This window comes from Labrus mixtus, chromosome 17, assembly GCF_963584025.1.
Source record: "Labrus mixtus chromosome 17, fLabMix1.1, whole genome shotgun sequence".
NCBI classification, from domain to species: Eukaryota; Metazoa; Chordata; class Actinopteri; order Labriformes; family Labridae; genus Labrus; species Labrus mixtus.
The window spans coordinates 8,050,522-8,108,605 of NC_083628.1; the positions used below are offsets into that span (position 1 = coordinate 8,050,522).

At 40.9% G+C, this 58,084-nt stretch overlaps 2 protein-coding genes across 5 annotated transcripts in view; one reads left to right on the top strand and one right to left on the bottom strand.

The window, feature by feature from the left end:
• Positions 1–4,584: 4,584 nt before the first annotated feature.
• On the bottom strand, positions 4,585–43,301 carry LOC132992195 (mucin-2). 4 transcript variants are annotated; one of them, XM_061061378.1, is made up of 5 exons: positions 42,765–43,301; positions 32,683–36,482; positions 32,093–32,197; positions 30,238–30,309; positions 4,585–5,580 (listed from the first exon to the last, which is right to left on the bottom strand). In XM_061061378.1, exons 2-5 carry the CDS (start codon positions 35,667–35,669, stop codon positions 5,391–5,393), a joined length of 3,354 nt encoding a protein of 1,117 aa, XP_060917361.1. In that variant the 5' UTR covers positions 35,670–36,482; positions 42,765–43,301; the 3' UTR covers positions 4,585–5,390. The 4 variants fall into 4 exon arrangements, with proteins under 4 accessions (XP_060917361.1, XP_060917360.1, XP_060917363.1 ...); XM_061061377.1 differs by having other exon boundaries at positions 30,238–30,312; XM_061061380.1 differs by lacking the exon at positions 32,093–32,197.
• An 8,122-nt stretch (positions 43,302–51,423) lies between these two features.
• The window catches only part of zgc:73226 (uncharacterized protein LOC402792 homolog), a 7,708-nt gene continuing 1,047 nt past the window's right edge, over positions 51,424–58,084 (top strand). The window contains exons 1-5 of the mRNA XM_061061728.1: positions 51,424–51,660; positions 55,192–55,342; positions 55,607–55,688; positions 56,385–56,458; positions 57,304–57,450. Of these exons, the coding sequence (XP_060917711.1) occupies positions 51,618–51,660; positions 55,192–55,342; positions 55,607–55,688; positions 56,385–56,458; positions 57,304–57,450 (497 nt within the window). The 5' untranslated portion in view covers positions 51,424–51,617. The remainder of the gene's footprint in view (positions 51,661–55,191; positions 55,343–55,606; positions 55,689–56,384; positions 56,459–57,303; positions 57,451–58,084) is intronic.

Here is a 58,084-nt window from a genome sequence, read left to right on the forward strand (position 1 = left end):
CCTTGCAAGCAGATAAGCATTGCATTCTTGTTAACCCCCCCCCCCCCCCCCCCCCGTGATTTTCCTGCTGCCCTCTTTGCTGTTGTCCTGGAGATTTAACCCCCCCCCCCTCCCCCCCAATATGATAAACATTCTCAATCAAACATAAAGCAGAAATATGTGGAGTCAGTCAGACAGACAGACAGACAAAGACAGAGATAATGAAACGTATCAGCTTTTCTTGTGATTAGAAAAAGCAGCGAGGCAGAATTGATTGATTTCGCCACATGACTCCATAATTCAACAAGCCACCAGTAACAAAAGAGTGAGTTACAGCATTTCCCCCTCAAACCAGCGTGGGTGGTTACGTCCTGCACTTATTTATTTTCACAGGCTTTTGCTTATGTTTTGTTCACAGAATTGTTCCCAAGTTTTACAGCCCACCACGGTGGGCTCTAAATTCTGAGTGTCATATCAACACAACACAGAACTTCAGCTAACAATTAGGATAGCATCCCATGCCTGCTAACCTTTAAATGTGTTGCCACTCTCCTCTCTGTTCTACTGGACTTTAAATATCGCTTTCTCCCCCTCATGTTTAACATTAACAACTTCTATTCCACTAATTTCATAGCAATAACCCCTTTGTTTGTGATAGTGTTTTTTCCAGATGAAGTACTTATTTCATGTTTGCTATCAGTGTAAAAAGAAAGTAGAGACCTGTTAGTCTCTATAAAGAAGGTTTTTGCCTCAATACTAGCAAAATGACTTTTTTTAACCTGTGATCTCATATTGAGACCAAACAGGATTCATAAAACATCACCAAATTAAAGATAACATCAGATGCACTTTGCAAGTGATTCACCGGATAAAACAGGATAAAACTGCAGCAGTCATGCTGGCTTCAGATGCAGAAAAAGCTTTCGACTTCGTCAATTGGTCATCTCTGTATAAAACTCTGCATAAATTTAAATTTCATTATAACTTTATACAGACATTTCAAGCACTTAATAACAAACGGACAGAAAGAACAAAAAACGAATAGCTCTCTTACAGAGTTCTTCTAGTTGGGGAATGTGTGTCGACAGGGATGTCCCATTAGTTTGCACTATAGAGCCGATGAGTCAGCTGATTAGGTAAAATGACAAGATACATGGAGTATCTATGGCAGGAGAGATTATGATAGCAATGTTCACAGACAAAGTCCTGATATATCTCATACAGCCAGACCAATCACTGCCTTCATTAATGCGAATACATGTAAACCAATTTTCTGGGTCGATATCAGGATACAAATTAAATACTCATAAATCCCAGCTCTTAACATTTAATTATAAAGCAAGCCAACACTTTAGAGAAAAATAAAACTTGCATACAGATCGGAGCCTGGCATGGCCTCAAAATGTTTTCATACTGTACAAATTTCTTTTTTAACCTGTATAAAAAAGAAATGGGAAAGTGAGGGTAACTTTGCAATGTCAATTGAGGACTGGGAGAACTTAAATGATAAGCAATGGAAGTCTACTTAATTATTGTCCTGGAGAGAGCAATTGTAAAAACACTGTTAGATTCTTTATTACACCGACAAGCACACAGCGGGATAGACAGCCTGGTGGAGAGGGTGTGGGACACTGAGAGCTATTCATAATCATGTCTTCTGGGATTGCGCTGTGATTAAAAGTTACTGGAAGACAGACAGAGGCAGCATGAAAAAAGTTTTAAAAATGAAGACAGATCTTTGGTTTAACAGTCTCACGTCAAGCTCTGGGCTTTTCCAATGCATACATGTAGGGTAATGTTGGTAAGCAGTAAAAAGGCCATACAAAAAAGGATTATGTCGAAGACCACCTGCAAAAGGAGATTGGTTCAATTTGATTCATGATATTTTTGTAGTGGAAAAATGAACATTTTAAGAGTGATGTAGGATATTTGATGAATGTTTGAAGCGATCGATTGAATAGAAATAGTGAGCAGACACAAGCTGAGCAAAGCAGCAAGGCAAAATAGCTTGTTCTGCAACATTTCTTCATAATCCAACAACCGAGCAGCAAAGTTAGCCTCGTAATAGGCAGCTATTCCGCTTTTCGTGCGTTTTGCCTGAAACCTTTTACACAAGAATGGCTTTTTGATTGCCAGAAAGCACGTTTGAAAACGGGTTCCAGAGTGCAAACCTTTGAAAACAGCACCATCACTGTTGTCGTAAAACCACGGCGATATGCAGTTCCTCTGAAAACTGAGACTTTCCCACATGCGCATTATGGTCCCAGTCAAAAGCCATGCACAGTTAGGTTAACCTTGTATGTACTGCTAACTCTTTTGAATTTACTGTAGCCTACCGCTTTCATTTTTCGCCTTTCTAGACTATTTACTTGCGCCTACGATGACTATGAATTCTTTCATTTACCAAATGGGGTGTAGGAAGCTAATGTGGGTTTCCTGAAGTCTCAATACCTCTGATTGTTTTCTACTTGAATCATGTAAATTTTAGCAGTTTTAGGAGCATCAGTTGAACAAGCTTCTGCTGATGTCTAGTTTTCTCATCTGGACATATCCATGAGCTTGTACTCATATGATGAGAGCCCAGCTAGAGAAAGAATAGTATGCTGGTTCCATAATTATACCGATACATTTCCCCTCAAAAAACCCTTCTCAGCTAAAACAAAACAGCGTCTGTTTAATAATTTCTTTGTTTGAAGCAATTGTGGAAGCTGGCAGGAGTTGTGCAAATCCAGACAAGCAGGCAAACAAACTGAGAGCTATCCGTTTCTGAAGTTTGGCATTAATTAGGCCATGATCCCGTACCACCTTGGAGCCTCATAGAAACAGCTTATGTGTGTCATGAATTACTAAGTAGCAATATTTGGGGCTTCTCTTGCAGCCATCAAACAGCTGAGGCTGAATTTCCTGAGACTTGCCCTCGAGTGTCCAGGAAAGTGGGCTGCCTCAGCCGCCATCTGAAGACTTAGAAAACGTCCCTTCTTTGCATGTGTATGTGACATCTTAGATATCTATGTCACATCTGTTTTTCTAGAACGCCACAATCATGTATACACGCACAAGGCTTGTGACTAGTTATTGGTATTGGGTAATTGATCACAACAGTTGTTGGTCTTCCAGTAAGAATTGGCAGAAGGGATGTATTATCTTGTACTTTTTCCTAGAGTTGACTTTAAGACAAGTTCAGTCAAAACATTCAGCAAGGACGCTTTGGATCTATGAAAGCCTTAGGTTCAAAGGGAACAAAGTCAACTTCATTGAGATTTCTATTGTTTAGAACAACAAGTCTCTTAATAACTGCACATTCTGTAGCAGAACTTTTTGTTCTCGTTTTTTTATCTCAGGGTTTCTGTCTGAACTATTTACTGACAGGACAAGGAAGAAAGCGAGGAGTATCCAAGCTCCATCATCTCTTCTGTCAGATGGAGCCACTGAGCTCTTGGAGGCGCTATAGAGTTCCTCTGGCAACTAAAAATGTATTTAAGCAGTCATTTATCCCGAGTGCAGTAAACATCCTTAATCTTACAACATGACATATGAGATCTGAACCTTGATATGAACCATGTTTTAATATGTAAAGGTAGCTGCTATGTTTACTGTGTTATTGACTGAATGTTTTTTATAGTTTCATGTATCTGGAGAGTCGAAGGCAAATTTCCACCTCTGATGGAAAGAAAAGATTTATTCTATTCTACTCACTATAAGAACTCAACCTTTAGGTTTGGATCACCTGGGTTAATACACTTATTGAAAATAAACTATTTTCTAACTTAACTGAAACCAGGTCCCCAGCTGCATCATTCCTAACAATCTAATAGTGTAATGCATACGACCATCAGTTACAGGGCATTGTTTTCTTTCTTTGTTTAAAGATTTATTGTTGGGCTTTTTTGTGCCTTTAATGGAGAGATAGGACAGTGGATAGACTCGGAAATCAGGGAGAGAGAGAGCAGGGAATGACATGTAGGAAAGGAGCCACAGGTGGGATTTGAGGGCTACCCGCTTGGAGGACCAAGGCCACTGCGCCACCAGCGCATCGTTTTCTACAGGATGAGGACCTGACATTCATCTTCTTGGTTTATTATGCTGATTAAAGTTCGTTATTCCATCCTTTGTAGGATTTCCAATGCAGGACTTCCACATGTATTTGAGCTGTTGGGATTGTGACCATCACAAGAATGTTATTACATCATTTATTCTCACTTTCAGCTCAGTTTAGATCTCCACCAACTCCAACCAACCAAGTAATTATGAAGCTTTTTAGTTTTAAATGCTACCGACAAAGTTAACTTGACACTGACTTTGACTGTCTGCTTGTTTGTGCTCAGCAGGTAGTGTTCAGTGGGGTTCTTACAGTTTATATAACAGCTATGGAGGGATAAGACAATGATTTCAGAGCAGTGAGAGTGAAAAAAAGCCAAATATTGAGCTCACAAAAGCAAAATGGAGCTCCAGATGTGGGGGGATAATTATCTGTAGGTTCATTACAACAAGCAACAACTACGTCATTTCTATTGTAAAATATTGCTCCTTTAAGTTAGGCATCTGAATAGTCTCAGGAATGACCTTAAATATGTTGAACCCAGATTGAAAACAAACACAAGCAGCTGTGGTAAAATACTTTTATAGAGCAGTAATCCATATCTGAAATATAGCATCCAAGCAGAATAGCCCTGATATGAACAGAACTCAACTCACTCATTTTCTCCATTTATATATGCTTCTTATGTAAATATGTTCATTTGTGTGTTTGTGTGGGTGCTGTGTGTGCATGTAGACATGTGTAGTACTTTTTCATCAATTACAGTTTCATAAAAGTTTTAAATACAGGTCATGATTATTCCTTTTTTTTAAATGTCTCTGGATATAAAAGCTGGTGTTCTGACCCTCATTAGTCCATTAATGAAGATGAATACTCCCTCTCTGTCTTTTCTCTCTTTGCCTATAAACTTTATTCGTTTCATATTTCATAAATATTCTCCATCTCTCTTCTGTATTGCCTCTTGTACTGTGCCCCTTGCCCCCTTCCACTGGCTATATATTCTCTTTATATCTCCTAATTGCTTCCTAGCTGTGACTCATATGTGGAGTGAACTTTTGCTTTTATTTGACTTCAGCACTTTTACTTCCCTGCACAAGTATCAAACTTATAAGTGCTGAAGAGGCTGATTTTAAGAGCAGCATCAACATGTGTTCCCCCGTCAACCATTCCCATCGACTCCAACAACAACAGCTACAATCTGAACCTTTGTTACTCTCCTCCTACCTCACTTTTATGTTTGCATTTTAATTCTCCACTTCACTCCACGCTTGTGTTTTTAATCACATCTCCACGGTTTTGTCTTTTTCTTTTGAAAGAAGGTTAAGCAGTGCATTAGAGTACCAAAAGTGTCTTTTGCTCCATCGTGTAGTTCTCAGAGGAACCAGAAACATTTCTTCCTGTTCTTCTTGGTGGTGGCAGGCGGTCGCACTGGCTGAGGAGAGTCTTGTTGGTGGGGCGTAGGGGGCTGGGGAGTCGGGGGCTGTGGCATGCCCTCAGGAGGGTCGCCCACCTTCCATGTGCGGACCACCTGCCCCTCCTGCAGACGGAAGTCGTGCTCTACACTAGAAGGAGAAAGAGAAAGAGAGACAATGCAGGAAAGTGTCAGTTATGTGTTTGAATCTGCAGTCAACTAAATACTTACACATCGCCTATTTTCCAAATGTTAAAGAGAGTATTGGTTATCCTATAGAGTTTCACCTAGCCTCGTCCTACTGTGCTGTGATTGGCTAGTCCTCTTTGCCGTACGGTTTGAATTAGGGGTCAAGCTATTTTATCCATAAGTGGGCTGTGTCTGTGCCTCCTGAGTGAAAATCCTGTTTTTGACTCATCCATCAACCCTGACCCCCTATGAGCCACGCCCCACCTCTATTCTTTACGGCTGCCTTTCTCAGGAAAAAAACTTTCAACAAAAAACGCTTTCCTTGCTAATCAGTTGCACTGGGATAGAAAGAAGTGACACAATTTTCACATGATATGTGTTTCTGGTCAACTGGTGGAATTCATTTCAATATTCATACTCGCTTAAGCCTCTTTAGTTTTTGATCACCACTGAGTCCTGTAGGAAATATCTGGCTCTTTAACTGCTAAACGCTTAAAAAGGTTTGACTGTGTTCCCTCTTATAATCCTTATTGTACTGTTTGTCCTAATTTAAGTCTCTTATTTGTATTGCATTGTAGGATCTGTATTTGCACAGCATCACTATTTCTGTATAGTTTAACTCTAATGCTTCTGATTTAATCCCAAAAGCAAAGCCAGGGACAAGGGATGCAAAATTAGCCATGGCTGTATTCCTGGATGCACGGCATCTACTTTGTATTTTACATATGAAGCAATGCTCATTCCATGTGTCCCTGCTAAATCAATAAATAACAGAAAAATAAACAAGTGAGAATAAAAAGGTTCATCAGCTAATTGTCTAATTTTTTTTGCGCACTAAGCAGCTAGGATTCAGTTGTTCTTTAGACAACTGTCTACTGAAAACAAGCTCAACATGCAGCCAAAAGCATCACTGTTGGAACTCTGAAAGTGAACTTTAAACAGCCCAAGGCCAGACAGCTAAATCAAAAAACTGGAACTTTCTATAACGCTCCAAAATGCATAAACGAGCTGCAGATTCAGGTGATAACTTTCTGTAAGTTTGCCACAAGGATCCCATTCCATTTCATTCCACCCAGCACTAAAAATATTCAGTCTTCAAACTTTAAACACGACAGAAATAAAGTTGAAGCACAGTTCAAGACACGAGGAAGAAGTCCACTAAAAAGCATCAAAAAAAAAAAAGATGCAGTGGAGACTCCTGCATCTGCCACTTGGTTGTAGGAAGCTGTCGACAAAGTGAATCATGAGCCGAAACGCTGAGTATCACAGAAACGTTGCAGCACCGGGAGGGATCCCAGGACTGCAGTTGACACACACATCAAATGAAAAAGTCAGCAAGGTGCATCATCAGTGACATGACAGCACTGCTCGAGGGCGCCACTGCCGAAATGAGACGTGGACCCTGATGCACCTCTGCAGCAGCTATAGGTAAAGGTAAGCAATAATAAATGTATGCATCTGCGATAAAGGAATAAAAACAATATTTGCTCGCTGATTTACTTTTGTCAGCAGTTACATGTTGGGTAAGCTTTCCCCCAGTGAACTGAATCTTTTTTTTTCCCCTTCTCTTTTCTTTTTTGTATTCTTCTTACTTTGCTGCTATTCTTGCTTATTATGCAGTGGCCTAGTTAGCTGGTGTTTCTCATCACAGCACAGAGGCTGGAAATAAAGAGGACTCCCTCGCTCGAGGAGACGAGGAGGGGAGAGCTGAAGAGGAAGCGAGGAGGTCTGAACTCAGCAGGAGCAGGAGCAGGGCCTGTTGTTTCACATTCATATCCATCTGGCTTCAAAACTCCCACTCCCACGGTCACTCAACCACTTCACTCAAAACAAATGAAACATCAAACTCCAGACGGGAGCACAGTGCAGGCAACAAGTGCGGACAGAGTAAACAGTTAAAAAGTGAGTGGGAACAAAGAGCAGTGGAGTGGATTTCTTCCCTCGGCAATATTTACAGCAGGTAGGGAAAAAAGACGCTGTATCTAAACCTCTTTGTGGTGGCTGAGTCTGCTTTACAGCTTGAAACAACCCTCCACAGCCCTGAAAAATGAAGGGCAAGTCGGTAGCAAAGTAAGATAATGAATCTGTCTTGGGGATGACAATGCAATAATATCCCTTTAGTTTAGTCATGCGGTACAATATCGCAGTTTTTAAAAATGCTTTTTGTCTTGTCCTTTTATATTGATAGCTTTATTGACAGCTAAATGGAGACAGAGAAGAGAGTGGGATAGTGATACATGAGAGGGCCAAGCCCTGGAGTCTAACCTGCGGCTGATTCATCGCGTCTGTAGCCTCTGTATATGTGGAGGCTGCTATAACAAAAGAGCAACAAATTATCAACAAATTAGGATGATATCAGAATCCGTTTAGGGCCTCTGTAATGGCGTGTTTTTCTCTTGCAGCTTCTAACAAGCGCTTATTTTTGCTAGGTTGAACGTTTAGTCTGTTTGAGAAAGCTCTGTGTGCTTAATATTTACTCACCAAGAAGATATAAAACAATAATGTAAAGGAGTAGTGTCCTGGCATTAGAAGCAGCTCTAGACGTGACCCTCCAAAAGACGAGTCAGATAAGTTCTTCTTCGTTGTTGACAAAGCCGATATTAGAAGTCCTCCCTTTCTGGATTCTGATTGGTCGGTGAGGGAGAAGTGACAACCCACACCCCACCACTACCCCCTCCCCACCGGATCGTGGGTTTGGCGGCCTGCCAGAACAACCCCCCCACACCCCCTCCCCTCCCCACCGGATTGCTGATGGACGGTCTACCTCCCCCCACCCCCTTGCTCTCTATCCCTCTTCCTGCATCTTATCCCATCTCTCCCCCTATCCCTTTCCAAGCCCGGCGCAGTCTAGGCCTGTGAAGACTGTTTCGTCATGAGCCGGGGATCCAGCCGAAGATTTCTGCCTTTTAATAAAGCAGTTTTTTTCTTACCACTTTAACTTTTGCTGCTTTGCTAAAGTGCTCATGATGGATAGGCCGGATCTTTGTAACATAGCAATAAGTAAGGTCTTTTACCTGCTTTTTGTAACATAACAATGAGTAAGGTCTTTTACCTGCTTTTTTGTAATGTTAACAGACAATGAGTAAGGTCTTTTACCTGCTTCTTGTAAAGTGTCTCGAGATAACACTTGTTATGAGTTGACGCTATACAAATAAAAGTTGATTGATTGATTGATTGATGAGAGGGGCAGTGTTCTAAAAGTTAACAGGATGGTCTTCCTTTCCACTTTTGCCAACTGCTTGCTTTTGGTGGATTCATTCTGAAGACTTGATTGATGTTTGGTTGCGCACAAAGAGAACGGTTTAGACCTGCGTCATTTGGACAGTTTCATGAGAAAGCTCTTGTGATGACGTGATGCTGTATGGATAAAACTATTTAACTGATTGATTGTCAAGCAAACATATGGCCTTACTTTCTTCCCCATTTCTAATTCTTCCTCTGCTCGTGTCTCCAGAAAAATCTCATTGCCATCTAGCTAGCTGGAATAGCAATTGTTTTAATCATTCTTCTGCCAAATTAATAAATCTGGATTGGCTATATTAACTTGATGACATCAAATTAAAGATTTGTAATGCTGGAATGGTATTAATGTAACAGAATAAAATTGCCACGCCAAAAAAATACCACACAATTTCTTTTCCAGCATTCTGAGTCTGTCTCTGCCGTTCTACCTCCTTGAAATAAACAGTGTAAATAAAGTGTTTCATCCCCAACCCATCCCACAGCCTTCCTGTTTGTGCCACCGCACAGCTCAGTTCCCCAGTGGCTCTAGCTTTGCGTCCGCCGTGTTCCCTCTTTGTGAAAATGAATAGCCCCGGTCCACAGCTCTGCGTGATGAAGGCAACATCGGCGCTGTAGGGAGCTGTCCACCCTCAACCTTAATTATCTGCACGCTGAGCCCACAAACTGTGGCAGGCAGGAAGCTGTGAACCTAACACAGCTCTTTCTGCTGCTACTCCTCTGTCCTCATGCTCACATCGATGCCTTTTTTTTTTTTTTTTTTTTGGGCTACCGGGAGCACCCATCCTCAGGTGTGTTTTATAGACAATGCAGGCGATAAGTCAGAGGGTCAGAGCTGTGATTTGTGCAGTATAGGTTTTCTGAGATGGATCGTCAGAGTGAAGGATTGACCTGAGCTTTCGGGCGGCCGTTTCAGGCTCGTTCTAGTGTAACTGAAGTTGAAAGAAATGTGTTTTCACAGTAGCTGCACAGTTGTGGCTGTGTGTGCACATCATATTCTGTAAGATAAATCATGTGGCCTTGGAAAACTTAAAATCCCCCTGCAGGTAAATAATGTGTTTTGCTGCATGCTTTTTCACTTGGATGTTTTGACCTTCACCGTGCAGACTGAGGTATACACAGTTTCAGACGTTCATTCATTCATTTTCTCCGCGCTCTTCTTAAACGAGTTTTAGGCATATATCTGACAAGCATCATTTCGCAGCATCGCAACTGGAACCGAGGTCAATCATCGTGCAATGTGCAACTTATCAGCATGAGTAGCTGGCGCTGTGACCAGTAACATAGACTGTGAATGCTGACATATAGCGAGGAGAAGATGACAGCACTTTAAGCTCCACTGACTTTATTGTCAACGCTCGACCACACTTGGTCTTTCTCAAGGCGAGTGCTATGCAAGTGTCAGATACATAAATACAACCCTGGTGGTAAAACACTGTGAGTGACATCATCAACAAGTTACAAGGGCACACATGAGCTCACAATCATGCGTGTCTGACTTCATTCATTACTCAGTACACTGTATATCCCAGTTTCACATTTTCAAGACCCGTCTGAACGTTTAGGGAGAAATATTGAACCCTAAAATGATCCTATGATGCTTTGTGAAAAGGGGAAAGTAGTGTCCAACAAATATTAATTCACCCAGCACTTCATACTATCATGCATTGCAATGAGGAAAACAAACAAAAGAAGAAAACAACAGCACTGACTGAATTAAAAGCACAACGGAAAAAAATGGACCCAAAAGTATTCTTTCATTTTACAAATAAATCCACTTAAAAGTCCTTTAAATACAAATTCCCAGATATTGAGTAGAGAGTAGTAGTGAACGATTTAGTTTAATACCTCTCTGAGGATTAACTTTTTAAGAGAGATTTTTTAGACTAAACCACACAAGCTCACGGTTTACCTTTAAGATCATAAAAAAAAGGTGGAGAAGTTTCGATTTAAACGTAAAGGCTTCAAGGCAATGGGCCGCATGCTGCATTCACTTTTGCCACTCCAAAAGAAGTTTAACTCGTTTTTTTCATAGAGGGTTAGCACTGGTAGCCTAGCGGTTAGTGTGCCCGCCCCTTGAATGGAGGCTATACAGTAGTAGTCCAAGCGGGCAGCCAGAACTCAAATCTGGCTTTTGGCTCCTTTAAGTTTTGAGAAATGAAGCCAATGCAGAAGTGCAAAATGCTGCAGTTGGTCGAGTTTCCACTTGAGGCTGGCTCCAGGAGCACCGGAAGTCACATACACACCCATTCAAAAAGCAGCTTTTTCTGAAGAAATTCACATGCTTACAGCCTGGTACAAAAAACAAAATAGCTCTGATTAGTTATTGCCATCATGGGCACACGATGTATGAGTATGTTTTTTTTTTTTTTTTTTAAACGGCTCCATTTTTATTTCATGAACGATATGTGTTATCCAAAGTTAGTTAAGTAGCTAACCATGATTGACAGGTGGGCTCGATGCAATGCCATGTGTCATAAGTCTTAAAACCCGTCTCAGCTCCAGCTCTCAGCTCGTCCTGAGGTCGACTGAAAATTAGGGACAGCATTTCCAGAATGGCGGCTGCTGCCGATGAGCCTCCAGAGCCCCCCTGCAGTAACAGATGGCTGACCTCACTCAGGCTTCGTCCATTAATATTTACAGTCTATTCTCATTCCTCACTGTCTCTCTCTCTCTCTCCCCGATTTCTGACTCCATCCACTGTCATATCTCAACAAAGTGCTTCACATAAAAACATTCAGATTGAAAATAAGAACAGAAATTGAAAGGAGTAGACACAGTTTTAAAAGTCTGAACAATATAACACAGTAAAAACATGTAAAAGGTAAATAATATAAAAAGAGTGAAACGCAGCTTGTGTCAACGATCGAGGAATCAGTGGGTCAGAAAGTTGACTTGGCAAACACAGAGAATGGATGTTTCAGTCATAAAGGAGACATCTTGTTTTGTAGTAGTTACTCTTTGAAATAAGAACAATTAGCATATTCATGTGATACTGATCTTACGGTGAGAGGTGTGAAGATGTGATCTGAAGAACATTTATGAAAGGAATTTCACTTTTCTTTGGATGAAACAATTCAGACACAAATGATTACACTCGGCAAAGTGTTTTGATACATCTGACAACAAGTCCAGATGGGCCTCGTTCTTGTCTTTTCTGTCTCTTAGTGTATTATACATCTGACTCTTTGTTTAAAAAAAGAGTTTCATCAGGGGATCAAAGTGACTCCAAAGTCAACCAAACATCAGCTTGAAAAGTTGATACATCTCGCTGTAAAGCGTGTATCAGTACACTATCTATTCCCACTGTGTGACCTTACTTTGTTCATGTTTTTCCATCCTTAGAGATTTACTCTTTAAATCTGCTCTTTTTTTTTTTAATCATTCAGTTTTGGAGACAGCGACCTTGCCCAAGCACACCAACCCAGCGCTTCTCCGGAGGGGATTGGATCAGCAGATTTGTAGTTACAAAGGTTATTCAAGGTTACTCACGACCGTCGTTGAAAACAATTAGAGAATATTGACAGCAGTATCTGAGATGTCTAGAAAATGAGCACTTTGTTTGACATGTACTGCATTCAGATGAGCACACAGGCAGTACAGTGTGCTCACTGTGCTGTAAAATAGGACATTAAGTGCAGTCAGATTGGATACAGGATCAAAAATTTGATAAGCTAAGAAGAGTGTTCTAAAACAATGTGTTAAAATAATAAGAGAATAGAGGTTGAGCGAGGCTCCGTCTCTCTTTCATCCCTCCATCTATAAAACATTCATACAACAGCAACAGCAGGAGATCATCATTTCTCCTCCATGTCCCCTCCCCTCCGCTTTCCACGAGCGGCGGAGGAGAGACTTTCAGCAGAAATATAGCTGTGCAAAGGCAATCAACTCAAAATATCTTTGCAATTTTCTCCCCTATAGGCTGAACATCCTTAAAAAAAAAAAAAAAAACCAGAACATTTCATTTCAGCGGGAATTACAGGAGCAGACAATCTCTGCAGAGAGCCGTTTTCATCTCTGATAAAGATACCACACCCACATATGCACATCTGTGACAAACATAAAATTCATACAAATAAATATGAATATGAGCTCCATGACCCTGAAATCCCTCACAACATCTACACATCCTTACACACGACGACCTTTAAATTACTACTCAAGAGAACAGGCTGTCCCCTGAGGCAATTCCCTCTCCTGGGACTATGATTCAGAGATGCTCCCACCAGCTGCTCGGCTGTCACAGAGTATCGAAAACTGTGGTTTGACTTAAAAGATCCTTCTTTAAAACCTGCACCAACACTTAGATTGGACTGATTTGGCATGTGACATTTGTGTTTCCGTTAAAAATGATTTAACACCTTATTCCTTATTCAAGATGTTCATTTATCCAGCTTGGTGTGATTTTGTTCAAATCATCAATTTCAATAAACTCTAAAAAGCTAAACGCTTTAGAATGACAGTGCACCCAAAATAATGATTCTTGCACTGTCATTGTTGTATGTTTTTTTCCACGTATAATATACTGTATATTTTTTTACTCTCACTTAGTTAACAAGCCGTTAGTTAAGTAACAGCCATTCTATTCCTCTGTTGCTCTTATAGCTCAAAAGAAAGTGATAAATAATGCCTGAGGAAAAGTAGAAGAGTGTGACACATGGGGGTGAAGAGCAGTAGTCTGCACTCTAGAAGTCATTCGTCAGGAGGAGTCTGTGAAAAACACAAAGTCTGTGGGAGTTGTGCAGACGTATTCGGGATGGGAAAGGGAATGGTTATTATTTTACGGGCCTTAAGTTCAGTTAAGAAATGTAACCTCATGGGAAAAAAAAAACTGGTTTTGAGACAATTCCACTTTTATCAGGCTGACGTGTTCACAGTGACCGTAATGATGTAATGCAGAAGATAACCTACTTCAGAGTGTTAGGATGCTAACATGCTAACAATGACAGAGTTAAATGTTCATCATGATAACACTCTTACTTTTGAACATTTTTACTTTATTTATTTCAATTAATTTCATTTTAATTATTTTTATTTGAACACATGTTCAGATTTAATAATGCAGTGATTTCTTTCTTTTTTTTTAATGTTCTATTTTAATGTTTCTTTTCTTTCCTCTGTCATGATGCTTTTGATGTCTTGTGTGAAGCACTTTGAATTGCCTTGTTGTTGAAATGTGCTATACAAATAAACTTGCCTTGCCTTACTTTTGAGCGTTAGCATGCTTACATTTTCTTATATAGGCTAAACACAGAATACAGCTGGTGCTGATGGGAATGTTGTTAGTCTACAGGCGTCTGTTTAAAGCTTTATTTATACCAACTTTTTTTTTACTAAACTTTATGGGAAATGAAGCGATAACCTAAGTGAGCACAATTTTATCTTGAGGAAGTCTCGGGGGAAAGAGTGTGGGGAGGCGTGCAGTAGTAGGCCGAGGTCGGATCTGAACCCCCGGTGGCTGTGAGGAGGACTGCAGCCTCTGTACACAGCGCGCGCAAACCTAACTCCTAGGCCATCTGGCGCCCCATCTTGAGGAAGTCTTTGAAATCATTGGCTATCATCTGATTGTGATAAAGGGTTAGTGGGGGGGTGGAAGCCAACTTTCTGGGGGTCTCTCGGTGTAGCCAGTGATTAGCTATAAGGACATCAGGCTGAGACTTGGTTTTACTCACCATTGCCACCCATGTAGCCGCGCTGCTGGCACGGCTATAAAACTTTCAACGAGACAATCACACCAAGTTTTTAAACAACATCTGATATCTAAAAATTAGTTAATTAAATCAGCATCCCAGGATGACAGGCTTAAAAAACAAACTTGAGCTGCAGATAATTAAGTTGTGATGATGAGAAATCGTCTTACATCTAAAGATAATGAGATAATTAAGGTGTGATCTCAAGCTCGACTCGCAGTCAGCTTGTACTATCAGATTTTGTTTTCGTCAGCTTCACTTTATTGACAGCTGGTGGAGGCATCTGTTGTCTGACTTTGACTGACAGAAGGTCGGGACTGTAGAGTAACCACAGAGCAATTAGAGGAGGTTTTTTTTTTTTTTTTTTAGAAACGGGAAGAAATGAGTAATATTCCATTTCCACACCTCCATTCAACAAGCTTACACAGGCCTGGAGAAAATCCCATCAAGGAAATAAAAGATTCAGAAAAAATAAAAAGCTTCACTAACAAGATGGTAGACTCAGGCAAGAAGTGATGGAAAACGATGTCTGCAAAAAAAAAAAGGCAGAGAGCGATGAGGCAAAGTATTATTTCAGTTTGTATGGCTGGGAGGAGACTGTGTGACAGAGCAAGAAAAGAAAGACACTGATGCTGTAAACATGACTAAGACCTCAGGGACACATCATCATATGATTTATGCTATCCACGGAGGGGCTGACTATGCGATATAATTTATGCTAATCATAGGACGCTAAAAGCTTAAATGCACATCACCCGCAGTCAGATCACATTACACAAATACAACTCTCAGTCCATGATGGAACAATATATGGTATTGAAACTATGCGCGCTAGCTTAGGGTACAAATATTTTCAAGGTCAACGCATTTGGCTTCAGAACTAAGTGCCGAAGTGCTTGGCAGCCTTTCAAAATAAACAAAGGGAAAACCTGTAGTGGATGAATTTAAATAAGCTAACCTTGTGCAGCTGTAATGTTACAGTCTCCTCCACCACCTCTATCCTACTGCTCGCGTCTTTCCATTGTTTCATAATGAATGCCAAATATTTATATTTCCATAGCAATTACCCATGTCATTTTACTAATGTGACCTTATTAGCCACCTCTGGCACTTTCAACAGCGCTTCGTTTTTCAGAAGAAAAAAACAACAACGGCGCAGCTATTCCCAAGCGCGAGAGAGTGCAGACTTTCACCTTGTTCGTACTTCTTTTCATGTGCATGAATAAATAAAATACAATGTTTGCTTAATAACGAGACCAGATGAAGAATCTGGCAGGTTTAAGATCAGAAAGAAAATCCCTCTGCATCAAACACCTTCTTAAATATAGAGCAAGTGAGGTTAAGTTTGATGACAGAGGAAGCACGAGTGAAGGACGAGGAGGTCAAAGCAGATGTAGGCCAGGAGCTTACGGTCCCATCAAAGTTAGTCCGTATCGGCTTTAGACCTGACCCTCTGATGTGGTGCGAGCTCTCAGTGCTTTGTTTACTCTGTGAAGTCCATTGTGCTATGGGAAGACGGCGAACAAAGTGTAGAAATGAGACAGGCTCGCTTACAAGAAACCAGCAGCCAAGAGCGAGACTAGTAATCCAAGTATACAAGATCTGCTCTGTGGAGGGAAGAAAGCTGTTTGCTGTGAATTCACAGTCACAACTCTAGAACTGGTTTACTCTGAGAATCACATTTATTTTCTGTGTTTCTTTTAAGAGCCTGACGCACGCACGCACGCACGCACACGCACACACACATACACACACACACACATATAAATCTGTGGTTCATGGTTATAATTATGGTTACAGGCCCAATACCATATTTCTGTGTTGTTCTGGTGCTACTGTGAAAAATGATATCATAGAAATGTTTTTTCACAAATTGTTGGGGTGATTTGTAATGGTGTCATTCAGCCACGTCATTTTGAGTGGGCCTTGTAAAATCCGGGGCCCACCAACTAGCCCATCCTAAATGGCAGGGAGAAAAGAGATTTTACTTATTCATACTTTTATTTATTCACATTGGATTGGACATTTTAAATGTAAGGATATAAGCCTTTAATTCTGCGGCTACCGTGTGAAATCTTGACCAATCGAAGGCCATTTTTAGCAGAGAGGGCTACATGTGAAAGACAGAGGTTTAACTTTAATCAGGTAAAAGTCAGTCAGCTTCTAAGGGATGAATGTCCATCATTCCTTCATTGATCTCATCCACAGTGACTGCCACTGCTACTGTTCAGAGAGCAACGTTTCATCCCGAATGTGACCTGAAAAAACTGACAAATCAACAAAGGAATGAACAAACAAAGTGCTGAATGTTCGTCCCTTGTCTGATTGTCTCTATATTGTCTTAAACAGACGGTTTCTGTTGAGAATAATCCTAGAAAGCGCAGTGCGCTGCTCTCTCTCTCATTAAAAGTCAATGCAGCTCACCCATCGACCAGCTCTTTCCCATCCTGCTATCAATATATGAAATTAAAATAATCAGTCCAGATCATCTAAAAAGACAACAAGAAGTGTTCTAAAAAAATTGAGGTATTGGTTGTCACAACACAGTACAAAAACCCCCCCCAAAAAAAGAGGGTATTATAATTGCATTGGGCAATAAGAGCAACATGCTTTCTAAACGTGTCATTTCATATATGAATAGAAAACAGTGTTTGGAGAGAGAACACCTCGCCTGGTGTAATCATATAGTTTAATGTGTAGTAATAGGTGGTAATAATAATGTAATGAGGAATAATAATGTAAAGTACATGTGTTATGTATTTAATTTGTTAAGATAGCAGCCATCTGATTAGACATTTTTAAGCTTAATCAAGTTTAAACAGAGAGTTTCTTAAAACTCCAATAATTGATTTATGGGCCCCTACTAGCAGCTAGGTTAATATTCGTTGAAATGCTCTGATTGTTTTTCAGCTGTAGTAACTAATCTAATGTTTGTTTAATACATATGAAGCCAGATCCAGCAGCTTGTTGGCTTAGCTTTGCATAGGCAAGTCAAAAAAGAAGTCCTCATTAATAAAAGAGCCAGACTTCTTCTTGGACAAATGTTTAGTATATACATTTATGGAATTATGGAATTTCTACACTTTAATTGTTGTATTGATTAAACTGAATTTATTTTTTAAAAACATTTTAAGTGATGTGGTAGGCAGGTTTTTATTACTTTTGTGCTAAACCAGGCCAGTTAATGAATCAATACAGGCAGACTTATAGTTTATGAAACAGACATGAGAGTGGTATTGATCACAGAATGAACCAAACCCGTAAATTTGCAGGATAAAAACAGCTGAAACTCACAAAAAAAAAACCCTTTGTGCAGCAGCGTGAAACTGCAGAGCTGGGTGAGGTTTCTAGCCCGCTGAGCAGGAAAGCCTGAGCTAGCATGGTTACCCTTCCTTATAATTGTAGGCCATGATCTGCTGAACATGTCACTGCAATTCAGTCCAACTGTAAGTCTGAGCATAAGCAGTTTTATGCCGTTAAACTCAAGTCAAAGTAGATTTTTGTTGATAATAGCTGAGGTCTGGCATTTTGGACATTGGACCAAAATTTCCTGTTTTGCCTCCTGTGTCTGTTTTGGGCTAAATTTACTGCAAAATATGTGATGACGTGTGATTACCAAGTCTGGGCTAACATTCAAGCCAGGACTTTCCTTTTAACAACCTCCCATAATGTCTTTTTATCCAAAACTCAAGAACAAAAGTACTGCGGATTTGACCTCAAAAGTTACTCAGATATAACCCTGATAACTGAACTGTAGTAAGTCAGCTAAGGTGAATTAAAAGGCAAAATGTCATGGCTGGTTACACACAGCACACTGAGGTATTGAGTGATAGCTGCTGATGGATGAGCGGCTACAGGAAAGGGAGGCATGTGACGGCAGGGTGGCAGGTTGCCGTCTAGAAAAACAAAAACAACAACTAGCAGTTAAGCTTCATCCATCTTTATCTGTGTAGCACCCATTCATAAACACACTGGGCTGATCTCTGCACCCTAAAGTCCAAGCACTGAACCCATCCATGAGGCCTTGAGATGATATAAAAATGAATAATGGGACAACTCTAATGACCTCACATGTGCCTGGAAACAAGATGTGCCATTAAATAAGAATAAAAGCCCATCTCCAGTGTGTATTTGGATTTCTTTCATTACAGTGTTTATGTATTCAAACTATCAAAAGTCAGAATTGTTGTGAATATTAATACTTGACTATATATAATATTTGACTAAAAAACACAAAATATTCAAACTTGATATAAATATGCACAAAAAGAATTAAAGTCCCCATGAAACCGTAACCTCGTGATTATCTAAATGCCATGTTGTGTTGTATTTCCAATTGAAACGGGATAGATCCAATCAGTGGATAGAGGGTGGGACATAATGTCGGGATTAATTTGATTGGATCATTAGCTTCGGCAAAGCTTTCTAATTGGTTGAAGAAATTAGTGAAAGCCCTGAGTGCAGGATGAGTCATCAGAAATTTGAAACGTTTTACAGTAAGAGAAAATACGATTATTTTGAAAAACACTCAGATAATATTCTATTGAAATGGATTTGGCTGATAATGTCAGATACATTTAACACACGAACGCTGGATTAAACAGGAACATTTATTTTTCATTTCATGAGGACTTGATGTTGCCTCTTTTGGATAGGCAGCTCAAGAGAGACAGGAGAATGTTGGGAATAGAGTGTGTGTGTGTGTGTGTGTGTGTTTGTGTTTGTGTGTGTGTGGGGGGGGGGGTGACATGCAGCAAAGGGCCTTGGTTGGATTCGAACCCACAGCTGCTGCGATGAGGACCACAGCCTCCGTACATGGGGCGCACAACATAGCTGCTAGGCTATCCGGCGCACTTCATGGGGACATTAATCGAGGCTATATATTTCCCCCTCTTTTCATGCTTGTTTGGATTACATTTATTTTCATGATTTATTGAATACTGTGTCAATATATGAAATATTGGGAGGGGGGCTGTGACTTACCCGATGAACTGTGGGTAAGTCACAGAGGAATGTTATTTTTCATTGAAATGTCCACATCAGAGCCCTCACACACTTGACGACTTCACAGTGGGACAGCACAGCGCACTCACAAACTTGGAACCAGGAATGTGCCTAAAAGATTGTGAGTCTCTGAGTGTGCAGGCCGAGGCTTTGCCACTATCACGTGAAGGATGTTTCACAGTTTACTCTGTGTGAAAGGGGTGTGTATTTTGTTAATAGTTATTTAATATCAGTGTGAGCAGGTTGTTGCACGATCCATTAAGTGCATAGATGAAGAAAATAAGGAGCAGATTAACATCGATTCTTATCTTGACCTACACCTAAAAGGGATTTGTTTGGGGTGATTTAAGAGGCCAGATTATAACAGACATATGAAAAGACAAGAGCCATTTCTTTTGAAAAGTTGAAAAGGGTTTTTTGTGACTGGCATGTCAGTTTTTTGTCATAGGTTCAAAGACTTCAGAAAAAGAAGAAGACGACCTGCTTGCAGGTTTACGTCCACATGCCTTTGTTTGAACGTGGTTATGCATTGCTTCAGTCGAGTAAGCCAGGTAACTTGACACAGCCTACTGTACATCGCTATAACTCCATTTTCTAGATCAAAATATTGCCAAACTGGCCCACACTATGTCAACCATCTATTGTGCTTGTATACATCCAGGTAGAGCATTATGGCAGTAGCCTTTAACCAGAGCTCCAACCCCAGCCAATGGCAGGCAGCTGTGTTACAGGTTGAAAACAACGTTTGACCCGGTGACCATTACAAGCCCCATCGAATAAAAATATTAATTATTAATTTAACCTTCTTATATTCCTAGTTCAAATTGCCCGAGGTATCAGTGTTCAATCATCATATAGTTGGCTAACCGCACACATCCAAAATACATTTTATTTTCTTGTATAGAAATACTGCTCTAACTTTAAGCAAGCCATTGTTTATGAAGAGATTTTAAAGAGGTAAGCAAGGGTGTTGTTGATAACATACATTTGTAATTTAGTGATATTTCGAAAGGCAAGAATAAGATATTTCATCAACATTGGTACTGCATTTAATTTCTATCTTCCCATTTGTTTTGTTTTTTAGTTTTTAGAGATACATTTGATTCCCAAAATTGATTGATGTCAAAATACAGTTGTGTCATTTCATATCCGGGACATAAACAGAGAAAGATTGTCAGAAACAGAAACTGTCACAGCTAACAAACGTCAAGGGTGTGACAAGATGGAATGACAGTTTGTTTAAGGAAATCCCTTTCGAGCCTTTGCCCACCTTGACGCTGGAGCACGGCAGATTTCTGGCAACCCCAAACAGCGAGATCCTCCCGACGATCTATGAAGCATTACGGCAAATGATATAATAACCACTATTAATAGAAATAATTACTGCTGCCAACCCAATTAAAAAGCAGCTTCCATTAAAACATTTTTTTAAATTTTTTTTTTATATTCTTGGTCAAAAATATGACTCACATTTCAATTTTTTTTTTTTAGCTCATACATCGATGATTTCTAATATTAACGTGAGCGTGGTGCCAGAGCTTGGGTAGTGGATGAGCTTGAGGGACCTAATTTGGCTGTGAGTGTGATTGTAGTGTGATTAGTATTTATATGACACATCATCCACATTAGGCAGTGCTTCCCTGTTCCACATGCCACTCCTGATCTTCCTCTCGCCGCCCTGTTTGGAAGACGTGGCATATTGGTGATGGGCACCATCTGGCCCTCACTGTTGGCACAAGTTTGGGCTCTGTGATTATTGCCAAACGGCGAGAACAAGGGCCCTCGCTCTCCCTTCTTCATTTCTTGTGTCGCTCGCTGTCCGTCTGTTTCGCATACCCGGCACCTACATCTGTCATTTCTTCACATAAACAAACATGTAAGTGGACAGTTTCACATATTCAGTGAATACGCCGAGACAAATGCGATTTTTCACGTGTATGCACAGCAAAAAAAAACAAAAACAATATGAAACAAATAATACCCTTCAGTTCTGTTTTCTTGTTTCCTTACTGTGAAAATCTCTTTCCCTGCTGGCTCAACATTACCTCTGTGTAGTTCAATATGAATGAGAGTGATGCCTACAGTGTATTTTCTCCGTCTCCCCTGTGAGCTGCCTGTTGCTCTTTGGCTCAGCCCTGAAGTAAAGATGGATTACTGCAGAAGAACTGCCTGCCCTGCCCTTTACACATTTCACACACACACCAGTTCTCCATTATCAGCCTCATCCACGGGGAAGTGGTGCGCATGTGCACACGCACCCGCACACACACACACACACACACACGCACGCACACACACACAGGTCTGAAGGCTCTGACAGGGTTGTTAGCAAAAAGGTCAGACTCAAGAATCTGACAAATCTTTCTTCAGAGAAACCAAAACCTCTCATATCCAGTTAAACTGAAGCTACACCAGCTCTTATTTTCCTCTCTTGTTGTTTTTCCATCTTCTTTTTATTCATTCATGTCTCTCTGTGTTCCTCTCTCTCTCTCTCTCTCCCTCTCTGATTTTATTTGAAGATCCATTTCCAGGTAGTAAAACTGTTGTGTTTGGATCAATTCCCTGTCAGATATGGACAACCTGGCCATTTAAAATATCCGCAAGATGCAAATCCAAGCTCTGCAGTCAGAAGATTGTCCTGGTGTTGTTTGGCTGAAGGGACTTGACCTCAGGGCTCAATAGGTGCAATAGGTTATTGATTGATTGGTAAGCTAGCTAGTTTCCAATTAGTGATTAGGACAGCTTGCCTTTTTTCCTTAAAGCATAAATATCCAGCATTTTTCCCCCATCAAATCTGTTAAACTGGTTTCTGTTCCGCCTCTGCTTATAATACATAGATTGAGTTAATAAAGGCGTTTCTTGTCTTGTCCTTCTACCCACTATATTTGATTCATTGTCCTGTGCAGGGCAAGTCATTTAAAGAAATGGCAGCCCCGTCTGCTGAGAATTACATTTACTTACAAATCATTTCCAGCAAAGCCTAGAGACACCTGGATTACATTTTAGTTCAACACAGTGAAGAAGAAAAACATGTCAAAAATGTACACGATGCATTACATGATGCAACAGTTCAATGTTATCTGACAGACGCTCATAAATGACAGTATGACTCGCTTCATACCCGAAAATATCAGAAACACTCAAGTTTCCCCAGTGACACTTTCACTTTCTAGTTCAGAACTAGATATATATTGTGAAGTACAAAAACATCCAATATTAGCTTCATATCTATGGAAACTGGGATGTGTGATTTGGTTGTTCAATGTTGCTTTTAAAATTCATATTATGTCCCTGCACAAAAACACCTTTTTTTTCCCTGACATTGTTACATATCCTCTGCTCGGTTTCCTCTCTCTGACACTTTTACTTTGTTGCTTCTTCAAACAAAGATGCACTTTCCCTCTCCTCCTATCTCTTAAACTTCTATTTTTTTTCCTGGGAATTCATTTTATATTCTATTCAGTCAGGTCTTTTCACTCCCTGTTATGATAATGGCAGAGGACTGTCAATGTTTAATGAACAGCTGGAGGCTGAATACAGGTTCAGAAATAACTTTGTGACCGTGAACATGAGAAGTTCATCCATAATTTGCTCACACATCACTGTGTGTTCAGAGGAGCTCAGCTAAATGTGCGCACACTGGGGCTCAGGTTTATTTTGGACAAGTTTCTGCTCATTTGCTCTCTCTATGTATAGTGCGGATTTCGGTTTCCCGGAATAAACCGCACAGAAACACCTCCGGTTCTGCTTCTTTCCACTGTGGAAGGCAAAGCAAAAGCTGTAAGTCTCCGCCTGGGCAATCTTTCCCACTCACCTCCTCTCTGATGCAGCTCTCCTCTCACCCCTCTCCCCTGCTGTGAGTTTGCACCACTTCTCCTCATCCCCATTTAGGTGTGAAATGTATTTATATTCAATTCGGAGAAAAAAATGGGGAAATGTGGGGGAGAGAGCGGAGGAAGTGACACAAGCAATCTACTGGAAAAGGCGCCTCTTTCTGATGTCTGTAGAGCACCATATTCCTCCGGATAAAAACCAGGACAATAAGAAGCTGTCGGCAGCTATGGGCCAGTGTTGGAAGCAGCGTGTGGAGAGTATTTCAATTGGACTGCTATGCTCCTTCTGGGCCACATGAGAAAGTGAATCAAAGCCAGTGAAAGGAAACGTGAGCCCAAGCTGAGAAGTAGCACTCTGGAGACTAAAGCACATTATAGAAGGCAGGAGGATGTGAATGAGGCCTCCATGCACCACAGCCCACAGCGCCTAACACTGCGTGACTGACAGCAAAGACACATACCCTGTTCTTTCTAACTCCCTAAAAAAAATCAAAAGTATCTGGCATGTCACCTAAAAAGGATTTAATGGCCAAGCACCATCATATATTAAAACTCATGATGTCCACCGCTTCAGAACATTACTTGCTTTTGATGTCTAAAAGTAGTATGGGAGGTAGAACCTTCAATGACCAGACTACTCCCCTTTGGAATCATAAATCATTTAGGGTCATTACCTGTATACTTTAAAGTTTACAAATCTTATAGGTAGGTCTGGCTCAGGCTTCCCTTGGACCGGCCCCTAGTTATGCTGCTATAGGCTTAGACTTCCTAGGGACTTGATGAATCAAACTCCTGTCTCCTCCTCCATTTCTACCTACATTCAATAATTTCCTGTCACTGTATGTTCCAAACTGTATATCTGTCTCACAGTTTTTGTGCACCCATGTCTCCTAGGTTCCTGTAGATCTTTGTTGCAGACCGCCTGCTGCCATACACCTGCTACAATAATTATAATTACTAGTTGTTCTTATGGCAGCTCTAACTTTTTAATCACATTTCCTATCAATGTTATTTGCTTGGCTACTTTAAGCCTGTATGAATTTGTATTGTTATTTTTGTGTCTGTGTGCACGACTCTCCCTCTATGCTCGGCCTATCTGGTCGAGGCAGATGGAGGTCCACCAATGAGCCCGGTTCTGTTTGAGGTTTCTGCCTGTTACAAAAAGTTTCTGCTACCAAGTGCTTGGACATGTCTGTCATACTAAAAAAGGGTCATGAGATAACTTTTGTGGGGATGTTTTGCAATAAAAAAAAATAAAATAAATGATAGATTGACTGATTGAAAGATGTGTACTTTAAGATAATAATTCCCTTTCCTTGGGTGCACAAAAAAATGGGTCTCATGTTATTTCTCCACAAGCCAATGGGGCTACATATTCCAGCCTGCTTAACAATGCAAGACGTGCCCTGCTGTTCCATCACAGGGGACAAACGTGTCTGGCAGTCATCCTTCTACAGCACCGAGCCAAAGGAGCCATGTCTCCAGGTCTCTTTTAACACTATTATTACTTTTTAAAATCTTTTAAAGCCGCCGTGATGAATTTTTAATTCAGATGAATATTTCACTGCACACCAGAGTTAGGCAAAGAGAGAGGAAGAGGTACGAGTCATTGAGGGATACACGGCAGGAGAGAAAATAAAAAGTTGGAGCTATTGATATGCATGAAGAGTCATCCAAAATGTCCCTCCCCCCTGTGCCTGGACTCTCTTATTCTCCACCAACTGACTCTCTGGTCTATCGCAATCGAAGGACAGCGTGCAAGTTTCCAGCCCTGTCATGCATTGTCGTGTCAGTGGAGATGTGCGTCAGGAAGCGCTGATTCATGATGGGTGTGTGGTGATGAGTTGTTACTGTAGGCGCTGTCACAAAATGTTCGTCTCAAAGCCCTCTTAATGGATCCGTCTGCAGACTTCGTCCTACGAGTCTCAGTAGAGTAATCCGCCGCCCTACCACCACAACCACCACGCATGGCATGCATATGCATATCACAGATGTGAAGAGGCATCCATTGACAAACAGGACACTCTAAAGAGGCAGCACTGGCTGTAAATGAGAGAGAAAACAGTACGAGTGTAAAATCGAGGCCGCAGTACAGATTGACTGGCATTCCCAGCAGGAAAGAGAGAAAGAGCGAGACTGCTTCCTCAGCAAGCTTTTTTTTTTTCTCAATTATCTGCTGCTCAGTGAAGGCGATGACGGATTGTGTTTGGGAAAAAAGAAACTCTTGGTGGACCCATAGTTTAGCTGAAAAACGTGCGGTCCAGAGAGTCATTAATCCATCTCCCATCGAGCTCCTCAAGTGAAGTGAAACGCGTGATCGAGCAATAGACAAAGCCGAAGCAAAGATAAAGCAGCAGAGTGCAGATCTGATTAGGCTGCCGTCTTCCCACACTCCACAGGGATTAAGCACAACACCTCCTTGTTAGACCGCTCTACTTTTTTCTATACATCCCGTTCGTTATTCGCAAAAAGAACCCCAACTCCACTCAGTAATTAACAGTCCTATACAGTCAAACAAGCACATCCCAGCATCAACATGCAGTTAACGTGCCGCTGCTGTACATGAATAACATCATAAACATCATGCATTATTCTTCTTGTAATGTCAAAGCCTTAAAAAGCTAAACAAATTAAGTGCTCATTTATGCATCCTGGTTGAGCACAAAATGTTCACAATGTAACATTCTGTAGCCACAAGTATCCGTATTTACATGGTTAGTATCATTAGCAGTTATGATTAGATTCGGTGATACTTTTGATAACTTCATTGAAATGATTGATTGATTAAAATGCTTCCAAATGTTCAAATAAGATACAGTTCTTTTTTAATCGCAGTATTTTCCAACTTTTTTTTTCTTTGAAAACTGTTTTGGCCACCTGGGGGCAGCACTACAAACTGTTAACACAACTACAGCTACATATCTCTATGTTACCATCAAGGAGACAAGGAGCACCATTGCCTCTCACTAGGACCCTATGAAAATGCAAGGAATAAGTATTATTCATTTTTCTACTTTCTTGGTTGGAAATAATTGTCATTTTGGAGGATTCAACAAGCCTGAAAACTCATGCACATGAGCTCTGGTGAAAAAAAAAAATCATATTTTGGTAGTTTTACGGATGAATTTCGCTGAATTTGGCACTTTACAAATAAAAATTCAAACAATCGATCTCCTTTTCGCTCAGTTTGGGTGTCCACCAAGTCCTGAGGGAAACATGTCTCATTTTGTTTTGTCAGTCTTCTGGGTTGGTTCTTGGTAAGTGCAACTGTAGAATTGATGAGTTAAACAGAAATTTTCATTAAAAATAGTTTTGTAACTAACTTTATATTTTCAGTTGTGTCTGTAGCGTCACCAGTTTTACCAAAAAGTTGTCCAACGTTCCCATAGAATAATATATCGCCGTCTGACAATAGCCAATGGGTCCCAGTGTTTCCCCTACCATTATATTATTATTATTTTTATTTTTGGGGGCTTTTTGTGCCTTTATTATAGAGATATGATAGTGGATAGAGTCAGAAATCAGGTCATTTAAGGATACCTTTCTGATAGAACAGGACAGCTCTGTAACGCAGGAACACCAAGATTCCTTCAAGTGTTTGTGTCGGCGTCGCAAACACTGGGTCCTGAGGTTGCCAAAACAAAGACCTGAAAGAGGCTTAAAGTGTGGAACTAAGGGGAAACTATAGGATCTTATAACAGCATCTTTTGGGATTGTTTGTGCTGTTGTAATGATTTCTTTCACATAACACATATCAGTAACATCTATTTTTAAAATAATATAATTGGTTATGTCAGCATTGAAATGAAATTGTAATTGTCAAGTCTCTTTTTTTAAGTGGCTTTCTGCCATATGGAAATCATGAACTTTTATTTCCTGAGACATTCCTGTTTAAGCTGTCAGCCAGATTGATAGCATAGTAGTTTGCTGAGCTCTGCTTTCCTTTGAGGGCTAAGACTTCTTCAAGAGGCTTTTTTTTTAATTGATGGAATCTGTCCTGACAGATATCATGGCTTTTCCATCACTCACCCCTTTCCAGGCTTCTCTTTGTGTGTATTCATTTTTTTTTCCCCCCCTCCTTCAACACCTTTTTCTCTATTGCTGCCAATTTCTCCTTTTAGACTCGGCTCAATTTGAGCCACCAAGAAAAGAAAATCTCCTCCCTTTTCAAAGCGGGGCAAATCCTCTTGTCACACATGAAAGAAGCATGTCGCCCTGACAGGTCGATTGAGTGATAAGTGCTCGTCCAACCCAGAAGAAGTAGACCGGAGAGGTAGACTAAGCAGTGTAATATGAAGTGCTTTATCACAGAACAGCCACTTATAGAAATACACTTTGTGATACAGTCAAATATTCCAAAACCGTCACATTCTGTCACTCTTAGTCATTTTAATTTTAGATGAGGATTCACTGTGTCTTCCTGAGCTGTAACCCTCACTGAAATATTTAGTCTTTCAAGATGAAGTCGTGATTACATTTCAAATGAATCATTTTCTTTATGGGCTTCTGCTGCCTCTCTTGTTATATTTCAAAACCTCAGATCTCTTCTCACAGATCTTTTTCTCTCTAATCCTCAGCTGTCTTTCTTCTTGTCCTCACCCACTGTCTCTCTTCGTCTTTCTTCTTGATTGAGGAGGTTTGCATGCACAGTTTAAATATTTTTTTTTTACGGTGAGTAACTGGATTAGGATAATAGTTTGATTGGATCTTTCTGTGGTTTCCAGTAATTCGACCTCAGCGGTAATATCATTTGTTTCGTGATGAGGTTCATGTCGCGGCTGTGTTGTAGCTGCAGGAAACACCTTATTAGTGCTACGCAGTGATAAATAATAAATGAGTGAGGAGGTGAGTACGCACAATCAAATCACTGAAAGCAATCCGTCGAGGACACACACACACACACACACACACACACACACACACACACACTTACTTCACAGCTCGAGTCCACAATTAAAATGATTGATGTTGAAAGTTGGCCCTTTAATTGATTCATGCTTTCTCAGATTTATGACACTGTTTGACAAACATGAACACTCGAAGGTGTTTACACAGAAGTTTGAATAATCAGAGTTCTACCTTAACTCATTATTCACTTTGTGTCATGTTTGACACACAACCTTCTGAGACTATCAACACGATCAATAATTACCTCACAAACATTCTGCTCCAACCTAGCGATTGTAACAGCCCATAGTGGATAGCCTTACTTTAGTACTATTTGAATGTGCTTCTTAACTTAGACCACAGGTTTGAAATGTTTGATTCCTATTGTAATTGACTATTTTAGACCTATCAGGGAGGATGTGACAATAATAAAGTTAAAAGCCTGATAATGATGACAACAACATGGTGATCATGATGATGACAGTGATAGTCCATCCATCATTTATCTATATCGCTTTTCCCGTTCAGAGTCACGGGGGCTGGAGCCGATCCCAGCTGTCATTGGGCGAGAAGCTGGGTACACCCTGGACTGTTCGCCAGGCGATCACAGGGCTGACATACAGAGACAGGCGGCAGGCACACTCGCGTTCACGTTTCGCTAGCATGTCTTAAGACTGTGGGAGGAAGCCGGAGTACCCGGAGTGAACCCACGCATGCACAGGGAGAACATGCAAACTCCACACAGAGAGGCCCTGTACTCGCTGTGAGGCAACAGCGCTAACCACTGCACCACTGTGCAATGATAGTGATTATAAGAAATAACAATAGTTGTTTTAATTAGATTTATCTAATCGGTTAGATTGAAACATTTTGGCTTATGTTATTGACATAATGGAAGAGATTTGAGTGAGAGAAAAAAAATCGCAATTACTATGTGAAGAATTTTGCATAATTGATCTGAGGTTTATTATATATTTATGTAAAGTATTAGAGTTAGAATTATTAATTAAAGAACTAAATACACAATTAAATATAGTAATACATAAATTGCTATTTCTATTTATAAAGGGTCCCAATGCGATTATAGCCGGATGTTTAATGATCTATACAAACTTAAATGTTTTATAAAAGTGCATGAGTTTTTTATTCTATCGCAAGGTTCTTCAAAACACCTAAACAAAAAATAAAACCCAGCATGCTGTGTATATGTACATGGAAGCACACTTCTCCTTTTGCTCCATGTGATTTATTTTTCGACTATTAACCCTAATAGATTATTTTGCAATTTTAACAAATACAAGGAAGAGAGAGGGGATTTCAATTTCATAGCAATCCACACTTTTCATTTTGCCTTCCTTCACCCTCCTGTAATGTGTGAAATCCTGTTTGTTAATTGACTGATTTTAATTCAAATCTCAGAGTGAAATGATTTTCAGTAACTCTGCGAGAGTGTGTGTGTGTGCTTGTGTATTTCACACTGTGTGCATCTGTGTGTGTGCTTGTGGATTTCACACTGTGTGCATCTGTGTGTATGTGTGTGCTTATGAATGTATTTGATTATCTTTGCATCTGTCATCACAATCAGAAGGAGGGTGGAAGGTGGACACACGGTTGCACAACTTAAGTCTGTGTTTTTGTATGCGTCATTAAATCTGTGAGAGCCCGCATGAGAGTGTGTGTGTGTGATAAGTCCATACAAATCTCTCATAGTTGCAGCTCACGGAGCAAACCTGCAGCGGTGTTTGTGCACTGCGTGGCCACACTCAACGTGCTGCATCCGGCTGTGCTGTCAAACTGAGCAGAACGACAAATCCTACCGAGCCGTAAAACTTAACTCCCTCCCAAAAGTGACGTGATTCAAAATGACAGCATGATGCACATAACTGTGCACCAAGACACGCACTGTGCTCCCAGTGCTCACATGTAAAACAAGTGATAAATATGTAGATATTAACACATCCATACCTGTAGATGATGCAGGCGCAGTCCCTGCAGGTCCCACAGTTCTCAATGTCCTGTCCGGTTCTGTATAAATGTCTTCTGTGGAAAAGCACGGAGATGACATATCAGGGGTAAAAGAGTGATTTTTATGTGTGTGTGTGCTTGTGGGAGACATATTCAGGTTATGGTTTCCCCTGTTGGACCAAATTTCTGGCACACACTTCCCTGCAAATAAAGAAATCTCTTCTCTGAAATCACCACTGATCATTTTTTAATGAACGATACCCTCTTCCAACGGGCTTCGGCGGTTACGTAAAACATGAGTCACTACATCCCTCCGGGCATAAAATAATGCTTATGAGGTAAAAGTCAAGTCTGCATGCATTAGATTTAGCCCTGTCACTGAATTCTTGAACGGGAACACGCAATATATATCACTTCTGAGACAGAAGGCCATGCAGTCACATTATTAAAATGACTGGCGTTAGCATTAGCCTTAACAGTGTGATTTGGATTATGCTGCTCAGATATCAGTCAAGCCTTTCCATGGATTCATAGACACACATCTATCCATGTCTATCTGTTCCAATTTTGGTGGCGATAAGGCGGGAGAAATTACTAAGCAGCTTACAATGTAGGAAGCAGATTAATTAAAGACTTGACGAAAATGGTAAAGGATTTACTGAGCGGCATCTGAAACCACCAACATGATGACAGCCAATGCTGATTCCTATCTGTCCCTGCCTGCTGCATACATGCATGAGTGAAAAGAGCGGCTGCAAAATGGGTGAAACCAGGCTCCTAAAGTGCTCCCTGTTGTCTGACATGACATGAATTCTTCAGCATATCGAGAGTTGGGACTGAGTTACATGACTGACAAGAGACTGCATAAAAATAACGACAGATGCCGGCCCTGCCTTCTGTCTCGCATGTCAATCGGTTGTGTATCATTTTCTCGCCCTGCAGATTTAGCCACTTTTGTTTCTATTGCCTTCTCATGCACCAAAATTGACTTTTTGCTCTGTCCACACGGCTTTGTTGCCAAAGTAGTTACAATTGGCTATAAATAGGGGCGCCACATGACAACGAAGCTCAGGCACAACAGCCATCTATCTTTAATATTCACGGCACATGATGCAGAGAGGTTATTACAGCTGCTGTGGATATTCCCCTTTGTGGAGAATAATAAGCCTAGGACAACCAACCTGGGTCGTCCATTCCAGGAGAAGGAAGAACAACATTTAGTACAAAGCTAAATGCAGGTTTTCATGTGTGGAGATTCTCAATTAAGACATTGAATGTTTGGGAATAAAACAGTGAGCCGTCTGAGTCTAGACGCTAACATTTACTTTAAGGTCTCTGCTTATCTATCTATCTATCTATCCATCTAACTGGACAACTTCAAATATGGAATAGTTCCTCTTTTGGCTTAGGACCTTCCCACTAGGTCTGAACCAGTACAAGCCCCTCCCAAATCTCTTTATTTTAACTGTGGGTTGCACTGCATTTAACACTACTGTTAACACTCCCTTTGAACACACACACCTTAGGTTTGTGGTGGGAAGATCAAAATATAAAATGGGTCATCTAAGCTACGATGGGTAACTAGTAAATGAAACATCAGGGGTACACTTAATCTTTAAAATGTGTTAAAAAAAAAAAAGTTAAACAAAGAATAGTCTAATCCTAGCACTAGGGATAAGTGTCAAGTTTCATATATCTAAATCCAGAACAGGGTTCACAAAATATTTTTAGTTTATCTCTTGAAATGTATGATAGATGTCATTTTGTTTGAATTGATTCTAGACAAGTTCTTGCATTAATTCAGGAAAGTTGGCATTTTCATTAACCTGTCACATACACACAAGTAACTGTGTACCTAAATTGTGTGCAGTTGGCCCTGTGGTTTTCTTGTTCTCTTCCAGATTTCCGAATAATATTCTCGCGGAACAGTTGGCAACACGCCTCGTCGCTCTGTTGTTTACTGGTTTAACATTGAAACACAACAAGGTTTGTTTTAATAGTACAGTACATCAAGGTATTGCAGGCCAATCATATGCAAAATCATTCAGGAGAACTTTACAATACTATGAAACAGGACAGTATATCTGTGAAAACTCATCTAGGAAGCTGTAAGGTGATCTTTGTATCTTGACTACACAGAGGTAATCTGTTCAACTTTCGCTCTTTATTAAGTATACTTTCACAGTATTTTTGCAGTTCTCTGCTACAGTAAGACAATCTTGCTTATTTCATCCAAGTGTGAAAAGCCTTCATAGTAGTTTCCTGATAATCTTATAGCAATAAGGCATGCTTCTATGCAATTTAATATGTACAGTATTATGACCTCTGCAGGTCACATTGGACTTTAACTATAGTTTATTCACATACTGTCGATGGCAAAGGGGTTTGGCATAAAATTACCTTTTAATTCTTAAAAATGTATACTTAAATAAAATATTTTCTCACCCGTCCCTTTCGGCTTCCTTCTTCTCAAGGTCTTGAATGACATCCAGCAGAACCTTAATGGTATTCTGGCTGGTCTCCAGGACCCCCTCCAGACTGTGGAGCTGGTTCTGCAGGCTACGAATATCATGTAGGGGTCCGTTGGGACCTAAGAGCTTCTCTGTCACCCTTGCTGGGTCCAGTTTACACCTGGCCCCAGCCACCAACCCTCCCAGTATTTCCTGGACCTGTCTTAGTGTGTCAGCTTGGGTGGCAGTCAGGGGTCCAGCTGTAGGTCGCTCCCCAGAAGCAGAGCAGCGCCTGGCCCCAGAGCAACCCTGCTGGTTTGGAGGGAGAGGGTGTTGGCTGTTGGGGGTGTTGGGCCGGGCATTGGCTCCTGAGCAGAGCATTTTATGTAGTGCCCCAAGCTGAGCCTGGGCTGAGCTGAGACAGCTGGGCTTAAAACAGGCCTTGGCAGGAGAGGAGGAGGAGGAGGAGGAGGACTGCTTCTCTCCCTTCATCACAGCAACTGGCGGAGTTTGAGCTCTGTGCTTCAAAGAGCTGGCTCTCTGACAGAGCTTGGGCGAGTCTGTACATTTTATATCTTCCTTTTTCTCCTTCTCCCCTTCTTTATCTTTCTTGCTGGCCTTGCTGTCTGCCCTGAGCATGGGTGTACGGATTGCAGGACCTGGTGTATCATTTCCCTTTTTGCGTGGTGTGTAAGGTGGAGGTGGTGGGGGAGGAGGTGGAAGTCGAATGCCCCTCTTATCCTGAGCGTTAAAGGAGGCCTGAGAGGGGGGTGTGTATGGTGGCGCAGCACGAAATGTGGAAGAATACAGGGGAACAGCTTTAGTTGGTGTTGCACATTGTTGTGCAAGTGGAAGAGTGGACACATATGTTTTCACAAGTGGAGGCGGAGAAGTGCAAGATTTTAGTTTGGGGACTGGGGAGGAGTAGGGGGTTATTCCTGTGTTGGCAGCAGAGGTATGTTGCAACGCTTTACATGGGATATTGCAGTGAGATACAGTCTGTATGAGTGTAGCATAAGTAGGTGCAGTAGAATTTAACTGGGGGGCATTGGGGCCAACTGGATGTGTGGTGGAATAATATGATATGGAGGTGCAAGACATGGCAGTTTGAGTTACAAATGTACTGGGTGTTGGGTTTAGAGAAGGTGTAGTGTTGGTTGCATTGTTTGGTGGTTGATATGTCATGTTTGGGGCAGTTGTTTGATTACTGGCAGGGTCAAGGGCGGTCACATCGGGGGTTAGAGTTTGGGTTGGGTTCAAAGAAGTTTGGGGAGATAATGATTCTACATTTGGGGTTGGGGAGGTACAGTTTGGGCTGGGATGTGGTGTTGCAGTTATGGAAGGAGTGGCACAGACAATAGCTGTGCTTGGGGTTGTTGGTGGTGACACAACGGTATAATAGGGAATTGGATGTTGGGTAACGGTTGGTGCAGGAGTCGAGCAAGGGATGGGCAAATCTATTAGTGGGGGAGGGGTGGTGCAAGCTGGCTTAGTTGGAGAGGAGCAAATTGGCTTAGCGCAATGTTCAGGGCTCTGAGTGGTTGCATTTGTATTTGGAGGGGAGGTAGAGTAAGGCACAGTAGTTATTTGGGTGGTGGGAGGGTCTTGAGTTGCTGTTGGAATTGCAGGACTTTCAGATTGAACTTGCATTGAGCTAGGTGATACCGTCAGAGGTGGGGAAGCACAGGGACTGCAAGTTTGTGTCTGGGTAGTGCAAGGTTGATGAACTGGGGAAAGATGACGGGGTGAGTCAGTTTGTTTCTCAGTCGTGCACTGTTCAGTGTTTGGAGGTAGGGATGAGCAAGAATCAGTGATTTGATTTTGAATTGTTGTGCATTGTTTGTCATTCAGGAGTGAAGAATTATGTTTACTCTGAGTCTGACTTTGAGTGAAGCAATACTTTGAATTGAGAGCTGGAGAAGTGCTCTCAGTTTGAACTTGGGTGGTACAGAGTTTGGTATCTGAGGGTTTGGGGGATGGACTGGGGCTTTCAGTCTGAGTGAGGGTGGTGCAGTATTGTACTTCCTTTCCAGGATCACTTGTTGTCCTATTCAGCCGCTTTCTTCGCCTGATCGCTGAGGGAGTGCTGCTTCCTTGGCGCTTGGGCCCATCACGACAGGACACAGTGGAACAGTGGCATGGCTCAGTGTTATGAAGGACCGAAGGGGGGCAGCTGTGCCTGGAATTTTTTACTAAACTGACAGCTGACTTCATATCTGTCCTGCAAGATTTAGACCTCCGTTCCACAACTATTCCATCCCCTGTAACAGAAGGACCGTTCAGATCCTTTGACCCAGGCAAAGACACGTGGTTGTGCGTAAGGTACTCATCTTGAGAGTCATGTTCATCATCACCATCCACGCCCACTGAGTCCCCAAGACTGTGGCTGCGTCTGTGTGTGGAAGAGATGGACTGGTTTTTTTTCAGGCATGGGGAGGTCTGGATGGCTGTGCTGGTGCTCGTACTGGGCTTGCGTGTCATCGGCAAGGTTAGGGAGTTACTCTGTGGTGGTGCCCAGCATCGACGTGTAGGACCTGGCGTCAATGGATGAGGAGGAGCCCTGGCTAAGAAGGCAGCCACCACCTCTATGGTACTTGCCATATCCCCACGTACAGCCCCCACCACCGAAGTTTGGCCAGGTAGACTATCAGTCCTTGGCCCATCCCTGTCTGCCCATGGTGTTGGGGCCCTGCTGCTATGTTTGCGAAGAGGATGTGGGCTGTCACAATCTGTGGCAACCCTCTGATGGCTATTGTTTTCTCCTGTTCCACTGTTGCCACTGCTGCTGCTGCCATCCTCCAGGTCTTTAAAGCGGACCTGGTGGGTGCGGTTGCGACGCCGCTTTAGGCGGCTTTCAATGTCCGGGGAGTCTCTATTAAGCAACACAGAACGCACAGTCATTGTCCCGGGCAACTTGTCTGCCAAAGTGCTCTTGCCGTTGGTTTGGCCTGTGAGCACGTGGTTTGGCTCTTTGCTCACCATTGCTCTTGTCGCTCTTGCTCCCCCAACATCCACAGGCTCTGCAGGCAGTTTGATGTTGTAAAGGCTTAGTTGTGTCAGTGCGTCAACAAAGATCGTGATCTCCCTTCACTAGATATCCATTATAAATCTACAATTGAGCGACTGAGTCCCAGTTTCATCACAGGACATGTGTAGCTGTTTCTTATGTGCAGCTGCTCAGATTTTTTCAAATATAGACGCCAAGGACTTCCTTTGTAACTAAGACTGTCCTCAAGAAAGGTTGGGATCCCAGAGTCACAGTTCAAAGTGTAGTAGTATTAAGCACAGCCATTAAAATTTAATTTAAGAATAGATCATTGTGATAAATGCTTACCCAAAGAACTTTATGGTTCTCTTTTTACTCATACTTTCATAGAAAAATAAATATGTGCAGCATCAAATATTCTTTTAAACAACCATGTGAAAAATGTCCATAGTGTCCATGTCTTTTACTTCTTATTCCATTTTCTCTTTAAATTTCCATGGAGAGAAACTCTTGTTTAGGCTGGAGATGTTTCCAACAAATAAGCAGGGAGGAAGGTCATACAGCCTGTCCATCCTTTCTGTGTCCATCACTTTGGCTCTTCTACTTGGTTGCCCTTCCTTCTACTCCTGCCTTCTCCTCTGGGCATTCAGTATATTGTATGGCCAAAGAAAGGGAAAGTCTTGCAATCTTACACATAGTGGCCTATCTGTTTCACCATTTTTTGTTCTTCCTTGCTGATTTGATCACTTTCTTCGTTTCTTTCACTTCTCAATGACTCACTCTCTCAACGTTGAAGACAGCTTGAGCTCCTGAAGAGAGTAGGAAAACAGAAAAAAGAAAAGCGGTAAAGTATTGCATTTGGATTGAAACACAACGTGTTTGTTCTTGAGGATAATGAGGAAGATATAAGAGAGGCAGCTAGTTTGAAAATGCATGACAGGGAGGTCAACAAAGAATGGGGGGAAAAGGAAGACATCAATTAAAAAAAAAAAGTGATGAAAGGATGTAGTTGGCAGAAGACAGAGTATGTCATCAACGATAGAAAGATATTCACACATCACAAGTGAAAGAGATTGTAATTATGGCTTATTCACATTAGCTGAAGAGGCTACTTATGTGTATTTGATATTCCATTCCCCGATTCCCTTTTTTATTTTAATATCTTTTGTGTGTTTTCATAGGTGATACTAACATATTCAAAAGTAGCTGTATTGTTGTAGCAGCAGGACTAGTGCGATTTAGTATTTATTACTGCTTATAGTGGCATAGTATGGCTGTTATCAATATTCTCAAATGCGTGTCTTACAGATTTTCTTTTCCTTCATGTTTAACAGTCGTTGGCCCTGTTATCAGTCCTTGATGATCTGCCACGGTGACATTCTTTCTGATTCATCTGGTCACTGTGTGACAGTCTGTCTGCCTCACTGTATTTAGTAGTATGTTCTCGTCAGTCTGATTCTGGCGCCTATTTCTGACGATCTATGGCCTTGATACGTATATATATATCACTTCCATTTCCTGTCTGGGCCACTGGCAGTCAAGCGTGATGCTGGCGTTTGTCGTACACGATCTATGGATCTGTGCCTTGTTATCTCCTTGTGATTGCCCCTGACACTGACAGGCCCTTGCTAATTTTGTGCGCGAGTGTGACTGGCCGTTACTCCGTTCCCCCCTCTCTGATGTGGGAGGGATAATTAGTGACTCCTTCACAGCTCCCAGGTTATTTAGGGAGAGAGATACCCGAGGGGCTGCCACTTTTATTTATGTCCTCTGTTTTCCTCTCTTTCTTTCGCCGGCGCTGAAGAGGAGGATCTTTGTCACAACCACACCCCCGCTGTCAAGACCTTTAAAAACATGGTTATTAGCTTAAATTATGATTAAAGTTACACTAGACATGAGCCTCGAGGGGAAATAGCAAGCAAGCATACTTGGATATATTAATGGATTTAGAAACAAACCATGGGATTCCTATTCATATTACTTTCTCATCACTGCAGCGTATACAGAGGAGCTACTTAATTCACGCAGAAGACACAACCACTTTGGGTTAAAGTACACTAAGGAAGGCCTGAATAACAAAGACATAAATCTGCTTATGAAATATTAGAACCCTTACAACATTAATATGGAGATGATCTGAAAAAAAATAGTTAAAATTCCTTCCTGATTAACTTGAGAATTACCTTTTACAGAGCTGCGCTGGTACTTGGGGGTTTTATGCACAATTACAGAAAACATCTGGAAAACCAGTAATCATTGACATTTGTTATGTCATCACATTGGTGCATTGATTTGCATAAATCAGAAGCGGATATGATACTGGTATACAGAAACACTTCTACCGAATATGACCTTTTTTTCAGAATTCTCCCAGGATTAAATCACGTTTCCATTCCATTCCACGCTTCCTTTTTTTTTCCTTAAATCCCATTTGTACTCCATCTTTTTACCCATTATTTGTAAAAAGCACTTTACATTCAATATCCACTCTGACAGATCCTCCCAGAGTTTCAGCCAACCTTCGCAGGTCTATTACCCTTACTCCCCCTATAGTGGTGACATCCTCCTCCTCCATTCTACCTTCTCTATTTTGCTTTCCACCCCTGCCACTCGTATCTCTCTTCCTCGCTCAAACAACTGAATCTCTCCCTCTGCCTCTTTCTGTCCCACACCACCACAGTTAGTCCCTCTCGATCTGCAAACTACCCCCGGGTCAAAATTTACACTGACACTTTAATGAATCCAGACCCTCTTAATACTTCATGGCCTCACTGCTGTGGCTGAGGCCAGCTCTTTTCCACATGTGACATTTTCATGTTGAGCTTTATTGGCAGACAAGAGATAAATCACCAGGCAGGAGGAGGAAGGTGTGCAACGGCATAATGCCAGCAAGAGTCGTAACTCTTTGCGGTTATTATTTAAGATTTACTACAGCCTTCTTGTGTGCTGCCTACCTCTCGGAGAGGGCTTTGCTGTGAATATAGGCTCCTATCCTCTTTCCTGTGTGTGTGTGTGTGTGTGTGTGTGTGTGTGGTTTTATGCCTGTGCATGTGTGTGCATGGGATGATAACGCTAAGGTCACATCTGATCTCCCTGTGCTGAGCCGTGCTGACTAGCAGAAACATATCTGATGCAAATTTCAAAACAAAAGAGGCAGAGACTCTGTTTGCATAGATCTAATAATATTCAGAGTCTTTCAGGGATGCTGAGAATTGCATCCATGCCAATAACACACCTTTGGGTCTCACAGTGCTGAGGAGGTGGAAGGTGCTGCGGATTGAATTGTTATGTAAAGGCATGTCAGATCGGATTGTCTCGGCACGCTTGAATTTGTCAGACAGGACTGAGATGAAGAGGAGGCAGCGAGAGAGAGAGAGAGAGAGAGGAAGAGGAAGGAGAGGAGGTAGACACGCACGGTTATATTTAGAGATGCTATGAGACACATAACAAACCGAGAGGAGTAGGAATGTGAATAAGTAGGAGGGAGAGGATGGAGGTGGGGGTGGGGGTGGGGGTGGGGGGGGGGGGGGCAACAGGGAGCAAAAAAGCAGGAGGGAACAACCCCTGGCAGCAGAGGAAATGTCATGGTTAGGGTTCAGTGAAGTGGTAAATCAGGAGCATCAGCGTGTCAGGGCATTTAAGGAGGAACTGGAGAGGAACTAAGAAAAGATATATGATCAGTTATTGGCCCTGAGAGCAAAAAAAAAAGGTTGGGTAGGAGCTATACCTGCGCTCCGTCAGGGGAATTTACAACAGTCACCTTCCAGAATCAATGCAAAATGCAGGAGAATGTTTCGCATTTGAATAAAATAATTTCTACTTTTGAGGTGCCTGTAAAGAAATATTATTAATAGGTAAGCATTGCAAGCAACAAAGGGGGGAGTTTCATTTCATTCAATGCAATAAAACCGGCAGCATGAATAAATATGAAATTCCACAACCCTAGCTTTTACAAATGATCTGAAAGAAGCAAAGGTATAAGTGGAGTAAAGCAAGTTTTATTAAGAAGTTAAAAAATAAAATGAAATCCCTCATCTCTGACAAGCGGAGAGGAAAAAGAGTGTCACTGTCTAATGAAATTCTTGAAACCTGATCCTGCTCAGCAAAATTAAATTACACAAACAAACACAAATCAAATCACGATCCTTAATTCGTTATACATCCAAGGCAACACAGTGAATACAACCATTGTTATTCCTGACAGACTCTTGTGTAATAGGAGCAAGATGTAAATGCCGGTTTGTTTGTTTATGACTGTGAACTGGCATCCAATTTGGCCGGTTACAGTCAGCCGTCACAACGAGCCATATTTCACCGGGCACTGTAGCTGCAGCACAAATATCAAATAATCAGTATCTAGAAACTGAATGCTTGGAAGCTTCTAGAATCTTTTCATTTCTTCATCAAAGTAAAGTAATGGACCAAATGTTAACCGTGGCTGCTATAGGAGTGACGGTGCCGTACAGGACTGACCACATAAATCATCTCTTTTTCTTTTTTTTGTACGAGGAAATCAATTTATGCTATTAGTGTTTCTCTAGCATGTGCAGCTAGCACAGTTGTTGTTTCCTGTGTTTTCCAACTTAACACCTGATAATATATATTTATATTTATTGTTTTACCAAGACAGAAGCAGTTAGCACTAGCTGGTGGTGATCTTGGTTGAGAAATAAATAAAAAAAGCCAGAAAATGTACCTTTGGAGTATCTATGAGTATGACACTTAACTCCATTCAAGTGATAATAATATTGTGCTGTCACACTGAATGTGTAAATTACTTTTCCATATAAACTTAAAGGTCACAGTACTTCAGGATTTTTCTGCTGCCCCCTAGTGACCAAAACATTATTGCAGCATTAAAAAAATAATAAAAAATGGTCCAGATAGTTTAACTGGAAAAGTGAGCATCTTCCAAATCAACACATTATTAACAGAACAGAACTTTTTCAGTTGTTAAGTCACATCTGCGATGCTCAGGACTACTCTTTTGCGAGACAAATCTTATTATTTGAACCTTGCTAAATGCTCTTAAAGGTTAACATCCATTGCGATGTCACACAGACATACCCGAATGTCAGCTATCAGTGTCACTGGGCAGCTCGTTCCTAAAGAGGCCAATGCGGCCACCCTGCTTGTGCCAGTTTCCTTGAAGCATGGCCGGATTATTTCTAACTTTCAGAGTGTGAGTGCCAGAAATGATTTGTTCCATCTGTCCTCTTTTGACCAAAATCCTCTGCCTAATATGAAATCCCTATATTTAGGCCAATGGATTGTGATAAGCATACTCTGCCAACTGTGAGCAAATTTGGGGATGTTTGAAAGAGAGCCAGAGTAAACATTGCTTTTCTTTCCTGCACGCCTTCTGCAGCCTAATTGTCTGGTTTCTCTGGCTGGTTAGTTCTTTTATGCTCCGTCTTTTGTGTCTCTCTATTTCACAGTGCTACAGGATTCAGAGAGGTTGAATACTCCAAAATGTCCCTGGGTTAAATATAAGAAGAGAAATAAAACAGGTGGCTTGACTGGCATGTTCAGTGCACATTTGCACACTAAGGTACATATAGAGCAGTCTCCCTTGGGGTGCCTCTCTGCTGGGCGGACGTGCTGCAATGTCCCTGTCCAAACTAATGTCCGAAGAGTACATCAGTGTGTTACCTATAAAACCAGTCCACTGTCAGTCCAGGAAAAAAACACACAGCCAGCAGACACAGAGATTCTAAGCACGGGTAGAAAAGTAAAAGACTGCAAAAGTTTAACAGAAGTACATTAACTGATGTTGGGTAAAAGGAAGTGGAGGAGACAGATTTATAAGCGATGTGAGAAAAAAGGATTAAACGGTAGATAGAAAAGAGGAAGCAGGGAGGTGGAGATAGCTGACCCCTTAAAAGACACGTTGATGAGATAAGATAAAAGGGAAATATACTGTAGCGAGGAGCAGAGGGAGTGAGAGAACGAGGGAAAAGAGTCGAGCAGCGGCGGGCAGGATTAACAGCGCAGCATTTCTTCACACAGCGAAAAAATGTGTGTGCGGCTGTGCACCTGTGCCTGTGTGCATGCATGTGGATTTAACAGAGTGCATGCATGCGTGAAAGTGCATGTGCAATTACATTTGTATTAGTATGTGAGTGAGACGATTACTATGAGATTAGTTAACTGAGATAGGGGAAGTATGTTTTTACTGAAATCAAGTATTCTTTTTAATCGTGTTATCATTATGTTAAAGCCTATTAGTTTTACTGAAATGCATCAATGAAATACCCCACATTTCCTAAAATTGAAATGCTCATGCAGCAGGAACAGCATGCATTTAATCTTGCTGCGATACAGATCCATACAAATGGAATTCCCTCACTCAGTGCCTCCCTCCTCCTCCTCCTCAAACTTTGTACACTCTTCCCCTCCCACCACACACACAAACACACGCACAAACACACGCACACACACACGCACACACACACACACACACACACAAACGTACACGCACACAGTCCAGATCATGACAAATATGCAATGAAAGCATGCTGCTCCAATCTGCAAAGCTACATCACCGACACACCAATCTAAGCTCCTCACTCTTTAAAGCTTCTCATAAAGCTGCACAATCTCGGAAAATAACTCCCACACCTGCGGTAAAACAAATCCCAGCATCCAAACACACACACACACGCACGCACGCACGCACGCAGGCGCACACGCATGCACGCACGCACGCACGTACACACACAAGTACGACCCCATTTCTGTAGATTTTCACACTCACACAAACACACCGCCATTGTAAGAATAAATAGTGCACACACACACACACACACACAAACAAACATCTGCCAAACACATAAACAAAATGCATGCACGTGTGTGCAAACATGCAAGGACACACACTCTCTTTCTTTCTTTTCATTATACATTGAAGCAGAATTTAAAGAGACAAAACAAAACACTGAGAGCCAAACAGACACTTCACTGATGTTTTGAAATCGGTCCTCAGCTCGGCTCTCTCTCACTTTGTTACTGCTTTGGTGATGCTGAAAGAAGCCCGATGAAGAGACTGCTGTTCTATCTTCCATCGGGAAACAAAACTGAGTCACACGTACCACATCTCCCCCTCTTCCCGTTTCCCCTCTGTGCTGTGTCTTCCTCCCACAAACGCTCGCTCCTCTTCTCCGCTATTCCTTCACGTCTCTTCAGCCCATTCTTCCATCCCTCTGGCGTTTATGTTTGCTTTTTTTATTTCCACCTCTCTTGTCACTGCTGCTCTATACCGTTTCCTTTCCTCTCTTTAGAGTCCATCTGTTCCTTCCTCTTGTTTTTCTGGTTTTGTTTTCCCTCTTTGGTTGTGTCTTCTTCTAGCTCACCCTCCTCTTCTTCTGTAGATTCATGCCTTTCACGTGGGAACCTTTTTATCCATCCCTCAGCTGCTCGGAGCTCCACTGTGTGTGCCTACCTAGCTGTCTGAGCGTTTGAGTGGAAGTGAGCGGACAGGAGGGGGAGCAAGAAGACAAGAGTGAGCAAACAGGCAGTTATCCTCTCAGATGCTCCTCTCAGTTCTCCACGTCTCCTTCCTCTTCCATCTCTCCCCCTTTCTCGCTGCGTCTCTCCATCGTGACCCCCTCTCAGTGTCGCCATGCAAGCCCCCTTGTATCCTTGTAAGCAAAGGGAGGGAGGGGGGGTGGAGAGTGGGAAGGAGAGTAGGAGGCAGAGGGAGGAGGAGCTAGAGAGTCGGTCTAATTAAAAAGCAGAGTATGTACAGCTGCAGAGGGCAAAGAGGGAGACGGAGAGAGGAGGAGAGGGGAGGAGAGAGGGGAGCAAAGTGATCCAGGGGGCGGAACAGGGGGATGCAGTCAGTAGGGGGTGGAAATGAGGGGCATGAGGTGGAAATGGGGAAGGGAGGGGGGGGGGGGGGGGGTTGTTGGTAGTGTGAGGTGGGTAAAAGAAGGGAAAGAGCTGACAGGACACCCTGGTCAGCTGGAGAGGAATGCAGAAAGGTCATGCATACAGAGAGGGGAGGAGGGGAGGAAGACGCGGCGAGAGAAAAGAGGGAGAAAGAGATGGGAACAGACAGGTAGAATTATTCTACAGATATCTCCCATATGAGCGGGGGCAGAGCCGGGGAACCGTGACCAGCAGGATAATAGAGACACATGGACAATGGGCCTCTGAAGCGGGAGGCAGATCCACAGTCAGCGAAGGTTAAACCACTTCAGTGTTGTCAGGCTGCTTTGAATTAACATGCGTAAGTGTTTGCTGTTGTGCATGCAAATTAAAAGGCAAAACACCAATTTATATTAGATTAATCACATCTTTTTTCTATGGTTCAATGGGGAGCATGTTGTTTTCTTTTTTTCCAGGCTGGTTGAGTAGAACAAATTGATTTGTTTTTCGTTTCTTATAGTGATACCTCGACCCCGTCATTACAGCTCTGGATGTTGCCACCTGAGGCTGCATGAGTAGAAACCACTCCATATAGCGCAGATACTGAGATAAAGGCGACACCTAAACGCCTCTCGGGATGAGACATCTCATCTGATTTTATCAGCTCGGATCACTTATCTTGTCCCATCTCCTCGCTTCCGATCAGACTTACATTAACATCCCAGTGAATTTTATTCTTACATCTCTTAGATGTTCTGCTTTTACACTTTCAGAGCCCATTTCTGGGAATCCTCATTTGAATAGATTTTAAATACAATTTCATGGAAAGAGCACAATTACTTCCAATAGAATCTACAGTAATAGGAGATGAATGGACACGCCATCTGCTGCAATATCAAGACATAATAGGATATAATGAGATATGCATATGGAATAGTCGGCGTGTACGTATGAATATAAAGATAAGCCTCTTTGGTATAAAAAAAATCCAATACAGTACATCCAATCATTTGCATATATATTTCAAATACACATATTTGACATGCAAATGTGTCATTTCTGCATTCCATTAATTATTTTTACATGTCATGCCAGCAACCACCCAGCCTCACACTTCACAATTAATTATCCCGTCAGATTTTTATACAAATTGGACTCAATGGTTCTGTCGCTTCAAAACTGCTGGATAAACAACCATTTGATTTGAATACCAACTTGAAAGGCGATGGTGTGATGGTCGATGTCGTGTTCAGAACTTGTTTGCGCTGCGTTTTTGTCATATTTTTTATCATGGCAGCCAAGTATCGATATTTTTACTTTGATATTTTTGATATGCTTTTTTAATCTTTAACTGCTGAAGGGGTTGTGCAATTCATTTTTGAACAAGTTGCATCGTTAAGAATTAATGTTAAAGTTCAATTCGACTGAAATACAAATAAAAAGACTGAAGTGGGATGAACAGACTGAGAATTTTATCTCATTTGACAAAACAGTTCTTGATTTAGTTTAGTGTAGTGGACATAATATGCAGTTAAAAAGATTCATCTCAATATATTCTCAGCATATCGATAAATGTTAAAAATAGAATAGTAGTAGTCTATAGAACAATAGAATCGTATCGTGTCTCGAGTATCGTGATAATATCGTCATGGGGGACTCATGGGGGAAGTAATATTGCATAACTATTTATGTTTTCCACATACAATTGCTTCTTTTTCCCTTTTCTGTGTTTTTGGATCCAGTGCCCTCTTAGGGATGAAGACATGGCCCCTGTAAATCTAGAACATAATGAAACCAATATCTGTTAACTCATCGAGGTAACTCAGAAAATTGGCCCGGGGATCTGCACCCACGACAGACATATGTACAGTGTGGCATCGGTCATTTGATGATCAGGGTCATATGCTGCACTGAGAGCTTTGTTTCACATGATGGCAGCGACTTAGACGTCTGTGAGAGCTGAAAGACGAGTGATGTTGGAATCAGAGCATGTTTGTGGCTGTAGGAGACTGTCAGCGTGGCGGAGCAGCAGATGGAGCTGTGGAGGATAATGAAAAGAAGCGATGACTCTATGAGGCCCCCAAACAGACGGAGTTATTCAGCTACAGACGGAGGACCTTGAGTTAAACCACAAAGACTTTCCTGCTGGCAGTGCTTATAGGTGGTGTTTAGTTTACTGTCCATTATTTTTGACGACGTTTGAAGCTCTCCACCATCTCTGTTGTGCGGCGGGTGATTAAAGCAGAGTTGTTGGAGGGTTGGGACATCTTGGGGGATCTCAAAAGAAGTTCTTTTTAGTTTTAGAAATCTTCAGGCGCAGACACAGAAGCTGTCTGCAAACTGCTTCAGAAGATGAAACACAAATGAGGATGTTAATAGGCCACAATAGACTTATTCTGTTGCTTTGTTGCGTCTTCTAGGCAGAATAAAAAGAATACTCTTCAGCAATGATATCATTTTTTTTATTACAATGTAATCACTGATATCATATATTACATTAACTGCATATTGCAAAAACAAATCTTTTTCTAAAGGTGATGATTTAAGTAATATTCCTCTGTAGGCTAAGAAATGTCTGTACTAAAGGTAAGTAAGCCCAATTGATTATCTAAAAAATGCAGTGTTACATAATTAAAAAAAAGGGAATGTTAGTCTGCTGAGGATGAATTGTAATAACTTCTGTGACTGTGGATACTACTCCATTATCACGTCATTTTTTTTTTGTTATTTTAGTGGCGTCTTGGTTTTTTTGGTATGATGACTAAACCAGATTGCTCAATCGATTGAACCACTGAGGCAGCGTTTTTAGATAAACTCATGCATCAACTGGAAGTTTTCATCTTAGTTAGTCAAACACCTACACCTGGCATTTTGACATTTGAAGCACAAGACAGCATCTGTTGGCTGTCATTCATGCCCACTTACTTTTATACAATTGGAGTTTTAAGGAGATAAATAGAACATTGTTGTTATGTGATGTAATGTAATAAGTTTGTATTCATCATACAGTATTTGCTTAAAGTTAAAATCATAGTGTTACAACAACAAACTTTATAGGAAAGAACTTTTATTGGTATGGGTATTTGATGATTTGGGATTGTTCACATTTGTTTGATCTACTCTGCTGGTTTCTTCTTCTTGATCTTTAATGTATGTACGGAAAACTGCAAGATACTGTTGGTTAATGGTAGAAACAATTGATTATACAGTATCTGTACTGGAGACCGAATGGTTAATCCTGTTGAGATCTCAGTGTGTGTGTGTGTGTGTGTGTGTGTGCGTGTCTGTGTGTGTATGTGTGTGTGTGTGTGATGTAGCAGTGCACATGCTCCTTGTCAGGCCTGTTTAAATCAGCTACACTTTGGCTGCCCCATTAAAAAAGTCCGGACATGCCACTGGCTGTGAACTCTTACTCCTGTTATGCATGCAAATCAAAAACATACTCGTTTCAAACCAAACTGTCACGCTGATATTTTGAAGATCGTTCCTCTCTGCATCTCTCCCTGACTTTTTCCTCCAGCTTTGTTTTTGTTTCACATAAATCAGTTACCCTAAGGGTGAGCCCAGAAATTGCAATTATTGTATATCAAAATCATCCAAACCCCAGTGCACGTAGCCAGATCAGATTGTGTTTTTTTCGCCGAGCCCACAGAGCCACCAAAGAACACTGGTACTTTCTCTGGCACTCATTAATCAGACTCCGTGTCTGAACAGCTATAAAAAAAAGTTGAATTTTAAGCAGATCTTTAAAGTACACTCAGATCAAGTCATCAATCACAGTCTCATACAAAGCTGCAGCACACGGGGACACGCCTAATGGCGATATCTAACTGTAGCCATTACCTGAAAAGGTTTTTATTATTTTCTGTATCAGTTTCCAGCATGATGGATGAACGAGGACGACAGTCATTTGCTGGACCTGACCTGAGTACAGCTGGCGTCTCCATCTTTGATCTGAAGCGGGCGCAGGACATTGTCAAAGACTTTTAAGTCCCTTTGATGGATGAGGGAACTTTTCCCGCTTTGTTTCCGGGCCGGTTAATGGCTCTCTGCATCTGTCCTCCTGTCTTGAAACAAGGCTGGAGGTCAGAAAGGAAAACGATGCACGGCAACAGAACAAATGGTGAAGACGATGGACGGTTAAAGTAGAGAGAGAGGTGTTTCAGCTGCACCAACAACACAAAGCAGTATTCCTCAAATGTAGTCTTCTTTTGAGTTATTCAGAGAAATAGTTTTTTATAGTTATGAGCTGTTTAAGTCTTAATAGGCCTTGAGTTTCAATTTTGATGATTATGAATTGAATAGCTTTGGGACAGAATACTTTTAGGCCTCTCCACCAGGTGGCGATGTTGTTCTTAATGTGTCAGACGCAAACGTCCCAATTAACCCTTCAAATGATTTCTGAGTAGGATGCTGTTTTCTTATGTTGCCTTGGTTGTTTCTGTGCTTGATGGAAATTTCAATTTTTAATACGTTTCAGATTAAAGCTGTCAAAAACATGCATGTATATAGCGTTTGTGTGTGTGTGTGTGTGTGTGTGTGTGTGTGTGTGTGTGTGTGTGTGTGTGTGTGTGTGTGTGTGTGTGTGTGTGTGTGTGTGTGCATCCTGCTGTGTTGCGGCTGTGTTTGCTCCGGGCTACATGAATGAAATCCAGCAGAGAGTCTGCGCTCTGATGATGTCACCGATGCCGCGCTTCTTCTAGGAACGTCACAGAAATAAATGAATCATTGGCTGCGGGGCTCATTGGACTCAGATACAAAGAGAAACATCTGAAACTAATTCTTGTTCTAATTCATTAAAATGAAAGGTTAAAATATAGCACTGCGTTTGCACATGTTCTCCAGCATGTATGTGTATACATCGTCCCTTTATCTGCATTATTAAGTGATGATTCAGCAACCCTGAACATCCTGATCAGCTTTGATCTTTTTTTTTTTATTTGATGTTTTTAAGGCAAACATCAAAGGGAATCTCCTGCCAATGCAGTTCATCAAAGATTCAAAAGAAGTGCTTTAAAATAAAATAGTTTTCTACATTTTGGAAAGAACTATAAGGTTAGGTTATTTTACCTCTTAAACTTACTCTTAAACGTACATTTTGGCTTAAGAAGACACACCAGAAGATCACTTTTAAAAACTCAATTAGGATATTTGACATGGACATCATTGGACCAAAGAGTTTAAAAGTATTTTGTATCATAAATATATTTTTTGAGGTTTAAAAAAAACGTGATCTTCATGATGCTCAAATTGTTCATGATGTCTTATCTGGATGTATAAATCTATGTGAAGAAGACTTTAAACATGGAAAACAGCCCCAGAGAGCCAAGTGAATGATGTAACACTGGACAGAGAACATGCCGGTGTCCTAAGCTAGAATTAATATAAAATATTTAGCTGTCAGTAAAAGTAATTCTGTGAAGTTCAGAAACTGAAACACGATTTTGGATGATGCAAAGATAGTATATTACTCTAAGTCAATAAAAACATGTTTTATAATATCTGTGCCTCTTATATACTTTGTGTGTTTAATTGCTTTTATCTTTAAAGCCTTGTCTATTTTAATCCTGACTTTGTTTGTATTAAACAGAAAATGTTCATCAGAGATTTATTTTAGGTTAGGTTAGTCTTTAGGTTAATATTAAGTATCATCCTAAACTGCCCAATGCAATGTTTAAATGTATTTATTTATATTTTCAGTTTGATGGGGTGTACGATCGCAACATAAAAACCACATTAGAGATACCATAATTGACAATTAATATGAATGTGTCTGATGCAATATTTACAGTCTATGGTCTGATGGCACTGTGAAAACAACATGAAAATTGAAAGGTGTTACTCAAAGTGTTTTTTTTGTGGAGATGCACTGATTGTGAAAATCAGGGCCGATACAGGTGTTTAAAAAAACAATCAGCCGATAGTTGATTTGGATATATTAATGTTTTATGAATTACTTTTTCGTTATTCTTCGTGTCTGTTTTTCAAATAAGCTAACAGGTTTGAATAATTGTTGCTGGTAGTCCCTCCTCTTAAAACAGCGTTAGAACTTACAAGCTGCATGTGACTGATCTTTCCCAGAGAAGGTGTTAAGACTCCAGCACTGCCGACATTTTTGTTCACAAATCACAATGAAAACAAATCAAGAGTTTTTCCAATAAGATGACGTCTAATGCCCAATAAAATCATTGTCTCTGAGTAAGCAGTAAGGTAAATTAGCCTTGCAGCATTTAATTGACGCAACACAACAGATACACATAATGCTACTGACATCGATGCATGACTCACTATTTGAAGTCTGTAAACAGAGACAACATCGGCCGATAGTTGTTCAATTGTTGCATCGGTTGATCTCTGTTTTGTTTTGTTTGTTTCACTGTCATTACTCTCATAGTATTGTTTTTCGTCTCAGAGTCCCAGAAGTGCAACCACTCTAAAACTGCAAAAATATGTTTTTAAGAAAAAGAGGAAATTCTACAGAAAACACTTTTTACACATTAACGCTGCAAAATGCAAATAATAAGTAATTTAATCAAAGAGTTGAAAGAGCACAACACACAGCCTCAGTGCATATGACTAATACCTGACCAGAATGTGAAGACCACCGTATGCTGCCTCTAGTGGACAATAATACAATAACCTCATCAGAATATTAGACTGCACACATCCACACTGCATATGAAAACAAATACACTGGAATATGAATAGAGCACTGCACACATCCACAGTCCACACTGAATATCATTCATCAGAATATGAAAAGAGCACTGCACACAGCAAAACTGACAATAACTTCACCAGAACATTAAAATAGCACCGCACCCAACCACAGGACATGTTTCATTATCTTGATCAGCCTTTCTATAAAAAAAAAAAAACCCAGCCGATTTCAGAGTGCGTTTACGATAACGTCAACAGACTTTGAACACAGCCTTTCACACGACTCCAAATATGATCATTAATAAATATGTCAGATGAGCAGGTGGTAAAAAAAGATGTTGGTAGAGTTTGATACCACCTTGACTGTTTCAGTGCTACACGAAGCGGCTCACAGGAGAATTCATGTTTCTGAACTAGTCTGTCGATGGTCACTATGTTGTTTTATCTATCTATGAAATGACGGCCCACTCTCAGCAGCCCTTCTGGCATTTGTATTGCCAACTTTATTCTACACTTTGAATTACCTTTAATCATTTTTTTTTACTGATAAATTATTTCTGATGCATATCATGCTTAAGTTAGTAACCACCCTTCTTAGCAAGTTAGCTAATTAAAAAAAAATCAGCTCATAATTTCATTATAAAGGAGTTATTACCCTTAAAAGGCATTGCTAACCTCTATATGCCAAATCACAAAAAAAATAAATAACTAAGGGTGATTACCGACTAAAAAATGAGACTCATCAGATGTGTTTGTAGAGCTAAATGGTGGTAACAAAAAAACTGTATGAGGTCCTCAGTTGATCTACTAAAGTATCAAATCAACATGTTTATGATGCTAGAATTAAAACATATGTAGGCTAGTCCCCTCGACACATGATAATATAAATAAGCCTCTTATCAGGTCATATAAGAGCCTTTCATTAAATAAGACTTGTGAAATGGAATTTAATTTTTTTTTTTACATAAGCATTATGGGTAACTATAAAAATGTTTTTTTATTTCCATCTCAGAAAGATAGATAAAAAAAAAACTTACAGCTTGGTTATTAAGGCACACACACATTCTGCCACCTCAGAGTACCTGGTTGTCTCTGGCACTCTTTCCCCGCTTATCCCCGGCTCGTTTTGTTTACCTCTTGGCGCCTGACACGTGGGGAAGGGAGGGAGGGGAGGAGAGGAGAGGAGAGGAGAGGAGAGGAGGGAGGGAGGGAGGGGAGGAGAGGAGAGGGGGCGGATTAGCACAGCGTCAGTGCCCGTTGTCCCTTTTAGACCACAACAAACACCAGATTGATAAGAGAGAAAAGCGCAGAGGGAAGAAACCCATTTGAACCTGCTTGTCCTCCGCGCTCAGTGTCAGCATCTCCCCCTCTCTCTCTCTCTCTCTTTCTCTACATCCAGCACCCGGGGTTCAGGCATGTCTCTGTCCGGCTCGCAGACACCAGAGGACGGACTCTATGGTGAGTGAGGGGATGGTGGGGCACGGACAAGGCCGTTTGTTTATCTGCCTTTGCAGCTATGACTTACAAGAAATTAGCTCACATGCTGCTATCACAACAGCTAACACATAACATAGAAGCAGCTTTATTATGCACACAGCTTGTTTGTCTTTTAATCTCTAGGTGCAAATGTAAACAAAGTAGGTAAACAATGTAGGCAGTGACCCCAGTCATTAGCTCAGCAGCATCCCTCCAGGTCTGATGTGCAGATATCTAACAGAGCAGACATGATGCTAACAGCATGTCAGACTGGGAGCATGTGTGAGAGAAAGCCACACAGGGAATGAATAAGGCAGTGCCAGTTTTATAATTGGCATTGTTGTTGCCACTGACACTGTCATTGTGTAAACGGATTCCCCGACTCACCTGTTTGTATCTCTGTAAGCCAATTAAGCTGCAGAGATTTCCTGACGCTTATAGCTCCACTGTGCTGGATGAACATTGTTTGGCACGTATAGGATGCTCGGCAAGAACATGTGGAGCAATGTTATGGCAGGACAGGAAGGGACTGTACGCAATGTACAGGGGCTTTAAGCTCATGATGACAACGGGTTAGCATTTAATGCCTAACCAATACTGGATTTGTTTAGGCTGCTGGAGCTGGTGTAAAAGAACCCTCAAATATAAAGACACTCCATCTTTATACAAATAGTTTATATGACTTCCTTGATACACTTTCTAAATAACCTGAACACTGTTTGGCTTTCTAATTTTTTTCATTATAATCTGAGATATGAAGAGCAATTAAACAGCAAACAGCTGATACATCTAACCAATGTATTGATCAACATCTAGTAACTACAGTAAGCGCTGTTTTCAAGTTTCATATCACAATGCATGAAATAATCATTCTTGAGTATATTAGAAATTCTCTCAGCATCTACCAAAAGAAATAAAAAAAATCACAGATCTGCACTGTTTACCAACAAATACAGCATCTCATTTTTGACGGTCTATTTTGATGGTTAACAAAATGAGCAGGTATTTTCACTTGTTTCCATCTAGCAGAAGAGCAGATTTAATTTATATTTATAGGAAATAAGCCCAATAACATACAGAATGAATCCAGAGGTCTAACAGCAAAAGGTACAGGTTTTTGACAGTATTGGAAGAATCGCAAACATTAGTTAACTCTCCAGCCGGGTGCCATTAAATGATTGAAAAAGAAAAATGGCAAACCTCAAACACAACGAAGTGTGGGAAACACAATGTAAATATGCCTTTTTAGTTTATTTTTGTTTTATTTTGAGGAAATCAGTCTCTTGATCTGGTGTTTTTAATCTGCCGCCGTTTATTTCTTTTGGTCTCTTCGGTTGAAGTTGCAAGCCACATGGGTCATACACACGTCGTGATTTAGGCTGTTTCCATTGAACACACTGTTTCTAGCAACAAATCAAAGATTTCGGTTCAATAACATGTAAAGTAATTTTGCAAAATGTTTACTTCTATTCAAGTTTCCAGCTCTCATTGAAGCTCTTCATAATGCAAGTTAAAAATGCTACTAAAAATGTTAGCTGGTAATTGACTTACACTAAGATTTGTGTCATCTTTATTTGACTAAACGAAGATGACCTTTGTGGTTAATAGAGATCATGAAATTACGTTTTTTTTTTTTTTGGACCTAACTATTGTGCTCTAGCTATGCAGTCGTTTTTTGAGGCACTGGCTCTTGCAGAGAAACATTAAAATATCAATCTGAGGCAAGAAAACAGAACCTGCTTTTCCAAAACAATGAGCCTACCCTGCCTTTAGCGAAAAGAAAAAGACACATCCACCCCTCTACATTCCCTAAACAGAGGCAGACACTAATAGCAAATCAAAAATGATTCTGTCGTGCTGCAGCTCATTGAGTCTTTTAAGCATCCAGCGCTTGTCCACATTACATAAAGCTGATTTGGCAGTGGCACAGATGAATGTGTACAGGATTGCACCATAGACACTGATTTAGTGCTGCAGAATGGCGACAGATAGATAAATCAGGCAACAAGGCAGTTGTTATGTCATACCTCCCCTCTGTAGAAAAATAAATAGGGCAATGGCACAGTTACCCCCTCCCACCCTCCTCCCTCCAGCTCCGTGCCCACTCATGCCTCCTCTCTGCTGCTGCTTGTGTGATTACAGTGTCGTAAAGTGACGATTAGAGCGATCACATCATACTTTGGTTGGCAGATGAGGTGTTGATATTTTGTAAAATGCTGCGTGTATCACAGGAGCGAAGACATGATGACAAGAGAGAAACAAGACGAAGAAAGGAGGGAGGAGGGTGAATGGCTAATCTCTAACAGAAATAAGATCTTATGTAAGCGAGCATGCTGTCAGGCCGAGTTATCCCTGCCCTACTGTTTGGCTCGGAGTGTGTGCACGCCGTACACACCAGAGTGCATGTGTGTGTATGTGTGTGTGTGTGCATGTGTAAATCTCTTCCTGACCATGTACCCGGTGAACCTGCGTGTCCATTCATTCATGTGCTGCGTGTTTGTTTAACTCATTGATTGGGAGGCACAAGCTCATTCATGTCAGAGTGTGTTTCAGTGTGTGTGTGTGTGTGTGTGTGTGTGTGTGTGTTCACTGTCAGCCGAATGTCCAATCTGCATTTATCACCTCTCAGAATATCAAATATCACATCAGGACATTAGTGACGTGACGTCACCATATGTCAACATCAACACGCGAGCCTATTTACAATAAAGCTTGAATGATTTAGAGGGAAATCACTTTTTTCATTTCATTGAATTGAATGTATATGTGTGAAATACATTTTACTTGATTGTATTATGAATAACAACAGAACAGGATTGGTGGGTTTGTTTTCAGACAGCTAACGTGGTCGACAAATTAGCTACAAAAATGAAAAAACAAACATTTCAAGTAAGTGGGTTTAATAATAATAAAAGTAACAATTATTTAGATTGTAGAAACAAAAGACAATAAAAAAATGTTTATGTAAAAACTGAACCACAATAAAAAACAATGTTTGTGTGTTTTATCAAATACTCGACAAACATATAGCTCTATGTGTAAATATCTATATAAATCAAAGCTTTTGAAGTTTTAAGTATCGTTTTTCAAATAAATATGGTGCTCCAGATTTTCTCTTTGTGATCAGTTAAATGTTGAAATTATTAAGTATTTGTCGGATACCCTTAATTAACACACATTATAACCCTGACCATAAAAGTCAGACATTATAACAGCATTTTAACCACCCACTGTGAGGATGAGAAAGGAGAAAATTACCAGTTTGAAAATGGCTAATTCCCAGTGACAGAGCTACTTGAGGGTAAAGTGTTTTTTTTTTTTTTTTAACTAATAGAAAAGTGACTCATTGCAAAGCTGAATCTTAAAGCTACAGATTTGTTCTCTTTCCTCATCACATCTCATTTCTGCTTCTGAAAGTCTACGTACAGTTTGTGTATGAAGCCCTGCTGCTTCCTGCCTCCTTGCTGACTGCCTGAGCGTCATTACAAACTGCATGTTTCGTTTGATCATCAGGCTCCTGGGTCGAGTTGGAGGAGCTGATTGCAGCCGTGAGCCGCAGGGAGAGTCTGACAGGGTCGCAGGACAGCATCTCCTCCGCCCTGCAGGGGGAGCTGGAGAGGATCCTTCTGGAGGCACAGCTCGAGTGTGAGAGGAGTAGAGACAGGTAGGGGTGCAGACTTTTGTTTTGTTTTATGGTTTTTTGTTTTATTTGGGCTTTTGGGGGTCTTGAGATGAACAGCAGGGTTTAAAGAAAACATGCACAGTAATGAATCTCCTCCTGTGCAGAGTGCAATTTTCCTTGTTTTACAAAATATGTGTATGAATCTGTTTGTTTTGTTTAATAAAAATCTTATCTTAAATTTTAAATGCAGTCCATTCAAATCTTGACAGCTAACTCACTTTATAAATGTCTGTTTGTCTTCCACAGTCCTCCACAAGCTGTGACTCCACAGTCTACTGGATCCCCCAGAGCAACGAGTGAGCATGACAGCGACTATGTCCCCATACAGGTATTTGATTTTTCAACCCTTACAGGTGCTATTATATTTATTTGAGAACGTAATCTTAATTTTGCTGGTAAAAGACCAGAGCGTAGGTTTATTGTCAATCTAGCAATCTAGCCTGAGGCGTCTGTATTCATGCCAGAGAAATAGGAAATCTGCTTGCAGAGACATGAAGCACACTTAGTTTTTTAACACACACAATGAAACATACTACTACCTGTGCACACAAATCAATAAATGTTTCTGATGTTAAATGAATCATTTTTAACCAACATAACATGTATTTACTTAAGACTCCAGACATCCAGCCATAACATCCATACAGAAAACATTATATGATTTTAGAAAATATGACTCCTACCATAGACCAGGTGTGCTATCATCATTGTTTAACCTTTCATTTTTGCAGTATATTACTTAGTTATTAATCAAAGATTTGAAGAAATAATTTTAGGAAAATGTTTTTTTTTGTTAATTTAAAAAACAAAGTTGCGACTAACCTCCTGTCTTCAAGCAGTTTCTTTGATCTTTATTGTATTTCTGAGATTCAGCCAAAAGATTTACAAGACAAATGTTCGAATCAGTAACATCCATGAGCGTGATGTTGCTCATGTTACCGTCCCTGTGTCTCTTGTCCTGAGTTTGCCTCCCATATCTACTCTGCATGCATTTTGATTTTGTCACCCCTTATGCATGTTGCAGGAGGAAGTTGAGCGGCGAGGAGACACTGACTGGGTGTGGGATTGGTCCAGTAGACCTGAAAATATGCCACCAAAGTAAGACCAGCTGCATGTCTTTAAAAGTGATTGATGTTTGAAGTGATGTTTCACCAGATAGCTCATGTTTAAGAGCATTTCTTATTACTTTCAAAGACGTGTAACAGTTTTAAAATGAGTAGTATTTCGTTTTTGCCCAGAGCTAAATAAGAAGATAGATACAACTCCAGTGTCCTTAAAAAAAAGAATAATGCTGGAGGCTGCAGGCAATTAACTAAAAAGATTTCAACAAAGGGAAAACAGCTAATCGTGCACAAAACAAAGTAAAAAAAATAAACTTTGGCTAACAGCACCTCTGAAACTAACTTCACATTTTATTTAGTTTGTTTAATCTGTTCATCACTAAGCACAGTGAGTCATGTTTTCATTGTGAGTTTGCCCAAACAACCAGAGGCAACATTGGACTTTTTTGTGAAGAAAAAGTTACTACATAAGTCCTTCCAAAAACAAACGTTTTCATATTTAACTGCAGAAACATTCTGCGTTATTCCTTTTGGCACCAGTTGAAAGGTAAAGCGAACTTGAAAGTTTGAGTTTTTATGTCTCTTCAGTTTGACTTTGACAGCAAGTTATAAATGCTGTCTTAAATTCAGTTTGCGTATTTCCCCTTTGAGTGTTGGGAAACACATGAATCACCCTTGTTTTATTTACTCTACCACACTTGACATTTCATCTTCTGCTAAACAATAACTCAGGTTGACAGGTAGCAGCTCCTAATGGCCTCAGACCGTCTTCACTACCTTTCTCGCATTCTCACTCTTCTCTCTTGTGTTCTCATTAGTTCTGTTTATCTTTTTATTCTTTCTATCCCCCCCCCCCCCCCCCCCCCCCGTGTTTGTCGGCAGAGAGTTTGTGTTTCAGCACCCGAAGCAGCAGAGCTCCCTCAGCGTTAGGAAGTCAGAGGTGATGAAGAGAGGCCTCTTCTCCTCTGATGTTCTCCTCTTACTCGGCCCCTCACTGCTGGCCTCACACCTGCTCACACTTGGAGTCGGGTGAGACACGGTTCTTTTTTTTTTAAAAACCCATTCATGTTTAATATCCTTTTAAATGCATTGTAGCACCATTTCCTCGATGACCTTGTTATGGCATCACCACCCAGCCCCCCCAGAAGCTTTAGCAAGGTCAATTATAACTTATCGTGTTTTGATCTGTTTTGATCAATGGAGGTTTTAAATAAGTAAAAGAGAGTCACTTTATGAATGACATCATCGCATGGGATCGAGCAGGAAAACTATTCAAGAGTCAGCCGGAAAAACACGACTCTGCTATTCAGTGGGCTGTATCCTGTAAACGTCAGTATGTGTCTGCTATTCAGGTCTTATTAATTCACCAGTGGGCTAATATGATACTCTGCAAAATGTTGCCTAATGTGCCACAGCTTCCTTTCACAGGAGTGAGCCCTGCCTTAACTCTCGATCTGATTTTCTTAATAACTCAATGGCTTCAAAGAAGTAGTAAAATACTTAACAGTAAATGGGCTGCTCATGACCCAGACTTTTTTTTTAAGTAACCTGTACAGCCACACAGGCACAGTAGTCCACCTTAGCTTTGGACGTAACTTTTACTGTCAACATAACTAGCTGACATGCTAACAATTGCTGATTGCAGTAAATGGGCGTCATTGAC

Coding starts and splice junctions, on each gene's coding strand:
- LOC132992195 (XM_061061377.1), bottom strand. CDS start 35,669: ATGGTGAGCAAAGAGCCAAACCACGTGCTCACAGGCCAAACCAACGGC. Junction 32,198..32,682: donor AAGGAAGCCGAAAGGGACGG/GTGAGAAAATAT, acceptor ATGTTAAACCAG/TAAACAACAGAGCGACGAGG. Junction 30,313..32,092: donor GCCAACTGCACACAATTTAG/GTACACAGTTAC, acceptor GCTTTTCCACAG/AAGACATTTATACAGAACCG.